At 49.7% G+C, this 72,089-nt stretch overlaps 1 long non-coding RNA gene across 2 annotated transcripts; it reads left to right on the top strand.

Annotated features, from left to right (window-relative positions):
- The first annotated feature begins 45,606 nt into the window (after nucleotides 1-45,606).
- On the top strand, nucleotides 45,607-51,116 carry LOC123054808 (uncharacterized). Of its 2 annotated transcripts, XR_006426339.1 has the most exons (10): nucleotides 45,607-45,667; nucleotides 45,783-45,845; nucleotides 46,682-46,824; nucleotides 47,123-47,262; nucleotides 47,346-47,437; nucleotides 48,360-48,497; nucleotides 48,589-48,858; nucleotides 48,957-49,132; nucleotides 50,110-50,240; nucleotides 50,488-51,116. It is a non-coding gene; the product is annotated as an uncharacterized lncRNA (long non-coding RNA). The 2 variants fall into 2 exon arrangements; XR_006426338.1 differs by having other exon boundaries at nucleotides 45,614-45,845.
- The last annotated feature ends 20,973 nt before the right edge of the window (nucleotides 51,117-72,089 follow it).

Genomic DNA, 72,089 nt, shown 5'->3' on the forward strand with positions numbered 1-72,089 from the left:
CGTGAGCCGTGTGCAGGACCGAACGTGTGTGGGGTGCAATGCGACCGCGACAGGAGTGTTGTGAGTGTACCGCCTTTTTTCCTTTTAAACTAGGTGCTTCGCCCCCTCAAAAAAAAATTGTTGCTTCGCGCGATCCATCGATACTACTACTAGTAATCCGGTAATCCCGACTAAAACGGCGCGGCCGGGTCTTTTCCCGCGCGATATGCTGGGAGGTTGGCTTAGTTGGGTTTTTTAGGACGAGTAATGCTACACCTACGTAATCCCAGATACGTAATTAACGTAATGTGAAATGTGTGAGCTGTTGATTGTAGATTGGGGGAGGGAGGGGCCCACCACCATGAAAATCAGGGGAGGAGAGAGAGAGGCAATTTACGTTAACCCTTTCGTAGGTTCCCGTAGATGTAGAAAGATGTGAAATGCGTGAATGTGTAGTGGACGTACTATTGGAGTGCCTAAGATAATTTGTGTATGTATAGACCCTATGTGTTTATTTTACTTCGCATGTTAGATTTGTCTCGGTTCAATAAAAAGAAGAGTTGGTGATGATGGTGTGCCTGTCATCCTGCAGTATAGGCCGTCCGATCTATATCTAACGGATAGGAAGGAAACTACGACAATTTACCCGCACTCCTCTCCACATTTGCAGATAAGGCTTTCCCTCATTCATCCTTTTCTCCCACAAGATCTTGATCTTCCGTGCAACGCACGGGCATCTTGCTAGTACTCCTACAATATGTATATTATTGTGAAAGTTCATATACACCGGCCGAGATTAATGCAAACACGGCAGATTTTCATTACATTTTGAACTTTTATAGGACAGAAAAATAAAAGAAACCCGACCCTAAACCTATTCTACGACGGCGACCGACGTCCTCCATCTGCGATCTCTATGTATGGGGGCGGGGTTCAAGACCCGTGAAGTGAAGGTGCGGTCTCCGGCGAGGAAGAGTAGAACACGGGATACGGACCGGCCAGTTGGCACACCATGCCCTGCCGCCTCCCATGCCCTACTCATCCTCGGAGGAGTCCCCGACCTTGGCGGTGCCGGACGTTGGACTGCGGCAAGTAGGACGCGTGGCTGACGGTGCTCCCGTCGTCAGCCGCCAGCGTGGCCACCGCTTGTGCAGTCGCGTCCGTGTCCGGCTACGCCGCTATTGCGTTGCGAGAGGCGACTTGAGCGAGGGTGGCGACCTCGAGCTTCATCCCCGAAGACATGCTCTCCCACAGAGCATTCGCACTTGCGGTCATGGCGGATGTGGTGCCAGGTAGGAGGACGATGCGCTATGGTGTGGAGGTTAGCTGGGCGTTGCCTGTCGGGTGGTAGGTGCGACATATGCCAACGGGTGGCTTATCATTGTGGGAGCCAGTAAGACGTCGCCGGTGCCTGGAAACGGGATGAGGCGAAGACATGCTCGCCGGCGAATCTTACCCAGGTTCGGGGCTCTCCGTGGAGATAACACCCCTAGTCCTGCTCTGCGGGGTCTCCGCATGATCACTAGATCAGAAAGAGTAGCTACAAGTGCTCCTTGAGCTGTCGGGTTCAAGGGAGAAGAAGAGCAAGTCTAGCTCTCGCTTCCCTCTCTATATGATGTGTGTGTAACTCTAAGAAGCCAACCCTTTGCATGGGTGCCCCGGGGGGTTTATATAGGCCTATCCCCCGAGGGTACAATTGTAATCCGGCTGGGCGCGGGTCCCAGTCGTCAGCGTCTGCGCTCGCCGGCTTCTCCGCCGACCATTGGGGCCCGCCGACTGGTGGGTCCCGCCGGCTGCCGGCCTGTTGGTCAACAGGCCGGCCCCACCGCCTGGGGGTCTTGTCGGCGGCTGTTTACTGTAGCCTCGCCCCTGATGACGAGGGCTTTGTCGAGGTAAGCGTGGCTACAGTGTGCCGCCTCGAGGGCTCTCACTGTAGCCTTACCTCGTCTTGTCTCCTTAATGTGGCACATGTTTCGAGGGAGGGAGGTAGCCGGCTTCTGGGGGCCGGCTACGCCCCTGGCCGACTGGGGGAGGCCAGGCCGCCTTCGTGCCTCTCTCTGGCTAAAGGGGCCCGCCGCCCGCGGGCCTTACTGGCGTCTGTCGTGGATGACGTTGAGGCCAGCATGGCTACAGTGCCGAGCCGGACGGGAGATGGCTGACCCGTACGGCGTCCTGCGGCCATGCCTGCCTCGCGATTCGGGGGTAGTGGGCCGCACTGTAGCCACACCCCATCTTGGCACCGTTATGGGGGCGTAGTTTTGGTGGGTGCGGTCTTGCCCGGCTTCTTGGAGTCGGCGCTCTCCATGGCCGACTCTTGGGAGTCGGCGTTCTTCATGGCCGGCTTCCTGGAGTCGGCCATCTCGTAGTTATCTTGGGGAAGGTTTCTAAGATTGGGTCGCCTTCTGAGAGTCGGCTCTGGGGGTAGCCGGCCAGGGGAAGGCGGCCCAATGCCTTGAATGCTTGAAGGCTCGAATGGCCTGATAATTTTTTGAAGAGCCAGGGGTAGTCGGTTAGGCTACCCGTGGCCATTTACTCCGACAGTAGTCCCCGAAGCTGATTGAGCTTCGAGGTTGGGTGGGAGTCGAGAAGCTCGGTCAGCTTCATATCTTGACGAGCCGGCAGCTGGGAGCCGGCTTCGGTTGGGTGCGCCGTCTTGGCGAAATTTTTTGGAGTCGGAGGGCGGGAGCCTACCAGTGCGCGCACCGGGCCGCGGGCCGGCCACTTGCCGCCTGCGAACCACGTGACATCCCTTGGCTAAAAAAGCCTGCAGCCCACGCGCGCGACGGGACGTCGCCGTAGGTCGGGGGCCCGCCACGCCCACGCCCGGGCCCAGGCGCGGATTCTCTGTGGCCCGAAGCCGCCCGCACGTCTTCCTGCGGCGGTTTCGGCACGCCTTTAGGGCGTAATAATCGCGAGGCGTGGGGGAGTGGGTGCAGTTAATCCCACGTCTTACCCCATGCCCTGCCTCCCCGGCATCGCCGTGCGAAGCTATAAGTAGGGGGAGGGGGGAGAGCGGCAGGCGCTCGCACGCCCCTCCCCTCTCCGCCATCTTCTTCCTTCTGCTCTTTCTTGCGACAGCGCCTCGCCGCCGCACCGCGCCACCACTCGATCCGCCGCCGCGCTCATTCTCGCCAGCCCTACGCCACGATGCAGTTCCGCGGGGATTGGGACGGCTCCAACGTCCATGAGGATCATGTCGAGTTCCTCCGTAAGACGCGGCGGCTGCCCGACGCGGACAAGGTGGAGGTCCGTCTTGCGCCGGCGAAGGAGATTACGCCGGAGCCGGAGGAAGGCGAGCGGGTAGTCTTCCGCACGCATTTCTTGCGCGGCATCGGCTTGCCCGTGAGTGCCTTCTTCCGCTCCTTTCTCGAGTTCTACCAACTCCAGCCGCACCACCTCACCCCGAACACGGTGGTGCTGCTGTCCGCCTTCGTCACCCTGTGCGAAGGCTACCTCGGCGTTCTCCCCACCCTCGAACTCTGGGGGGAGTTCTTCCAGTCCAAGCTGGGCACGCGCATGCAGGGCGTGCCGGCTCAGACTGGCACCTTCGTCGCGATGCGGAGGGTGGCTGCCGACAACCCCTTCCCCGTCATCACGCTGATCCAGTCGGTGAAGCTATGGCAGAAGTCATATTTGTACGTGAGGAACGTCGCCCCGCAGGGCGACTACGTCAATCAGCCGGCTTACGTAGCCGGCCCACCGGTAGGCAGGCGGCCCCAGTGGTCCTATCGGGCCGTGACGCTGACGCCGGCTGGAACCGCAGCTGTCGCCCGAGTGCGGGCGATGATCCAGTCGTAGGGCTTGTCGGGGCCCGACCTGTTGGCCGCCTTCGTCACGCGCCGGGTGCTCCCGCTCCAGAGCCGCCCTCATCTGATCTGTCAGATGAGCGGCCAGCTCGATCCGAGCCGAATGTGCACCAAAGACATGCCGCACGACGAGGTGGCCTATATGGTGAACTACCTTGCGAACTGCAAGCTCTCTGCAGAGTGGCAGTTCGGCAAGGAGCCATATTGCCGAGCCCATCCTCCGCCCACGGTATGCTCTCTTTTTCTCTTTCTCTTCTCTCAGTTTTGTCGCCGAGTTCCTTTTGGCCGACTCTGACTAGTCGGCTTGTCTTGATAGAGCCCTCTTCTTCGGCCTACAGGCGGGTCGGACGCGGAGCGCCGATTCGTCCCCGATCAGACGGAGCATGATCTGGAGGACCCCGACTTGGGGGCAGCCGCTATGGACGACAACACTGAGGCGAGCGGTGGCCAAGCCGGCGGCGTAGCAGGTGGCTCCGGGCTTGGAGTCAGCTTCGACGACTGGCCGGACGATGACGAGGCTGAAGTCATCCCACGCCGCCAGCCGGCGCCCGGCCACGGCGCGGGTTCCTCCGCTGCGCCGCCTGCTCGAGGTGGCGGGCAAAAGCGTCGTGCCGCGCCGGGCTTGTTCGGCAGTCGGCCGAAGAAGCCCAGAGGCGGGGCAGCGGCGACCAGGCGGGAGGAGGCGGCCGCGAAGGCGGCCCGCTTCCGCAAGGCGGTGAAGCAGCCGCAGACGGTGTCGGCGTAAGTATACACTCCTTCGTGCATTCTGTTTTCCTTTCTCTGGTAGCTCCTGAATCCCTGTCTTTTCTCCAAAAAACTAGGGCTCCATTGTCGCTCGAGCGGGCTGCTGCCGGCTCCGTCGTTGGGTCGCCGGGAGGATCTGGGAGCACTACTCGCCGCGTGGACCCCCGTGCCGATCTTCAGGCGGCGACGGAGCGGAACGCGCGGGAAGCGCGGGAGGAGCGGGAGGCGCGGGAGGCGGAGGCATTGAGGGCGGCCGCCGCCAAGGCGGCGCAGGAGGAGGAGGCGGCGAAGGCGCGTGCTAACGCCGCAGCCAAGGCCCAGGCGGAGGCTGCGGCTGCGGCGATGGTGGAGGGGGCCTTGCTGGTCACCCCACTGCGCGTCGCGGCTCCTGGGGCCCCGGAGCCCCCTCCAGAAGAAGCCGGCGGTGACCAGCCGGGGCTGGAGAGGGAAGACGACATCGTCATGTTGGAGAGGGTGGCGGCACCGGCCCCGCCGACTGGGGCGGCTCAAGGCAGCCGGCCTGATCTGCCGCTTGCGCAGTCGGCCGGGGGCGAGCTGGCCGCGAGGACTGATCTGGCGGTCTGGACGCCGCCGTGCCAGCGTGCGGGGAAGGCCGCATCAGAGCCGCAGCCGGCCGCGGGCTCCAGCTCGTCGGCCCAGGATATGGAGGCGGCCAGCGCCACCTCAGGGTGGACGCCGGGCGGAGGGACGGCCGTGATGAATGTGGCCGCGCAGGACGTCCGGACCCGGCTCCAAGCCCAGGCTGCGGCGCTGAGGAAATACAACGACGAGTTTCTTGCGACGCGGGCGGCCATCCGGGTTAGTCTTCTTATCTTGCTTTTTTGATCTTGGTTTCTTCCATGGGGGCCCGTCAGCGCACCCACTGGGTGTAGTCCCCGAGTTCTGAGTCGGCTGCTGAGCAGGCGGCTTGGAACTTCTTAGCGGATCTAGTTTTGCTATTCTTGCTCTTACTTCGCTCCTCCGCCTGTCTTGTAGGACTACCACAATCTTCGCGCGGCTGCCTTCAACTCCCAGGCTCGGGAGCTGACCCAGAAGACCGCCGACCTAACTGAGAGCCGGGGTAAGTGCTTCGTCCTTTATCTCACGTGGGGGCGCGTCAGCGCACCCACTGGGTGTAGTCCCCGAGATTCGGGCCGATTGCCGAGCAGTCGGGTCGGATCTTCCTTGTCGACTTCTTCTTATTGCTTCTTCTTTCTCTGTCGTCCCTGCAGCGGCCAACGCCAGTCTAAGGGCGCAGCTGGGAGGGTCTCAGGCCGCCCTTCGAGCCAAGGAGGCTGAGTTTGCCGCCTTGGTGCAGGAACGTGACCGCCTGGCCAAGAGGTTGGCCGACCAGGACGAGAGCCACAAGGCGGCTCTGAAGGTGGTGCAGGACAGCGAAGCCGCCCTCCAGGCCGAGTATGAGACAGAGACGGCTGGCTGGGCCAAAGCAAGGCAGACGCTGATCAACGGCTATGGCCAGATCGAAGATTTGGTTGACGGTAAGCCGCCTTCTTCTTCATCCTTTGTTGCCGCCTGCCGCTTTTGGCTCGTTTTCTGACTTGGTGTTTTCTCTTCTTTCTCTTTCTTTCTTGCGCAGAGTACTTCCCTGGCTACTCCACCGCCGCCAACCAGATCATCGAGGCCCGCCGCGAGGCGCGGAGGCAGGCTGGCGCCGAGATTGCACCGAACGCTAGTCGGTCGCTGGAGGAGCAGCTCTTGGCGATCCAGGCCCGCCTCCAGCCGGCTCATCGACTGCTCCGCCGGCTTCAATGTACCGGGGCGTAGATGTTGGCCGCCCTCTGGCCTGGCGAAGTGGTTCCCCGCACCCCCAGTCGGACTGCTGACTGGCTGGAGGTGGCAGTCGGCCGTTTCGAAGCCTGGAAGGCTTCGGTGGCTCGGTCCGGCGCCAGGCGGGCGCTGGAGTTCGTCAAGGCCTGGTATCCCGGCCTGAGTCTGGACCAGCTGGCTACCTGGCGGCGGCAGGCCGACACGGAGCTGGAGCCGGCGTGGCCGGCTATCATCCGGCGGGCTTCGGCGATCGCCGACTACACCGACACCAGCGCCTTCGCCCCTGAGGTAGATGACAAAGGTGTTGCCCAGCCAGAGGAATGGTTCGGGCTGAACCCGGCAGACGGCAAAGGCTCGGCGGAGGAGATTGACTCCAGCGATGAGGGCGAAGAAGAGGAGGAGGAGGGTGAAGACGCCGGGCCGGATGGTGGGGCGGCCGGCCAGCCTCAGCTTGACCATGCCTCCAGCAACACGTCACGCGCGGGTGCATCGCCTGCCACCGGCGGTGATCAAGCCGAGACCCGCCAGCCGGCCACTCCTTCAGCCGGCGACGCCGTCTCCACCGACCAACCCGGCTCCCACATCGCACCTTTAGTCTAGTCTGCTATCTTTTATTTTCCTGTCTTATCACTTTTGGAACAATGTTCTGTTAAGTTTACACAATTCCACCCACTGGGGGTGTATTCGAACTATGTCGATTGCCGGCCTGTTCGGGGCTTTATATGTATATATGACTAATGCAAGTGTTTGGCTTTTCCTTGTTCTTTGCTTTTCATCCTTCTGTTGTTTCCTTTGCCGCCCTCCCTTGGTTGCTGCCTCCCCAGTCAAGCAGTTGCTCTGCAATCTGTGGCTGGAGAAGTGCTTGGCCAATTGGGAGGGCAAGTACTCTAGCTTTGTTGGATTATAGCGAAGTGTTTGGGAAGCCGGCCAGCCGGCTGTTCTGACAGCCGGCAAGCGTGGTTGGAGGCCGTCCTTTCGCTATACAAGTTCATTGGTCCTTAGCCATTTTTCGTGTGGGCATCCTTTCTGCCTTGGCTCTTGCTAGTCGGACAGTCGGTTCCTCGAGCTGCGACTTTCAGCAAGAGAGGACTCGGGAGTCGGCACACTACTTGTCTGACTTCAGGTAGAACTTTAATATAGCTTAAGGCGGCCAGTCCCCGGGCCGACTAGTCGAACCCGGTGCCAGACAGGAAATCAAATGTAATAATACATTCATGGATATGACACTCGTCACTCATAGATAAAAGAAGGCAGTCCCCGAGTGCTCCTCGGGGGGCCTGTTGTTTCGTACTTAATACAAAAGGGTAGCATGATACATACTGCTTTCAACTGTAAAATCTTCTCAGGAGGTTCGCGTTCCATGGTCGCTCTGACTCCTTGCCGGAGTCGTCCCTCTTGCGTGCTCTTGGTTTTTGCGCGTCGGTCAAGTAGTAGGAGTCGTTGCCTAGTGCCTTTCTGATGACGAAAGGGCCTTCCCAGGGGGACGAGAGCTTGTGCTGGCCGGCTGTTCGCTGGATCAGCCGAAGCACAAGGTCGCCCTCCTGGAAAGATCTTGGCTTGACCTTGCGCTTGTGGTAACGGCGCAACCCCTGCTGGTAGATGGCGGACCGGCTGAGTGCCAACAGCTGGCCTTCTTCCAGTAGGTCGACACCGTCTTCTCTTGCTTCCTTGGCCTCCGCCTCCGTGTACATGGTGATCCGAGGCGAGTCGAACTCGATGTCGGTTGGGATGACGGCCTCGGCACCATATACAAGGAAGAATGGAGTGAAGCCGGTTGACTTGTTGGGGGTGGTATGCAGACTCCAGAGGACAGCCGGCAGCTCATCGAGCCAGCAGCCGGCCGATCGCTCCAGTGGTACAACCAGTCGGGGCTTGATGCCGGAGAGGATGAGTCCATTTGCTCGCTCGACCTGGCCGTTTGACTGCGGGTGGGCAACGGACGCTAAGTCTAGTCGGATACCCTGCATCGCGCAGAAACGTGCCAGTGCTCCTTTGGCAAAGTTTGTGCCGTTGTCGGTGATGATGTTGTGCGGTACGCCGTACCGAGTAGTGATGTCGGTGATGAACATCACGGCAGTCGGCCCGTTCAGCTTCTTGATCGGCTTCGCTTCGATCCACTTGGTGAACTTGTCCACGGCGACAAGCAGATGTGTCAAGCCGCCGCGGGCTCTCTTGAAAGGGCCCACCATGTCCAGTCCCCGGACGGCAAAGGGCCAGGTGAGGGGAATGGTCTTGAGTGCGGATGCCGGCAGGTGTTGCTTGGAACTAAAAACTTGGCATCCTCTGCAGCTCTTGACTATCTCTTTGGCATCTTCCAAAGCAGTCGGCTAAAAGAAGCCGTGGCGGAAAGCTTTGGCCACAAGTGATCTTGAGGCTGCGTGGTGGCCGCATTCGTCTTGATGGATATCCTTGAGGATTGCCACTCCTTTTTCTGGCTCGACACAGCGCTGGAAGACTCCAGTGACGCTACGCTTGACTAGCTCTCTGTTGATTATTTGCATATGCTCCGGCTCGTCGTTGCACTAGTCTTGCTGAGATCTCATCAGCCGGCAGCTCTCTGTTGACTAGGAATTTGAGGATGGGCTGGGCCCATGATGGAGCTGTGACTTCTTCTTCTGTTAGTACTGCCACCATGATTCGGTTGGGTGGGTCGGGTGGCGTGGAATTGGAGTCGGCCACCGCTTCTTGTGTTGCTGCAGTCCCCGGGCCGACTGCTGCAGTCCCCGGGCCGGGTTCTGAAGTCCCCAGGCCGGGTGCGACTACGGCAGTCCCCGGGCCAGTTGTCGAAGTCCCCGTGCCGCCTGCGGGGTTCCTCCAGTCGGATTCGGCTGCATCTGGCACAGGCAGTACGAAGATAGAGTCCGACTCTGGAGACGGCTTGATGGACGGCTTGAGGAGGCGCTGGAGGGAGACGCCGGTCGGTATAGCCTGTTGAGTGGATCCGATCCGTGCCAGGGCATCTGCTTGGTCGTTGTCGGCCCTTGGCACGTGAAGGAACTCGCACCCTTCGAAGTACCCGCTAATCTGCTGGACGAGGAATCGCTAGCTCGCCATGTTTGCATCCTTGGCTTCCCAGTCGCCAGACGACTGCTGGACCACCAAGTCTGAGTCGCCATAACACAGGATCCGGCGTATGCCGAGTTCTTTGGGTAGCCGGAGCCCATGTATGAGCGCCTCGTACTCGGCCATGTTGTTGGAGGCGGCGAAGTGGATTTGCAGCGTGTATCTGAGCTTGTCGCCTTTGGGAGAGGTGAGGACGATGCCGGCTCCCAAGCCGGTGCGCATCTTGGACCCGTCGAAGTGCATCCGCCAATGGGTAGAGTCGGGAGCCGGCGGTAGGTACTGGGTCTCGGCCCAGTCGATGAGGAAGTCGGCCAATGCTTGGGACTTGATGGCGGTGCGGGGTTGGTAGAAGATTGTGTATGGTGCTAATGCAATGGCCCACTTAGCCACCCGGCCAGATGCATCCCGGCTGCCTATGATCTCGGCAAGCGGGGCGGTGCACACGACCGTGATGGGATGCTCTTGGAAGTAGGGCTTCAGCTTCTTGGCGGCGAAGTACACCCCATATCACATCTTCTGGTAGTGCGGGTAGTTTTGCTTTGAGCTGGATAGCACTTCGCTTAGATAATACACCGGCCTTTAAACTAGCTGGGCTCGGCCTTCTTCCGGGCGCTGGACCACGACAACTGTACTGACCACTCGGCTAGTCGCGGCAATGTAGAGGAGCATGGGCTCCTTCTCAGTCGGTGCCTCCAGGACAGGTGGAGTGGTCAGCATCTTCTTCAGCTCATGGAAGGCTTGGTTGGCTTGGTCATTCCACTCGAAGTGACTAGACTTCTTCATGAGTCGGTACAGGGGGAGAGCCTTCTCTCCTAGCCGGCTGATAAAGCGGTTTAGGGAGGCCAAGCACCCGGTGAACTTCTGCACATCTCGCAATTTGGTGGGAATCTCCATCCTCTCGATGGCCTTGATCTTCACAGGGTTGCACTCGATGCCGCGTTCGGAGACCAGAAAGCCTAACAGCTGGCCAGCTGGCACTCCGAACACGCATTTCTCGGGGTTGAACTTGATTTGGAATCGGCGCAAGTTGGCGAATGTTTCTTTGAGGTCCTCCAGCAGGGTGCCGCGCTTCTCTGTCTTCACCACAATGTCGTCTACGTAGACATGGGCATTTCTGCCGAGTTCCTTGAGGAGGCATTTCTGCATGCAACGCTGAAAAGTGGCACAGGCATTCCTGAGGCCGAATGTCATAGTCAGGTAACAGAAAGCTCCGAATAGTGTGATGAAGGCAGTCTTCAGTCGGTCTGCTGGGTCCAACTTGATTTGATGGTACCCTGAGTAGGCATCCAAAAAACTCAACAGCTCGCATCCGGCTATGGAGTCTATCACTTGGTCAATCCGTGGCAAAGCGAACGGATCCTTGGGGCAGGCCTTGTTGAGGCTGGTGTAGTCTATACACATACGCCACTTGTTATTCTTTTTCAAAACCAAGACTGGGTTGGCAAGCCACTCTGGAAAAAATACTTCCATAATAAAGCCAGCGGCGAGGAGCCTGGCTATCTCTTCTCCTACGATTCTTCGCTTCTCTTCTGACAGTCGGCGGAGGGGCTGCTTGACCGGCTTCGCGTCGGCTTGGATGTGCAATTTGTGCTCGGCGAAATCCTTCGGGACACCCGGCATGTCCTTCGGGGACCATGCGAAGATGTCTCGATTCTCACAGAGGAAGTCGACGAGCTCGCCTTCCTATTTACTGTCCAGGTTTGCCCCAATGTCAGCAAACCTTTCCGGATTCTCCGGGTCCAGGGGTATCTTCTTCGTCTCTTTGGCTGGCTGGAAGGAGCCCTGCGCATCACAATCTTTGGGGCTGGGGGACAAAGCCGGCTGCTTGCCGGCCATGGCCACAACCCGTTCCAACATCTTCTTCTCTTCTGCCACTACGAGGGACTCGGCCAGCCGACTGCTGGCCATGGCGCACTCGATGGACTTCTTGTAGTCGCCGGCTACGGTGATGATCCCCTTTGAGCTCGGCATCTGCATCTTTAGGTAGGCATAGTGGGGCACAACCATGAACTTGGCCAGAGCAGGTCGGCCAAGCAAAGCATGGTAGGGGCTCTCCAGATCCACTACCTCAAACCAGATCGCTTCTCGGCGAAAATGATCCTTGTCTCCGAAGAGAACATCCATCTTGATCTTGCCGATCGGGGAACAAGACAAGCCGGGCACGATTACATGGAACACGGTCCGGCTTGGCATGAGCTGCTTCGCCTTGATATTCAGCTTCTCCATGGTATCGCGGTACAGTATATTGATACTGCTTCCTCCATCAATCAGGACGCGGGAGAATCGGGCAGCTCGCCTCTCCGTCGCGAGGGTGACATCCAAGACTAGTGCATAGGAGCCAGGGGATGGCATCACCTCTGGGTGGTCGGCCTGGCTCCAGTTGATGGGCTTCTCGGACCAGTGCATGAACTCGGGAGTGCTAGAGGCGACTGCGTTGACCTCTTGATGCTGACGGCGCCGACTACGCTTGTCTTCAACTTGGCTTGTGAAGACGACGTAGGCGGCGTGCTCTTCAGGGAACTCATCTTGAATGGCTCCGACTGCTGGCCGAGCCGCCGGCTGCTGGGGGGCTGGAGGCGGCGGGCCGGGAGGCAGAGGCGGCACCAGCCCCTCGCCCTTGGAGATTCGCGTGAGCCAGTGGCACTTTCGGGTCGTGTGGTTGGACGGCTTCGCGCCTCTATGGAACTTGCAGGGGGCGTCGAGAGTCTGCTCGTAGGAGAAAGCCGGCTGCCAAGCCGGCCTGCCACCCTTCTTCTTGGGAGCGGGCCGTTCTTCAGGTTGCTCATCTTCAACGGTGGCCACCTGCCGACTAGTGGAAGGCGGCATAGGGGCCTTGCGCTTGTGGTCGTTCTGGTAGGGGCGCCGATTGGACTCGCTAGCCGGCGTCTTAGGAGCCGGAGCAAGCACCTTCCCAGAGGCGTCCACTCGGAGCTCGGTCTTCACCGAGGAGTCGGCCGTGGCGTACTTATCCGCGATGATCAGCAGTTCGTCGAGGGTAGCCGGCTCGTCGCAGAGGAGCCGGTGCTTGAGGAGGGTGCCCTCTCGGCACCCGGCGGTGAAGTACTCGATGGCCTGAACCTCGTGCACCCCCTCGCAGGAGTTGCGGAGCTCGGCCCACCACGTGAGGTAGTCGCGGGTCGACTCGTTGGGCCCTTGGACGCATAGGGAGAGCTGGCGAGGCTTGGGAGGCCGCTTGTACGTGCTGGTGAAGTTGCGGACGAAGACTTCCGTGAAGTCCAGCCAGCTGTTGACGCTGTAGGGCTTGAGGCTGTTGAGCCAGGTGCGCGCCGTGCCTTGCAGCATGAGGGGGACGTATTTCACAGCGACGCGTCTGTTGACGTTGGCTATGCTGACTGCAGTAGAATAGTCGATGAGCCAATCTTCCGGCTTCACAGAGCCGTTGTACTTGGGCGTGTCTCTGGGGAGCGAGAACCCTTTGGGGAAGGGCTCGTCGCGGATGCGGGGGCCAAAGCACGGCGGGCCGACATCGTCTTCTTCTTCTAGTGCCAGGGATCGAGCTAGGCGGTCGATCCGGTGGCGGGCGTCGTTCTCGCCGACTCCTTCGCGGCGGCCTAGTCGGTCACCAAGAGTCGGATGCGTGACAGGCGGCGGGGTGGGACGTCTCTCCCTTCGAGGCGGGGGAGGAGGCGGATTTCCTTGGCGCTCCACCGCTCGAGGGCGGCCTTCCGCGTCGCGCTCGATGGTGATACGAGTCCGGCTGCGGCTAGCAGCCGGCTCCTTGTCTTTCCTCCCGCGGGCGCCGCTCGCAGTCGGCGATCGGGACGTCGCGGCGTGCTCCCGGCGCGGGGGATGACTGTCAGCGTGGGCGCCGGCTTTGTGCCGTTCTGCGGCCGCGTCGAGCAGCTGCTGGATCCGCCTTGTCATGTAGGGGAGCTCATCGGCTCCCAGCCCATTCAGCTCTTCAGCGGCCGCCTGAGCGACTCATAGATTCTCGAGCGGGGTGGCGTAGACGGGGCAATCTGCCCCCAGCATGCTGGCGATAGCCGCGCCACGCTTCTGGACGAAGCCGGCTCGGCTCGGCACGCTACGCGGCGGCGTCCCGAAGGCGGCGCGGTCGACTTCGCGCTGGTGAGCCTCGGTGAGGCGTCTCATGGAGGCTATCTTCTGGCCTTCCGCGATGAGGGCGAGGCGGCGTGCCTCCAAGGTCTCGGCGTCGGCTGGGATGGGGACGGATAAGTCGTGCATCGCCGCTTGCAGGGCGTCGTGGGCGTTCTCGTCCGAGTTGGCGACGTGGCTGATGACCAACACTTCGGTGACAGCGCTGCTACCGCTGTCAGCTCGAGGGAGAGGGTCGTCGAAGACCACCACGTCGGAGGGGTAGGCGTCGAGCGATGCCGTGTTGGAATCGACAAGCATCGGGTCGGTGGAGCCGACCGACTCCAAGTCTGCAGCAGGCTCGCTGGAGACGTGAAGTTGGTCGAGGAGGCTGACGAGGCGGCTCTCGGGGTAGTCCGTGCCCGCGTCGGACGCGAGCTCGTCGGAGATGCGAGCCTCGCCGAGCATATCGGCGAGGCGGCTCGTCGCGCAGGCGTCGTCGACGCCTTGCAGCGCGTCGGGGCAAACGCCATCGGGCACAGTAGGCTGGCTGCGCTCGCGGGGGAGGAAAAGGGTTCCCGTCCAGAACAGGTCTCCGGACGACGGTGCACCTGGCCCCATGGTGGGCGCCAAATGTCGGGTGGTAGGTGCGACATATGCCAACGGGTGGCTTATCATTGTGGGAGCCAGTAAGACGTCGCCGGTGCCTGGAAACGGGATGAGGCGAAGACATGCTCGCCGGCGAATCTTACCCAGGTTCGGGGCTCTCCGTGGAGATAACACCCCTAGTCCTGCTCTGCGGGGTGTCCGCATGATCACTAGATCAGAAAGAGTAGCTACAAGTGCTCCTTGAGCTGTCGGGTTCAAGGGAGAAGAAGAGCAAGTCTAGCTCTCGCTTCCCTCTCTATATGATGTGTGTGTAACTCTAAGAAGCCAACCCTTTGCATGGGTGCCCCGGGGGGTTTATATAGGCCTACCCCCGGGGGTACAATTGTAATCCTGCTGGGCGCGGGTCCCAGTCGTCAGCGTCTGCGCTCGCCGGCTTCTCCGCCGACCATTGGGGCCCGCCGACTGGTGGGTCCCGCCGGCTGCCGGCCTGTTGGTCGACAGGCCGGCCCCACCGCCTGGGGGTCTTGTCGGCGGCTGTTTACTGTAGCCTCGCCCCTGATGACGAGGGCTTTGTCGAGGTAAGCGTGGCTACAGTGTGCCGCCTCGAGGGCTCTCACTGTAGCCTTACCTCGTCTTGTCTCCTTAATGTGGCACATGTTTCGAGGGAGGGACGTAGCCGGCTTCTGGGGGCCGGCTACGCCCCTGGCCGACTGGGGGAGGCCGGGCCGCCTTCGTGCCTCTCTCTGGCTAAAGGGGCCCGCCGCCCGCGGGCCTTACTGGCGTCTGTCGTGGATGACGTTGAGGCCAGCATGGCTACAGTGCCGAGCCGGACGGGAGATGGCTGACCCGTACGGCGTCCTGCGGCCATGCCTGCCTCGGGATTCAGGGGTAGTGGGCCGCACTGTAGCCACACCCCATCTTGTCACTGTTATGGGGGCGTAGTTTTGGTGGGTGCGGTCTTGGCCGGCTTCTTGGAGTCGGCGCTCTCCATGGCCGACTCTTGGGAGTCAGCGTTCTTCATGGCCGGCTTCCTGGAGTCGGCCATCTCGTAGTTATCTTGGGGAAGGTTTCTAAGACTGGGTCGCCTTCTGAGAGTCGGCTCCGGGGGTAGCCGGCCGGGGGAAGGCGGCCCAATGCCTTGAATGCTTGAAGGCTCGAATGGCCTGATAATTTTTTGAAGAGCCAGGGGTAGTCGGTTAGGCTACCCGTGGCCATTTACTCCGACATTGCCGCTTTAAGTAGCTCATTCCGGTGAGGCCAAGCGTCCGGGTGCGTCATTAATTCGCCGGAGTTGGTTCCTCGGGCACTGAGCCTCTTAACGACGTCATACGAACGGACGGCATGAATGCGGGCAGCTGGCGCCGGCTGGGAACTCACCACACGACGGCGCGAGGGACGAGGGTTTTGGTGTGCCAGGGTAGTCAGCTGCGGTCGTGGCAACGTTGGAGATGCCCTTTGCTCACATGCGATCCCCGCATGTCATTGAAAAAGCAAGAGGACCCGGCATGGTCTCAGGTCCAGAGGATGCAGTTGGCCGCGCTCCACCACTCCGCGGACGTGTCGCGGCGCCCCGTGCATCCTCGACGAGCCGGGTGTTGGGGTGTGTTTGGATTGTGGCCAAAGTGCACCTTACCAAAATTATGGTCATGACCCAAAGATTGGTCTTTGTTTGGATGGTTGCCATTTTTTTGGCATGCCAATGAACTCTAGCCAATTCTAGTTCATTTTTCTTGCCAATGTCGGCCAAATCATGGGCAACCAATACCTCAACCAAAATTTTGGTCATGACCCAAAGATTGGTGTTTGTTTGGATGGTTGCCATTTGTTTGGCATGCCAATGAACTCTAGCCAACTCTAGTTCATTTTTCTTGCCAATGTCGGCCAAATCATGGGCAACCAATACCTCAACCAAAATTTTGGCTACCCAATGCTTTGATGGGGCAACCTTGGGCACAAACCAAACATACCGTTGGTCGTGCCACATCACTAACGCCACCCTCGGCAGACTGAAACCGACCGTGTCTAGCGACGATATGAGCGTGTCGCTCACCGCGGTCGCCGTGTCCAGAGGCGGTGCTGGAGCCGCGCCCCGTTGTTGGCCCCAACGACCCACATGAACGGTTGTCGGTGGCGAGGAGGTCGTGGGCCAGCTCCTCCATTGGACAAGTCTGCGCTACGTCGTCCCGACGAGTGTGCCCCACATGTCGGTTTCCCTGTTTTCCCGGCCATATTCGAGCGTCAGTGCTCCGCGTTGCGCATTAGGACTTTCACTATGTAGGCCAAGCGAGACAACTTATTGTTTATTTGATCCGTTCAAGTATAATCATGTGGCGTTTGCTTATTTCTCATTCCTCTCCAACCCTCTTCTCCATCGATCATGTCGCCCTCCAGTCGAGTCCATCCTCCCGCATGCCTCATTTGAACATTCCGCCGAGTATCATTCGCATGTACCCACCCTAGTCCTCTTTCAATAGATCTCCGGACCCCGAGATGAAATCAAGAGGGAACGAGTGGGGGCACGTGATACCTAAGGCGGATTCAAAATTTTGAACCGGTGATCATAGCATCCGCAAATCATATATAAAGGGTATTCAATGTTCGTTTCGTTTTTGAACGTACAATATACTCCCCCTATCCTTTCTAGTTTACATATAAGTTTTATGTGTAGTCAAAGTATCTCTACTTTGATAAAAAAGGTATCAACATTCAACAACGCCCAATCAATATTGTTAGATTCGTACGTACTCCTAGATTTGTACTCGAGATGGTTTCCAATTTGACTATTGACAAGATTAATAGTACATGAGATGTATAATGTGAAAATTATATCATAGGAAACTCCTTTCACATACGAATTTGACCGTATGCTTTGTGTAAGTTGCATGTCATATATTATTACTCTAACATTTGGTCAAAGTTAGCCTCGAAAAACGCATTAGACCCTGTATGCTTTGTGTAAGTTGCATGTCATATATTATTACTCTAACATTTGTGTAAGTTGCATCTCATATATTATTACTCTAACATTTGGTCAAAGTAGTATAGTGGAAGTGGATCCTCTGACGTAGGTATCCCTGCCTTACCCTCCCTTTCGGTCACTTACTGGCGGACCCCATGCTTGCTAGGCCCCGCATGTCAGTTACTCAATGGGTTCGGCCATGTCAGGGGATCCTCATCCGGAGTATACTCCCTCTGTTTTTATTTACTCCGCATAAAACGGAGGGAGTGGTGGTATAATAAATGACGCGTGCGGGGGAGGGGGAGGGACGTCGGTTTGCTCTCAACTGCGGTCCCACAAGCGAGCGAAAATGCAAGATGAAGCGCGTTCCATTCGGTGAGCGACGTGGAGGTTCCAGCGTGCCGGGCTGCAACGCGAACATGACAAGAGCGATGTACAGTCAAAACCGATTGACCGGTCATCACCAGAACCACTATTCACACCAGAACCTTCGCTGCTCAGCCTACGCCAGTCACTGCCCTAAAGCCACACCAAATCTCCAGCCCATTCCCCCACCTTTCGATCCCCTAGCCCGCATCAAGCGTCCCCTAGTTCGCCGGAAAGCCATGGTGCTCCGCAAGATCACTTACTACAAGATGCTGACGCCGGAGCACCGCGCAGAAATCGCGGCGGCGGTCGGCGCCACAGACATCCGTTCCCAAGCTCGCTTTGCGGCGGGCCAATCCCCGGGTTCTCTGGAGCCAAGCTACGAGGAGGAGGAAGCCGATCCAATGTTCATGGCGGAGGTCGCGGCGCAGAAGGCCCCCGATGGGTATGAGACGATGGACGTCGACTTCGTGCCGGCGTTCGAGTCCCCCATGGTGCAGGCGGACCAGCAGTTCAACATGGCGATACTAAAGGAGGACCGGGAGGCAGAGGCTCAACTCGACGCGGAGCGCGCGCATGCCGTTGCCATCGAGGCTCTCCTGCAGGCGGAACCGGATGTCGTGGATGTGAACCGAGCGGCGGAGGCTCAACTTGAGGCGGAGCGCGCGGATGCCGCTGCCATCGAGGCCCTCCTGTACGCGGAACCGGACGTCCTGGACTTGAACCGGGCGGCAGAGGCTCGACTCGACACAGAGCGCGCGGATGTTGCTCTCATCGACGCCCTCCTGCAGGCGGAACTGGACGTCCTGGACTTGAACCGGGCGGCGGAGGCTCGACTCGACGCGGAGCGCGCGGATGCCGCTGCCATTGAGGCCCTCCTGCAGGCGGAACCGGACGTCCTTGACTTGAACCGGGTTGTGCTCTCGTCCGTGCAGAGCGCCCGCACGCTCCGCTTGAACGAGTAGCTGGAGGCCGAGGACAAGCACGGTGCGGAGACACACGTCGGCAGCGACGGCTGGTTCGCGCTCTCTTTTCTTTATGTTGTTGTTTTTATGGATCTTTTGCTGTGTAAAAACATATATTTGTTATGCAAGTCGCCTGACTTGGGTCAGTCTACCATTTCAGGCGGTTGGATGAATATCCTACGTCTCCTAACCCTTCTTTCCTTCTTCCTCACCTCTTCTTCTTCCCCAACAGACCACCGCACGGGCCGTACGGATACTCCCCAACATGCGGTTGGATAAACATACTCTATCAACGAAAATTATGTGTCAGCGATAGGATGGCTGAGTTTGGTTTGTTCACATGCGACATCACGTGTCAGTGAGGGTGCGTTCCCTTGGTTGGGTTTGTGGCGTGCAGGAGCGACTGTGTGAGGGTGCGATGCGACCGCGGCATGCAGGAGCGACCGTGTGAGGGTGCGGTGCGATCGCAACAGCCGTGCGCAAGTGTACCTCCTTCTCATTTTGAAAACTTTAGGCAAGCTTGGCAAAAATGTGTGGCGAAGTTTGGCAATGCAAGGCCTAGACCCAAACAGGATAAGTACGTACGTACTAGGGGTACTAGTGTTAAAAAAGAAAGGCGGGGTTTTCCTTCGCGGGATTTAATCGATACAAATCCTCGTTTCACGTGTCAATTAATGCGTATTTTTTTCTCCAAAGACCAAAGAGCTAACCATCTCACTCCTCATCGCTTGATTAATGCAGCGCCATGCAAACCAACCTTCTCACTTCCGCATGCATGCAGGGGATATTAATGTCCTTGGTTGCTAACCCCATCAATTTTGCCTCGATTAGTGTTAGTGGCCCTTTGCAAATTGTAATTTTGATATACTGGCCTTGTGTACAAAAAAAAATGGTGGTAGTAACTATATTTGACTTCCTTCCCCATTGCGGTGACGTTGACGATATCTTTTTTTTGGTGGTTTGGCGAAGTGCGTTCGACAGAGAACACCATTGAGGGAGACCACAGTAAGTCGTTCGCAAGTGCCGCCTGCAAGCCGAGACAACCGCCTTATTTGCATCCAGGAAGTCCTTTACTAGTACTACTAGGAGTACTAGTGCGGTGAGATGGTTTCTCGAAGAAGACGATGGAGAAGCGGAGTCAGCGAAGAGTGAAATGATGGTTGCTTCGTCCGTGCTTTTGTGATTTGACGCCTCACTGCTTTGTGATTTGTGATAGAAGGGACAGGGGAGTAGACTCTATGCTCTATACTGTACTACATGCGTCCAAGCATGGGAGAAAGAGGAGAGACGTTGCATTTTTCTATTCCTTCAATCAATCAATCAGGGATCTTCGGTTCCATCTTTTTGGCTTTGGCAACACCGTCCACAATGGTTCCCACGATGCCAAAAGCTATTTTCACATTTGGCTACACATTGTGGATGCCCTTAACCGTACCACTTGGTTTTGCTCCTATATGCTATCTATAAAAATCTCAATTATATTGATCTAAAAAATTATAGAATCAAGATCAGTAAAAAGGAGGTGATTTTGCCGTGCGGATGGCGGGGGAGGTTTCTTATTTGAGCAATGCTACATCCACGTAATGGTTTACGTAAAGTTACGAACTGATGTGATGTGGGACTATTTGATTGGATTAAAGGAGAGGATTAGGCCCACCCCACCAGAAAATCAGGGGGGCATATATAGATTAGATGGAAAGTATACGTAGCAGCTACGTAGCCCTTTGTAAGTCTAGGATTAGGCTTCTTATTTTCGGAGGACGTTGTCCTGGCGGTTTGCTAACATGCGGTCCCACGTGTCAGTGCTTTACCAAGCCGATCTGCGTCCCACATGAGGCAGAACAACGGCAGAAGCAACACGTGGTTAAGTTGAAGAAGATGAGGGAGAAGCGGATTCAGCAACGAGTGAAATGATGGTTGCTTCGTCCCTCCAACTTAACTGCGGGAAAGGTGCAGCTTGTGATTTGACGCCTCATTGCTCATTACTACGCCGGCGCCATGACTGGGGTGCTTCACCCCGGCTGCTCTGCATTGTATTCCGGTATGGCACGTGGACCCGGTAGCTTGATGTCCCACATGTCGGCGAAACGGACTAGAAGATTTATGAAAGCGAGCGCTCCACTCTTACGACGGAGGAGTAGACGACACGACGGCCTAGTGAACTATCACTTGTAGTACTGTATAGTACTATAGTTTTGCTGTTTCGCACGATCCATCGATACAAACCCGATTAAACAGGAAAGGGCGGGATTTTTCCCGCGAGGTAGATGATACTGGCCATACATTTCAAAGGCAATTTTAATGTATGCAAACTGAATAATTATAAGTAACAATATGATATCTAGTAAAACTAAAAACACATATGATTTATTGTGTTAGAGTGTAGTAGTAGTGCTGTATTGCATAGTTGTTAGATGTAACATGCGAGAACGTGTAGAGATGTAGTTTTGGAGGGCCTACAGAGAGAAAGGCGTAATACGGTCACCGAACTTCAGAATAAGCTGATTACGGTCACTATATACGTTTTGCGGTGATTATACGGTCACTTGCTCACAGTTCAGCATCGGATTGCACTCTGTTGACCGGCCAAATAGTCTCCGTGGCGCCATGTTGACTAGTTAAATTGACCACGTTCCTTGTGGGTCCCACCTGTCAGTTCGCATAGGCAAAAGGTCAGATAAACACAAATTTACACAGGCGCGACAAGGCTCCAACCCGTGCGCGGGAATCACCTAGTTGTGTATGTGTCTGTCAGGGCCTGATGTCTGCGCATGCACGTATAGGTTGAGCACTTGAGCGTGAGAGTGTGTGTTGGTCGTGTGGTGTACTGGTGTGTGCATGCATGCGTGCGTGTGAGTGTTGTGTGCGTGCGTGTGAGTGTTGCGTGTGTGCGTGGCTGCGTGTGTACGTGTGAGTGTTGTGTGCGTGCGTGGGTGCATGTGTTTGTGTGAGTGTTGCGTGGATGCAGTTCGTGTGCATGCGTGCGTGTGTGTATAATCACCACACCAGCTCCTCTGTGTTAAAACAGACGGCTCAACATACCAATACAAGGCCACCTTGTCCGCTGTGCCCGCGGTCATGACTTCGAACCACCGTCCAAATATTTTTTGTCGTTTGTTTTCATTCTTACTAGCAAGATGCCCGTGCGTTGCACGTAACATCAAGATGCATTTGTATGACTTGTTTATCTTGTGAGAGAAAAGGATGAACGAGGGAATGCCTTATTTGCAAATGTGGAGAGGTGTGTGGTTACCTTTTTGCAAAATTGACATAGTTTCTTTCCTATCCGTCAGATATAAATCGGACGGCCTATATTGCAGTATGGCAGGCACACCATCATCACCAACTCTGGTTTTTATAAGAGTGTATTTTATGTATTTTATAAGAGTGTAGATGTAGAGTAGATACAAGTCGACAGGTGGGCACGATGGTAGTGAGATAATGTGATGCAACACTAGAGGTGCCACGTGGAGCGTTTAACTGGTCAACTAGTCATGTCATGAGCAAATACAGAGTTGTACGGTGAGCCCGTGACTGTATAATAACCACTAACCAGTGGATTCTGAAGTCCAATGTATGTATCGTGCTTTCGCTTCAAATACAATGATCGTCATTGCATATATCGCGAGAGAAAGATGAAACATGCGTGAATTTTCTGGGGGCTTACTTTTAGAGGACCTGGAGATAGTTTTGTGTGCATACGTGAAAGGGGCGTACAGGGGGGTATGCGATGGAGAGAGAGATGCTCTTCGTTTCTCTTTATTATGACTAACTTTGTATATAGTATAAAAATATACAAATTCACAGTGCGGAATAAATATCATTGTGGGCACCATGCAATGCAAATTAGCGTTCGTACTCCTCCATATAACTTTGTAATGTTGTATATATGTAGCAACTCTAAAATAATTTTTTGGCCACACTTTATTCAAAAGGAATGTTGTATGCAAAATAAACATGAAGAGAGGGCTTTTTAGATCAATGGGGTACGTGATGCAACATGTGTGAACGTGTAGTTGATGCATTTGGCGGGGCCTAGAGAGGTATGTGTGTGTATTACGTATTCGAGAGAGGCATGGATAGAGGGGCCGACGGGGGGGCGTGGGAGAGATAGCACGAGAAATGAGAGTGGTCTAGAGAGAGAGACGAATATGACGTCACGACAAGGGATTCCATTCCCTTGAGTGTGTATATGCAAGGGGGGAGGGAATAGAGGCACCAGGAGAAATTTTCTGTGTGTGTGGTGTTTGTGTTGGTATGTGTGGTGTGAGAAGATAATGAGACGTGGGGGCAGAGGGTGTGTCACCGCGTGAGGTCCGGTGGGTCGAGGTGAGGCCCTTCGTTCGGTTCTGACCTGCGCCACATTGGTCGGCCCGTGACGCATTTAGGAAGACCCATGGATGACTAGTCGTACAAGACAAAGATAGCAGAATTGTGAAGGACTCTATGTCCACTGACAAAGCCGGCTAGGATTTGTAACCCTAGGTTCTCGGACTAAGGTAACCCCTTTATCTCTGATATTACTATTCATCCAACCTAACTTTAAGGGGCATCCTACAGAATGCTCTTCTAGAATCATACTCGTCGATTAGGAAGAGAGGCGTGAGACAATGCGTGAGAGACAGGCGTAAAGATAATGTGCGTACATGAGACACGTAGGCAGGTCCATGTATATAGAAAGGGTCGATGAGGATTGTGCGTGTGTATGTTTGCGAGAGGAAGAGTGCTTGTGATAAAGGTTAGTGAAAACAGTTGTAATTGGTTACGAGAGGGAGGGAGGGTTATATCTAGAGCATGTGTGCGAGAAAGACACCTCGGGAGAGAGTGTGTGAGCATGTGTGAGAGACCACTGATGGGAGAGTGAAACTACACGTAAAAGACTGCTCTACACATTGATTAAAAATATAAATTGTATCCAAATTTAGGATGGGATCATGATATTTGCAATTCGCGTAAGGAGCAGTCATGGATCCATCAGACATCTAGATTCTATTGAATTTGAGCATGTCTATGTTATTATTCGACACAATTGATCCACATAGTTAGTATTTTGAACTCCAGACAATGCATCGCTTTAGCAATCGAATATAAACGTGAGTATAGTTCATGTTGTGTGTGTAAAGCACATTATACATACGAAAGTTACACAATGGACATTATAAATAGCTACCTGTGAACTAGCATACATTTGAATTCAACTTAAGGTGGTTTAAAAAAATCGAATTCAACATGAAGTCCATTCAATTATTTGAAGTTGATATCATGGCATTTGTAAACCATACCTAAATTATGGGGGCACCAATCTTTGCTCTGATTTTGTACATAATAGCATATGTACTCGAGTACAAAATAGATTCAAATTTAGCTCCTCCATTCCAAAATAATCGTAGTTATAGGATTTTCAAGTGTCAAAATTTCAAAAAGAAGCGGATAATTTAATGAGGTTTTCAAACATACAAGGTCAAATATAACGTTGTCTATTTAGGTCAATCCTCATAGTTCAAGAGTACTCTAAACGTGAATGCTTGTGTTTCAAAATTTCGAACGAAGCGCCAAAAGAGCCTCTACTCGCTCGAAACCGCGTGAGACCAATGTTTGGTAGTACAAGGAAATTACTTTTCTAATAACTCCGACCCGTGAAACCTACCGGCCCGACGTCCAAAGGTCTAAACCGAGGTAGGTTTGTAGCTTCATCTAGACGCCACGCAACCGCATCCGAAAAACATTCATACACAATGGCCGCCTAAGCACACATGCGCGCGGCCGAAATCGCTCCTGCCCACTATTTGGGACACCTGGGATTACCATCCTACCCCCGACCCGCAGTAGGTCCGAAATTTAAGAGGGGGGCAAAGTTTGTACTTTCCCCAAATTTCAAACAAGCGCGTCCCATCTTCTGTTCAAAAAAGCCAAAAACAAGCGCGTCCCAGACCGAAACATGGTTCCCCCCACCCGTCCGATTCCCCATTCGTACTCCGTGGGCGCCAAAACTACCTCTCCACCAGCCGCGAAACCCCGGCGTCCTCCGTCCGCCACCCCATCCCACCCATCAACCGCCGCCCTCCTCCATCACGCCGGAGCCGATACCCCGACGTCGTCGTCCACCGCAACCTCAACCGCAACGCCCTCCACGGCTAGTAGTTGAAGCCGAGGCCGAGCCGTCCGTACCCGAGCCAGTTCAACCACGCCGTCCTGCGCCTCACCGCTGTCGCTCCAACTTCGCCACCCTCCACCGCACAGGAGCTATTCCTGCTATGCCGTCCTTTGCCGCCTCGGATCTGCTTCCCCTCCGCCGACATACGGCCACGGCAACACAGACAACAATTTGGCCATGGGTTCGTCCAAGCCTGCACCCTCCAGAACATCGGTTTCCCCGGTAAAAAGAAGATCGGCACGACATGTGGAGGTGACCACACCGGCAACCGAAAAAGGTACTCCTCTTCCCTTATTCGTGCAAATCTTACGTCTCTGCTTGCACGGTATTCATCCCACAGAAGACACTAGTTGACCGCTTCTTGATACTAGATGTTCCTAGTAACTCGTGATGCACAAGGTTTCTCCTCATATACTATTTCACCTTAGCTAGAGGTCCGTCGCCCCCCTGAATTTCAATTTCTGGCCAGTTGATTCCCAATTAACGGAAGCATTCCCCGGCGTAACAGGCGCTAGTACGCCTATTACGCCGGGGAAGCAGCGCCTTGGTGTTTATCTTAGGGGCGTGTGCGGCCTAGAGCTACTGGTGCCCGATCTGGAGGTCGGCCGGGATTAAAGGGATGGCCTGGGGGCGCTGCCAAGCACGGCGGTGGTGTGAGGTCGATGGGAGGGCAGGGCGGCGGAGGCAGGGGTCTGGGCCGGTGGTCGCTGGCGGTTCGAGAAAGATCGTCAACAGTGACTGGCGGGAGGTAGACGAAGGCCATCTGCCCGTTCCTTATAGATCGGACGGTTCATTAAAAAAATCGACTGACCTATTTATTTTCAGTCGACTGTTATCTTAGATATGACCACATGTGGTGGTGTGCTGGAGGAGTACCTGCATTTCCTGTGCTCATATATTACAAAATCATACGGAGTAGAATCTAATTTTGTTTGCCATGCAATGTTGTAGAGCTATCATATGTCTCCTGTCATTTATTTTTCAGCCACCTGCTATCTGCTACTTTTACAGTGCACTAGTTCTGCACACACTTCACCCTTACTCTCACTACTGTGTTTTTATGCAAGGGTATTTCAGACTCTGCTGCCATGAGAGAAGCCAAAAAGAAAAGAGAGAAGTCGCTCGAGCTTCGTGTGCGGGTAGGCAAGACACGTTACAGCGCTATAAAGGGTGCAGTGTCAGCAGATGGAGACGGTAAACGTAGCTCTGGAGTTCATGACCTCGCTCGCAATGAACCACCATCCCAGGTGCTTGCTTTAACTTCGCGGTGTCATATGTGGTTGCATGTTCCATATGGTGTCTAGCTTGTATTTGAAAGGCCGAAGTCGATAAGATAAGGAAAGATATCTTTTTTACATGAACCACCATCCCGTGAGCACCAGAAAACAAATAGCTAGTCAGGGCACTGGCCGAGCCAGTGACAAGCCCAGCAAAGATAGGCATCACCTGGAAGCCAACTAAAAAGCTGCGATGGTGGCGAAGTAGCCCGCCTCCCACCAGGCTCTCAGGTCCTAGATGATCATGCTCACCACTCCAACTGGATGTCTAGCTTGTATTGCTTCCAATTTGGTTAAATTGCATCTGCTTAGCTTACACATTATACCTTTGAATATGACATGCCTTTCTGTTTTTGGTACATACTAGTACATCTGTGTATTAACCATGTTCTTACATCAAACTAATGTTCTTGTGTATCCCTCATCAATCACTTATGACGAAGCAGGCAGGCAAGGGGACTACTCCTCATTTAAAGAATGCAGCGTCAGCCTCCCAACATGATTCTCAAGAAACAGAAATGCTAGATGAAGATAGTGAACGTAGCTCTGTAGTTGATTACAGCATTTCCCCTACACTAGCATCGCAGGTGCTTGCTCTAACTTGGCAGCGTGATATGTGGTTGCATGTTGCATATGGTGTCTAGATTGTAATTCTTCCAATCTGGTTAAACTGCATGTGCTAGTCTGCTTAGCTTATACATTATACCTGTTAATGTCACATGCCTTCCTGTATTTAGTACATAGTACATCTGTCTATTAAGCATGTCCTTACATAAAACTATTGTTTTTTTTTGTATCCCGCATCAATCAACATGACGAGACACCTTTAGTATATGCAGTGCGATATTAGTTGCATCTTTCATATGATTTATAGCATGCGCTGCTTCTAATTTGTTGAAATTCCATTTATGATGGGACGCTTTTAACTTGGCAGAGTCATATTGGTTGCATCTTTCATGTGGTGTCTAGCTTGCATTGCTTCTTATTTGCTGGAATGGTTTCTGCTTAGTTTACACAAACAGTTGTGAACATGCCATGCCGTCCTGTTTTTCGTACATATTCCTGTTGGGAATCGTAGCATAATTTAAAATTTTCCTACGCTCACCAAGATGCATCTATGGAGTATACTAGCAACGAGGGGAAGGGAGTGCATCTACATACCCTTGTAGATCGCGAGCGGAAGCGTTCCAATGAACGTGGATGACGGAGTCGTACTCGCCGTGATCCAAATCACCGATGACCGAGTGCCGAACGGACGGCACCTCCGCGTTCAACACACGTACGGTGCAGTGACGTCTCCTCCTTCTTGATCCAGCAAGGGGGAAGGAGAGGTTGATGGAGATCCAGCAGCACGACGGTGTGGTGGTGGATGTAGCGGGTCTCCGGCAGGGCTTCGCCGAGCTTCTGCGAGAGAGAGAGAGGTGTTGCAGGGGAGGAGGGGGGCACCCAAGGCTGTAGGTTGCTGCCCTCCCTCCCCCCCTTTATATAGGCCCCTGGGGGGGCGCCGGCCCAGGGAGATGGGATCTCCAAGGGGAGGGCGGCGGCCAAAGGGGGGGAAGGGGTGCCTTGCCCCACAAGGCAAGGGGGAAGCTCCCCCCCCTTAGGGTTCCCAACCCTAGGCGCATGGGGGGAGGCCCAAGGGGGGGCGCCCCAGCCCACTAAGGGCTGGTTCCCTTCCACTTTCAGCCCACGGGGCCCTCCGGGATAGGTGGCCCCACCCGGTGGACCCCCGGGACCCTTCCGGTGGTCCCTGTACAATACCGGTAACCCCCGAAACTTTCCCGATGGCCGAAACTTGACTTCCTATATATAATTCTTCACCTCCGGACCATTCCGGAACCTCTCGTGACGTCCGGGATCTCATCCGGGACTCCGAACAACTTTCGGGTTTCCGCATACATATATCTCTACAACCCTAGCGTCACCGAACCTTAAGTGTGTAGACCCTACGAGTTCGGGAGACATGCAGACATGACCGAGACGCCTCTCCGGTCAATAACCAACAGCGGGATCTGGATACCCATGTTGGCTCCCACATGTTCCACGATGATCTCATCGGATGAACCACGGTGTCGAGGATTCAATCAATCCCGCATACAATTCCCTTTGTCAAACGGTATGTTACTTGCCCGAGATTCGATCGTCGGTATCCCAATACCTTGTTCAATCTCGTTACCGGCAAGTCTCTTTACTCGTACCACAATGCATGATCCCGTGACTAACGCCTTAGTCACATTGAGCTCATTATGATGATGCATTACCGAGTGGGCCCAGAGATACCTCTCCGTCACACGGAGTGACAAATCCCAGTCTCGATCCGTGCCAACCCAACAGACACTTTCGGAGATACCCGTAGTGCACCTTTATAGTCACCCAGTTACGTTGTGACGTTTGGCACACCCAAAGCACACACCTACGGTATCCGGGAGTTGCACGATCTCATGGTCTAAGGAAAAGATACTTGACATTGGAAAAGCTCTAGCAAACGAAACTACACGATCTTTTATGCTATGCTTAGGATTGGGTCCTGTCCATCACATCATTCTCCTAATGATGTGATCCCGTTAGCAATGACATCCAATGTCCATAGTCAGGAAACCATGACTATCTGTTGATCAACGAGCTAGTCAACTAGAGGCTTACTAGGGACACGTTGTGGTCTATGTATTCACACATGTATTACGATTTCCGGACAATACAATTATAGCATGAATAATAGACAATTACCATGAACAAAGAAATATAATAATAACCATTTATTATTGCCTCTAGGGCATATTTCCAACAATTCCATCCTGGTATCATGTGTTTGCCTTACATCAAAGTAGTGATTGTCAGTATCATGCATGAATAAGTTCAGAAGAGAGAATTTTATTGCTTTTTCTTGTCGGTTTTACTTGACAATTCAAAATCAATAAAGCGGAAGGAAGTTAGCAAGGCAGCGGATAAAGGTGCTCCTTCCGAACGAAGGGCCTCTACAGTTTCTACTCCTCCACACCCCCAAGATGATTTCCAAGACAACACATGCATAGACACTCAACAAAGCTGTGTTTATGATGAGCACGTCCCCCCTAGTGCAGCATCACCGGTGCTCCCTCTAACTTGGCACTGTTATGTGTGATGTCTAGCTTGTATTGCTTCTAATTTTGTTGAATTCCATCTGCTTACTTTACACATTATACTTGAATAAGACACATGTTCCTGTTTCTAGAACATACAATATCTGTCTATCACACCATGTTCTTACATCAAATTACTACTGTTGTGTAACCTGCAACAATCACTTATCATAAGACACGTTTGACTTCGGAGTGTGATATAGGTTACATCTCACATTCTTTTCTAGCTTGTACTACTAATTTGTTGAAATGGCACTTATGACGAGACAGTTTTAACTTGGTAGAGTGATATTCGTTGCATCTTTCATATGGTGTCTAGCTTTCATTGCTTCTAATTTGTTGAAATGCCTTCTCCTTAGTTTACACATCATAAGCTGTGAATATGCAATGCTCTGAATATGCAATGGCACTAATGACGAGAGACCTCTATGAAGGAAATATGCCCTAGAGGCAATAATAAAGTTATTATTTATTTCCTTATATCATGATAAATGTTTATTATTCATGCTAGAATTGTATTAACCGAAAACATAATACATGTGTGAATACATAGACAAACAGAGTGTCACTAGTATGCCTCTACTTGACTAGCTCATTGATCAAATATGGTTAAGTTTCCTAGCCATTGACATGGGTTGTCATTTTATTAACGAGATCACATCATTAGAAGAATGATGTGATTGACTTGACCCATTCCGTTAGCTTAGCACTCGATCGTTTAGTATGTTGCTATTGCTTTCTTCATGACTTATACATGTTCCTATGACTATGAGATTATGCAACTCCCGTTTACCGGAGGAACACTTTGTGTGCTACCAAACGTCACAATGTAACTGGGTGATTATAAAGGTGCTCTACAGGTGCTTCCAAAGGTACTTGTTGGGTTGGCGTATTTCGAGATTAGGATTTGTCACTCCGATTGTCGGAGAGGTATCTCTGGGCCCACTCAGTAATGCACATCACTATAAGCCTTGCAAGCATTGTAACTAATGAATTAGTTGCAGGATGATGTATTACGGAACGAGTAAAGAGACTTGCCGGTAACGAGATTGACTAGGTATTGAGATACCGATGATCGAATCTCGGGCAAGTAACATATCGATGACAAAGGGAACAACGTATGTTGTTATGCGGTTTGACCGATAAAGATCTTCGTAGAATATGTGGGAGCCAATATGAGCATCCAGGTTCCGCTATTGGTTATTGACCGGAGAGGTGTCTCGGTCATGTCTACATAGTTCTCGAACCCGTAGGGTCCGCACGCTTAACGTTACGATGACAGTTATATTATGAGTTTATATGTTTTGATGTACCAAAGGAGTTCGGAGTCCCGGATGAGATCAGGGACTTGACGAGGAGTCTCGAAATGGTCGAGACGTAAAGATCGATATATTGGACGACTATATTCGGACATCGGAAAGGTTCCGAGTGATTCGGGTATTTTTCGGAGTACCGGAGAGTTACGGGAATTCGTATTGGGCCTTAATGGGCCATACGGGAAAGGAGAGAAAGGCCCCAAAGGGTGGCCGCACCCCTCCCCATGGACTAGTCCGAATTGGACTAGGGAGGGGGGCGCCCCCTTCCTTCTTTCTCCTTCTCCCTTCCCTTTTCCTACTCCAACAAGGAAAGGAGGAGTCCTACTCCCGGTGGGAGTAGGACTCCCCCCTTGGCGCACCCTCCTTCTAGGCCGGCCGCCTTCCCCCTTGCTCCTTTATATACGGGGGCAGGGGGGCACCCCATAGACACAAAAATTTATCTATTGATCTCTTAGCCGTGTGCGGTGCCCCCCTCCACCATATTACACCTCGATAATATCGTAGCGGTGCTTAGGCGAAGCCCTGCTTCGGTAGAACATCATCATCGTCACCACGCCATCGTGCTTACGAAACTCTCCCTCAACACTCGGCTGGATCGGAGTTCGAGGGACGTCATCAAGCTGAACGTGTGCTGAACTCGGAGGTGCCGTGCGCTCGGTACTTGATCGGTCGGATCGTGAAGACGTACGACTACATCAACCGCGTTGTGTTAACGCTTCCGCTTTCGGTCTACGAGGGTACGTGGACAACACTCTCCCCTCTCGTTGCTATGCATCACCATGATCTTGCGTGTGCGTAGGAATTTTTTGAAATTACTACGTTCCCCAACACTCTAACATGGTAGTGTGATGTTGTTTGCATCTTGCATATGATTTATTTCTTGTACTGCTTCACATTTGTTTAAACGCCATTTATGATGAGACACTGTTAACTTGGCAGAGCGATATTTGTAGCATCTTTTATATGGTGTCTACCTTCCATTGTGTTGCTTCTAATTTGGTGAAATGTCTTCTTAGTTTACACATCATAGTTCTGGTTATCTCTTTCGTCCTGTTTTTCAGACATATTACATCCTCCTATCATGTGGTTGTCTAACATCAAAGTTCAGTTCGTCTGCATCACGCATCAATTTGTTCTGAAGAACTAAATTGTTATTCGTTTTTCTTGTCGACTTGACTTAACATGGCACAGAGAAAGAGGAAGAAACACAGAATGGCAGGGAATGAGAAGCAGATGAATCCTGCAGATTCTGCTGGTACTGATGGTGCAATAGAAGGTGAAAGTCCAGCAGAAATTCTACAAACACGGCATCCCATGCTACACGAGTTGCAAAAAAAGCCAAACAGAAACAAATAGCTGCCACCAAACAAGCAGAGACAGCCCTAGTTCTTGCAACACCTACCACAGTACTACCAGCTGCACGACTTACTCGTGCGTCAACTGAGCTAGCAGCACGTTCCCAAGCTCCCTTGCCACCTGACACTAATTCCCAAGCACTCTTGACACAAGACGAGTTGGCAATATCAGATGAACCTTGTGAGCTTCAACAGCAAGAAGGTAGTTGCTGGAGTCAAGTTACAGTTGCATGCTTCTTTATATGTAGTCTCACAGTTTGATGTACACTAACACTTCCTATGTTCGTTGTTGGACTAGCACCTAGGCGCAAGAGGAAACAAACATCAGGGATAATGCTCGATAGGTTAACTAAATCTGGAGGAGGAAGAATGGAGATCCGTTTTGAGGCAGGTTTAAAAAGGCCACGTGATGCTACAGAGTCAGCCAAGTTAGTATCAGAGGCAGCAGTTGCCGTTAGGTGTCATGTACTTATCCTCCCAACATGGATTCGGTATAGGAATGACAAAGACGAAACCCAGTTCAACACCTTCCTCGACCATTTATCTGTAAGTATGGTTATGTATGGAAACTAGTAATATCGTCTTGCTCTGTCCCATACTTTCTAGGTTGCTGATAATGAGACTCCCATAATTTTCAACGGATGAGGTTCAAGTTGGATAGCCAAGATGATGCAACCAGACAAGCTTGCACCCATGTTTTCAAGTCTGCTCTGCGACAGTATCGGTATAACTTGAGGAAAACTCACTTTGAAGGCAAGGCTAACAGTGAACTTTCCCAAACATCTCCAGTGGAAAATATATCGGATGAAGACTGGAGGGGCCTTGTTAAACACTGGTCTGATCCGAATATCAGGTACATTATATATATGTGATCAGATCACATGTTGAAGTCCTATTTACGCATGTGCCACACAAATCTATCTTCTTGTAGGTGAACTGTTCAAAGAACAAGGCCAACCGTACGAAAGTGAAATTCCAACAGACGACAAGATCTCGTAGCTATATTGCACACTGCGAGGCTCTTGTAATTAGCTGCCGTTTCACTCTTTTCGCTATACCATATTATCAGATCTATATTGACTTGTTCGAAATGCAGAGGAAAGCCCACAAGGACCAAAAAGTACCTGAACCAAATGTTGTGGAAATCTTCAAGGACTGTCACACCAGCAAGAAGAAGGGCATGACTACACCAGTCAAAGCCGCTGTTGTAAGTCCTTAATCCTCATGCCTTTTAACTACTACTTACTCTGACTTGTGCCTTGAACTGCATGGTTTGTAGCCAATGTCTATTACTCTTTTCAATTTTATACAAAATTGTCTTAGCGTATCATTGCACCTTACAAGGTTTAAAAGAGAGGAGTGATGTTCCTTTGATCTTGACCCGTAATCTAGTTCCCTGCTGGACTTGCCCACACAATGTTACAATTGCATGTTTGTCCGTTCTCAGTTGTTTTGTGATATGAATGATGTCATACTATGCTTACCATATTATAAACTTCGTCTCTTTATCCTTAGCCCTCAATACAATGTGAAGAAATAGACAATACATTAGCGATGGTACATAGTCATATGTTTGGAACCTGGTTTTATTATGTACTTTGCAATAAAATACAACTAATATTTTACATGGGTTCACCAGAATAAGTTCTGTATATAGACCAAAGCTATTTTGTTTGGTTTTGCTGCCTCCTTAATATCTTCTGTTCTGGTACTACTAATGTAAAACCTCAACTTTTCAGCAAGCTATGGAAAAAATGGTGGAACCGCCACCTTCTGAAGGTGGCGAGGCAACTATAACCGCAATGTCAGCTCTTGCTGCAGTGGGTCAGTACCTGTCCACTAACAGTGCCAAAAGCACGTTCCTGCGTAATACTGGGTTGGTTGTTAAGGCAATATCGTGCAAACTGCCTCATGATCAAGATATGCAAGCTCAAAGCAATGTTGTATCTGCGCTCCAGACACAAGTCCATTCCCTAACAGAGACCCTTTGTGAAACAAGGAGAAACATTGCTCAATGTCGTCAAGATATGCATGGTTTTGAAACCAGACTATCAGACATTTGCTATGTTGTTCATGAGCCTAGGGGAAATGAAGGCGAGGGTTATGGTGCTCCATCGGACAATACAGCATGAAAACGTAACAGTCAGGTCAAATGAACTGAGCTTCTGAACTTCTGGTGGTGCATTTATCTGCTAGACTGTTAAGTTTTATGCCAACCTTCCTTTTGTTATATAGTTGTAATTTGTTTTGGTGCGATACAAAATTTATTCTTAACGTGCAGCCACCGGCTGAAGAAAACAGCAAGCCATTTTTGTATAGTGTAGGGTGTTCCCTATATTTGCACTGGTGGCGATCTTTGATGCCGAGTGGATGTAATCTGTGCAATCGCCTTAATAGCCTAGCGTTAGTTTCGGCCTTATTTATTTCCTAGTCTTCTTTTTCCCTGGTTTGCTAGTGGCCGCAACTACCATGGGCCATATACGGGCCGTAGGATCCATGGGTCTCCTACGGGCCGTCGATAAATGGGCCTGTAATCGGTGGGCCTCGGGCCGTCAGATAAATGGGTCTACATGGGCCGTAATCGGGCGTAATTGGTATCGGCCCAACACGGTAACAGGCCGTTAACAGGCCGTAGGACAGCAAAGGCTTAATTCTGTCACAGGCATAACGGGTCGTTAATGGGCCAGAATATAGGACGGGCTCGAAACGGCGCAACGGGTTAACAGGCCAGAAACGGGCCGACTCTTGCCATGGGCCGGATTTGGCCCATTAGGGTAACAGGCCCGTAACGGGCTGACTCTTGCCATGGGCCGAATTTGGCCCATTAGGGGAACATGCCAGTAACGGGCCGACTCTTGCCATGGGCCGAATTTGGCCAATTAGGGGAACAGGCCAGTAACGGGCCGGAAGTAATCGAGGGCCGAAAAGGAGCCCAAGAACGTATGGGCCGTCAATAGGCTGAAAGCTAACACGGGCTGGAAACGGCCCATGTAAATCACGGGCCGTTAACGGGTATAAAGAAAATTACTGTTCATTATGGGCTAGAGTCATCGTGGGCCTGTAAAGGGCCGAAAGATACGAAGGCCTCATATGGGCCGAAAGACGTCGTGGGCCATACATGGGCCGAAAGTGAATTGGGCTGGTGTTATATTCGACGGCCCACATGACGTTGTTGGGCCGATTTCCTTTAGGGCCTAACGGGCCGTGAGTTAACGGGTTGTAGAATGGGCTATTTGCGAAGAGACCGTTAACAGGCTTTTCATGGGCCAGCCCGTTAACTTTTGACCAAGTCAAACGGGCCGGCTTTGTAAGCTAAATGGGCCAGTGGTGGGCCATGGCACGTGTCGACATATCATAGGCGCCTATCTGACCCACTGATGAGCTGACACGTGTTTCGTCCGGCCAATAAGAATTTTACACATGGAAATTTCCCATTGGTCGGGGCTGTTAACGGGTTATTGGATCCAAAACCCGACCCGATAGCTTAACGGCGTTCCGTTACGGTGGATGCCACGTGTCGGTCACCCTTGAAGAAAGCACTTCTGTGACGCGCGATTTATCATCATGGAAGTGGACACTTCCGTGATGATAATTTTGGTAATGTCATGGAACACTTCTACGACAGCACAGGTATGACTATCTTGATTTTGTCATAAAATAGTCATGGATGTACATGCATGACAAAAAACGCGACCTACTGTGACAAACACGTATCATCACGGAAGTGTATTTTTTTTGTAGTGACATCATGGCATACTTTATAGAACCTATGACTGAGGCATAGGGAATGACTTTCATTCTCTTTTTATTTTCTGCCGTGGTCGGGTTTTGAGTCTTACGCAACTTCACACCTTGCAACACAGACAGAACTTATTTCTTTGACTGTTCCATTTTGAACTACTTCAAAAATCTTGTCAAGGTATGTACTCATTGAAAAAACTTATCAAGCGTCTTGATCTATCTCTATAGATCTTGATGCTCAATATGCAAGCAGCTTCACTGAGGTCTTTCTTTGAAAAACTCCTTTCAAACACTCCTTTATGCTTTCCAGAAAATTCTACATCATTTCCGATCAACAATATGTCATTCACATATACTTATCAGAAAGGCTGTAGTGCTCCCACTCACTTTCTTGTAAATACAGGCTTCACCACAAGTCTGTATAAAACCATATGCTTTGATCACACTAACAAAGCATATATTCCAACTCCGAGAGGCTTGCACCAGTCCATAAATGGATCGCTGGAGCTTGCACACTTTGCTAGCACCTTTAGGATCGACAAAACCTTCTGGTTGCATCATATACAACTCTTCTTTGAGATATCCATTAAGGAATGCAGTTTTGACATCCATTTGCCAAATTTCATAAAATGCGGCAATTGCTAACATGATTCAGACAGACTCTAAGCATCGATACGAGTGAGAAAATCTCATCGTAGTTAACACCTTGAACTTGTCAAAAACCTTTTGTCACAATTCGAGCTTTGTAGATAGTAACACTACTATCAGTGTCCATCTTCCTCTTGAAGATCCATTTATTCTTAATGGCTCACCGATCATCGGGCAAGTCAATCAAAGTCCATACTTTGTTCTCATACATGGATCCCATCTCAGATTTCATGGCCTCAAACCATTTCGCGGAATCTGGGCTCATCATCGCCTCCTCATAGTTCGTAGGTTCGTCATGGTCTAGTAACATGACTCCCAGAATAGGATTACCATACCACTCTGGTGCGGAACATATTCTGTTTGACGTACGAGGTTCAGTAGTAACTTGATCTGAAGTTTCATGATCATCAGCATTAACTTCCTTACTAATTGGTGTAGGCATCACTAGAACTGATTTCTGTGATGAACTACTTTCCAATTTGGGAGAAGGTACAATTACCTCATCAAGTTCTACTTTCCTCCCAGTCACTTCTTTCGAGAGAAACTTCTTCTCTAGAACGGATCCATTCTTAGCAATGAATATCTTGCCTTCGGATCTGTGATAGAAGGTGTACTCAACAGTTTCCTTTGGGTATCCTATGAAGACGCATTTCTCCGATTTGGGTTCGAGCTTATCAGGTTGAAACGTTTTCACATAAGCATCACAACCCCAAACTTTAAGAAACGACAACTTAGGTTTCTTGCTAAACCACAGTTCATATGGTGTCGTCTCAACGGATTTAGATGGTGCCCTATTTAACGTGAATGCAACTATCTCTAATGCATAACCCCAAAATGATAGTGGTAAATCGGTAAGAGACATCATAAATCGCACCATATCTAATAAAGTATGGTTATGACATTCGGACACACCATTATGCTACGGTGTTCCAGGTGGCGTGAGTTGTGAAACTATTCCACAGTTTTAAATGAAGGCCAAACTCGTAACTCAAATATTTGCCTCCGCGATCAGATCATAGAAACTTTATTTTCTTGTTACGATGATTTTCCACTTTTCTCTGATATTCTTTGAACTTTTCAAATGTTTCAGACTTGTGTTTCATCAAGTAGATATACCCATATCTGCTCAAATCATCTGTGAAGGTCAAAAAATAATGATACCCGCCGCGAGCCTCAACACTCATCGGACCGCATACATCGGTATGTATTATTTCCAATAAGTCAGTGGCTCGCCCCATTGTTCTTGAGAATGGAGTCTTAGTCATCTTGCCCATGAGGCATGGTTCGCAAGCATCAAATGATTCATAATCAAGTGATTCCAAAAGTCCATCCGCATGGAGTTTCTTCATGCGCTTTACACCAATATGACCTAAACGGCAGTGCCACAAATAAGTTGCACTATCATTATTAAACTTATATCTTTTGGCATCAATATTATGTGTATCACTGTGATCGAGATTCAGTAAACCATTTACATTGGATGTAAGACCATAGAAGGTTTTATTCATGTAAACAGAACAACAATTATTCTCTGACTTAAATGAATAACCGTATCGCTATAAACATGATCCAATCATATTTATGCTCAACGCAAACACCAAATAACATTTATTTAGTTCTAATACTAATCCCGAAGGAAAAAGGGAGTGTTCGATGGTGATCTTATCAACCTTGAAATCATTTCCAACACACATCGTCACCTTGCCCTCAACTAGTCTCTGTTCATTTTGTAACTCCTGTTTCAAAGTTACTAATCATAGCAACTGAACCAGTATCAAATACCCAGGGGCTACTGTCGGGGGTTTGGTGCGACATATGCCAAAGGATGGCTTATCATGATGGGGGCTAGTAAGACGTCGTCGGTGCCAGGAAGCGGGATGAGACGAAGACATGCACGCTGACGAATCTTACCCAGGTTCAGGGCTCTCCGTGGAGATAACACCCCTAGTCCTGCTCTGTGGGGTCTCCGCATGATTACTCAAGCAACAATGGTGGCTACAAGCTTGCTCCTTGAGCTGTTTCTCTAGAGGGGGAAGGAGAGCAAGTCTAGCCCCAGCTTCCTCTCTCTATATGGGTATGTGGGTGAACAAGGGGCTGAACCCTTTGCATGGGTGCCCTGGGGGGTTTATATAGGCCTACCCCCCAGGGGTACAATGGTAATCCGGCCGGGTGTAGGCCCGAACCGTCAGTGTCTCTGGTCGCCGGCTTCTCCGCTAGCCGGTGGGGCCCGCCGCCTGGTGGGTCCCGCCGTCTGTCCGGTACTTGGCCAACAGGCCGTACCCACCGTCTGCGGGTCCTGCCGGCTGCCTGATACTATAGTGATGCGGCTAATGATGCGTGCTTTGTCGGAGGAGGCGTGGCTACAGTGCCGCCGCCTGGCGGGCGTTCACTATAGCCATTCCCCGTATTGTCTGGTTAATGGTGCATGGGTCCCCAGTAGGGGAAGGGCCGCCTGGTCATCTGCCGGCTTCTACAGAGCCGACTGGTCAGGGACGGCCGCCTTCTGGTCTTCTCGTTGTCAAGTGGGGCCCGCCGTCTGCGGGCCGTACCGACAACCCGTCGTGGGGGTGCACCCCCCTCTGACAGGGGTGACATCAGGGTAGGCGTGGCAACAGTGCCACGCCGAACGGAAGAGCCCCGCTTGGTATGGCGTACTGTGGCCTTGCCATTCCCTAGGCTAGGGGCGGCGAGGCATGCTGTAGCCACGCCCCGTCTCGTCGTATTGATGAGGGTACAGACTCCGAGAGCGCTTGGGGCCGCCTGCTGGGAGCCGGCCTCTCCAGAGGACGCCCCCCAGGAGTCGGCCCATCTTGAGGCCGCCTTCTGGGCCATGCCGCCTTCTAGCAGCCGGCCGCCTGGACCAGCCGGCAGCGAGAAGGCGGCGCTTTGGTTTTGGATCCTTGAGGGGCGCAGTCGGCCCCGATGTCTTGAAACGCCATGAGCTGATGAGGCTACCCGTGGCTAATTACTCCGACAGTAGTCCTCGAAGCTGGTGGGGTGCCGTGGCTGAAAGTGACGTGGGGCCGCAGCAGCTTCCTACTATGAGTATTCTATTGATCTTGCTTCATCCGACTTCCAGAGCGCCGATTGTCAGGAGTCGGACACGACCAGGCGGCTGCCTGGTGATTTTCGAATCGTCAAGGCGGGAGCCAAGCGGTGCGCTATCCTATCCCTAGGCCAGCCGCCAGCTATTCGCGCGCCACGTGGCACCAGCAGGCTAGGGGTCCAGCCAGCCCACGCGCGCGATGGGACGTGGCCGCAGGCCAGGGCCCGCCACTACCGGGCCTCGGCCCGCGTGCAGATCCGCTGCGGCCGAGGCAGACGGTTGGGTTTCTAGAGCGCATTTACTCCATGCTTTTTACTGCGCGGTTACTGCGGGGACATGGGGTGGTGGGCGCAGTTAATCCCATGAACCCCACACCCCGCCCCCTCGGCTTCATAGCCCGGGGCTACAAATAGGGGGAGGAGGGGGCGGCACTAGCACGCGCGCCCACCTCCTCCTTTTCCTTGCTCTTCTTCTTCTTTCTCTCCGCCGCCACCGCACCCCCGCAGTCTCGCCGGAGCGCCGTCGCGGCTTCTCGTGGCCAAGTCTCCCCCACGGCGCTGTTGTTCCGCCGTGGATCCGCACCTCCTCCACTGTGTCGCGCTTCCATCGAGCCTTCGACATTCATGGCGCGCGACAAGGTGAACTCCGGCGCCTGGGACGGCTCCAACGTCCAGCAGGACCACCTCGACTTCTTGCGCGACACAAGGCGGCTGCCCGGCGTGGGCTATGTTGAGGCGCGCGTCCCACCGGCGAAGGAGATCATGCCGGCGCCGAGGGACGGCGAGCGCATCGTGTTCCAGACGCATTTCCTCCGCGGCTTCGGCTTGCCGGTCAGCGGTTTTCTTGGCTCCTTCCTCGAGTTCTACAACCTCCAGCCGCACCACCTCATGCCCAACTCGGTGGTGCTACTGTCGTCCTTCGTCACGATGTGCGAAGGCTACCTCTGCATTCTCCCCACACTCGAGCTGTGGGGGGAGTGTTTCTACACCAAGCTCGGCGTCGCCGCCAAGGACGAGCCGGCCGAGTGCGGCGCCTTCGTTGCCGTGCGGCACCCAGGAGTCGGCAATCGCTTTCCCCCCATCACTCTGATCCAGTCTGTCAAGCTCTGGCAGAAATCGTACTTCCACGTGAAGAACATCGACCCGGCGGTGGACTTCCTCAACTTGCCGCCCTACGAAGCCGTCCCGTCGGCTAAACACCGTGCCGGCTGGACGTACAAGCCGAAGCACCTGTCGGCCGCCGGAGCTACCACTGTCGCCAGGCTCGACGAGATGACGGACCTGGAAGGCCTCCAAGCGGCCGACCTGCTGACGGCTTTTGTGACGCGCCGGGTTCTCCCCCTCCAGGGCCGGCCTCACATGATTTGTCAGATGAGTGGCCACCGGGACACATGCCGGCTGTCCACCCGTGAGATGCCGGTCGCGGAGGTGGCCCACATGGTGAACTAGATCGCGAACCTCAAGCTCGCGGTGGACTGGCGGTTCGGCAAGCCGCCATACTCCCGCGCCAACCCGCCTCCTGCCGTAAGTTCCCGATTCTTCTCTCTTTTTTGGTCCTTATTTCTTCTGCCGAGTTCTGGCTTGCCGACTGATCAGTCGGACGTGTCACAGCTCCTCACGATCCAGCCGGCAGCCGATGCCTTGGCGCAAGACCAGGAGTACCTGCCGGACCGAGCGGTGAGCGACGCGGATGACCCTGACTTGGGGGCGGCCGCCTTGGAAGACGACGCCATGGGTGGTGGCGACGGGGCAGGTGGTTCCGGTGGAGGAGGCGGCATCAAGGCGTGGTCAGACGACGACGTAGAGGAGGCCGGGCGGCGCCGCCAGCCGGCCGGCAACAGGGCAAGGGTGAGCTCCTCGGCGGCACCATTCGCACCAGGCGGCGCACCGAAGCGTCGAGCCGGCACACAGCTGCATGGCGCTCAGCCGAAGAAGCCCAAGGGCTCGGCTGCGGTGACCAGACGAGAGGAGGCCGCCGTGAAGGCCGTCCGGTTCCAGAGGACCACGAAGCAGCCGGCGACGGTGCATGCGTTAGTGCTCACTCCTCTTCATGCTTTCTCTTGTTTCTTGTAAACTTCTACTGAATTTTCTTCAACTCGCATGAATCAGGGCACCGCTCTCTCTTGAGCGATCGACCTCCGCCTCCATCGTCGGAGGGCCGGAGGGCTCTACCAACACCCGCCGCGTGGACCCAGGCGGCAACGGAGCGGAACGCGCGGGAGGCGCGCGAGGAGCAGGAGAGGGCGAATCAGGCGAAGGCGGACGCCGCCAGGGCAGTGCAGGAGGAGGCGGACGCGGTGGCCAGGGCCCTGGCCAATGCCTCAACAAAGGCCCAGGTGGAGAAGGCGGCGAGGACCCAGGCGGATGCGGCCGTCGGGGCGCAAGTGGGGGCGGCCACAGATGGCCAGGCCCCACTGATGATCATTCTGCTGCGCTCCATGCCGCCAGCGATGGAGGTCCTGGCACCGACTGGAGGGGCCGGCATCGACCAGCCGGCCATGGAGAGGGAGGGGGAGCCGCCATCGTCCCAGGGCCGCAGGCGCCCCAGCAGACGCCGGCTGCCGAGGCCCAAGACGGTCGGCCCAACGCGCCGCCGGTGTCTCAAGGCGGTGGCGAGCTGGTGGTAGGGGCGACTTCCGCCGTTGGGACCCCGACACGCCGGCGCGCGGCAAAGGCGGCCTCGGCTCCATGGCTCCAAGAGATTGGAGCCTCGAGCTCGTCGGTGCCTGACGCCGAAGCCACCAGCTCTGCGCCGACGGAGTGGTTGCGTGGGGGCGGGACAAGCACCCTGATCAAGGCGGCACAGGACGTCCAGGCCGACTTCAGGGCCAAAGCCACTGCCCTCCAGCAATGCATGAAAGCGTTCATGAAGACGCGGGCCACCGTTCGGGTATGTAACTTGCTTCTTGTTTTTGATTCTTGGAGTCTTTGGCGGGGGCGCGCCAGCGCACCTGCTGGGTGTAGCCCCCGAATTCCGGTCCGACTGCTGAGTAGTCGAGCGGGAACTTCTCAGTGGGCTCTGAGCTCTGACTCCCCTTTCTTTCTGTTGCTTCGTTGTAGGATTACCACAACGTCCGTGTAGCCACCTTCAACGCCCAGATCAAGGAGCTGGACAAGCGGACCTGGTTGAGAGCTGGAGTAAGCACTCCATCCCTTTGATTCTCGCGGGGGCGCGGCAGCGCACCCGCTGGGTGTAGTCCCTGAGATTCGGGCCGACTGCTGAGCAGTCGGGCCGGATCTTCCGGCAACCACCTCTTCTTGCTTCTTTGTTGAGTTGTTCAATCTGTCACGGGGGCGCGTCAGTGCACCCACGGGGTGTAGTCCCCGAGATTCGGGTCGACTGCTGAGCAGTCGGGCCGGATCTTTCCGGCGTTTGCTTTGTCTTTGTTGATCATTGATTGTTTTTTCTTCTTTGCCTTCGTAGGCACCAATGCCGCCTTGCAGCAGCAACTCGGCGAGGCTCAAACCGCGCTACGTGCCAAGGAGGAGGCGTGCCTCCAGGCGGAGCAGGAGCGTGACCGCCTGGCCAAGTAGCTCGCTGACCAGGCGGACACCCATAAGGCGGAGCTGCATGATACGTCTCCAACGTATCTATAATTTTTGATTGCTCCATGCTATATTATCTTCTGTTTTGGACATTATTAGGCTTTATTATTCACTTTTATATTATTTTTGGGACTAACCTATTAACCGGAGGCCCAGCCTAGAATTGCTGTTTTTTTGCCTATTTCAGAGTTTCGCAGAAAAAGACTATCAAACGGAGTCCAAACGGAATGAAACCTTCGGGAATGTGATTTTTGGAACGAACATGATCCAGGAGACTTGGACCCTACGTCAAGCAACCAACAGGGAAGCCACGAGATAGGGGGCGCGCCTACTCCCCCAGGGCGCGCCCTCCACCCTCGTGGGCTGCCTGTTGCTCCACCGACGTACTTCTTCCTCCTATATATACCTACGTACCCCCAAGCGATCAGATACGGAGCCAAAAACCTAATTCCACCGCCGCAACCTTCTGTACCCACGAGATCCCATCTTGGGGCCTGTTCCGGAGCTCCGCCGGAGGGGGCATCGATCACGGAGGGCTTCTACATCAACACCATAGCCCCTCCGATGAAGTGTGAGTAGTTTACCTCAGACCTTCGGGTCCATAGTTATTAGCTAGATGGCTTCTTCTCTCTTTTTGGATCTCAATACAATGTTCTCCCCCTCTCTCGTGGAGATCTATTCGATGTAATCTTCTTTTGCGGTGTGTTTGTTGAGACCGATGAATTGTGGGTTTATGATCAAGTTTATCTATGAACAATATTTGAATCTTCTGAATTCTTTTATGTATGATTGGTTATCTTTGCAAGTCTCTTCGAATTATCAGTTTGGTTTGGCCTACTAGATTGATCTTTCTTGCAATGGGAGAAGTGCTTAGCTTTGGGTTCAATCTTGCGTGTCCTTTCCCAGTGACAGTAGGGGCATCAAGGCACGTATTGTATTGTTGCCATCGAGGATAACAAGATGGGTTTTTTTTATCATATTGCATGAATTTATCCCTCTACATCATGTCATCTTGCTTAAGGCGTTACTCTGTTCTTATGAACTTAATACTCTAGATGCATGCTGGATAGCGGTCGATGTGTGGAGTAATAGTAGTAGATGCAGGCAGGAGTCGGTCTACTTGTTGCGGACGTGATGCCTATATACATGATCATACCTAGATATTCTCATAACTATACTCAATTCTGTCAATTGCTCAATAGTAATTTGTTCACCCACCGTAAAATACCTATGCTCTTGAGAGAAGCCACTAGTGAAACCTATGGTTCCCGGGTCTATCTTCATCATATTAATCTTCCAACACTTAGTTATTTCCGTTGCTTTTTTATTTTGCTTTTATTTTACTTTGCATCTTTATCATAAAAATACCAAAAATAGTATCTTATCATATCTATCAGATCTCACTCTCGTAAGTGACCGTGTAGGGATTGACAACCCCTTATCGCGTTGGTTGCGAGGATTTATTTGTTTTGTGTAGGTGCGAGGGACTCGCGCGTAGCCTCCTACTGGATTGATACCTTGGTTCTCAAAAACTGAGGGAAATACTTACGCTACTTTGCTGCATCACCCTTTCCTCTTCAAGGGAAAACCAACGCAGTGCTCAAGAGGTAGCAAGAAGGATTTCTGGCGCCGTTGCCGGGGAGGTCTACACAAAAGTTAACATACCAAGTACCCATCACAAACCCTTATCTCCCGCATTACATTATTTGCCATTTGCCTTTCGTTTTCCTCTCCCCCACTTCACCCTTGTCGTTTTATTCGCCCTCTCTTTTTTGTTCGCCTCTTTTTCGCTTGCTTTTTGTTTGCTCGTGTGTTGGATTGCTAGTTTGTCACGATGGCTCTACCTAGATTTGGTGACCTTCACCTTAAAAGGTTAGAAGAGATCGAAAGCAACGTCAGGAGTTTTACGGTTTTGCAATTTGAGCATAATAGTTTCTTTAGAAACGAGCTGAAGGAACAAAAAAGCTTTATGAGTTATATGAATAAAGAGCTCGATGATATGTCTAAAGAATTTGATGGTTTGAGATCCCAAATTGCTCGTCTTGAGAAGTTAATAACTGAAATATCGGATAAGCAGGCCACCTTAGTTAATATGATGGTCGCTAAGCCGGAGAACTTTGAAAATAAAGATGAAGATCTAAACGTTATTGATGTGTCCCCTATTAAATCTTTGTTTTGCAATATGAATCTCTACTCCTAATGTCTCAGTTGGTAGTCCGCGTTCCGGGTTTTATTTTCGTCCCACCTAATACGGTCTTTTTTGGTACTTCTTTGGTACTTGCTCCCACCTCCCGCTCAGCCGCAAAAAACCAATGAAAACCCCGCGATCGAGTCCCGCAGACGCCCAACCTCCACTGGTTTATTTTCGTCCTCCCTCGACCTGCGAAAAGAAACCAACGAAAAAAGATCGAGGCCCCCTCGCACGAACCGGGAGCGAGGCCTCCTCGCGAAAAAAAATATCTGACGATCCAGGCTGCCCTCGATCGTCTCGCTACGAGGACGAGAACCATGCCCCAGCCGCCATAGTGGAGCCCTACGCCGCTGCCGAGATCGGAGAGGAGCCGCCGCTGCCGAGGTTCGAGAGGAGCTGGCCACCACGACCTCCCTCCCCAGGCGGCCGCCACCACCCCCTCCCCAAGCAGCCATGTACAGCAGGGCGGCGCCCACGCGCTTGGCCTATGTAGGTCTCGGCCTCCCTCCTCCCTTCGTCCAAGGCCAGGAGCTCCCCCTCCCCGACCCGATCTGGTGGAGAGAGGGCCAGGCCTTGCCACTCCGGTGGTCGCTGTGGCCAGATCTGTCCGGGGTAGTCGCCGTAGAGCCTCTATGGCGGCGGAGTAGCAGCAGCCCGACAGAAGGTGGGTGCCAGATCGTCGTCCAGCAGCTCGCCGTCGGAGCTTCTCACTACAGGCGATGGAGGCCGGTGCTACTCGGTCTATCTATGATGTTTGTTTCCTGTGTTTACATGGCAGAGTGATTGCTGCACTGGCTTTTGGCTATGGATGCAAGTTGGGAACTCATTCAGTGATTTGAGGGTGCAGGTAGGGATGATGCTGCGGATGGGATGGGAAGATGTGTGTGTGTGTGTGTGCTAGCTGCTTCACATACGACTCAGAGAAAGAATTGCTTTGCAGGTACACACTTGCTGCAAACTGATGTATTGAACTTTCAGGGATTTTGATTGGTCGCCCAAATAACCCATTCTCCTTTTGTTGATATTTATGAAGGAGATCATTATTTCTCTTTTAGTTTCAGGTTGCCAACATCACGAATTTCATACTTATGGAGTGGAGCCACCAAACAATTTATGAGGTAAAATCACTATATACATATTGTTTTCCCACCGCTGCTTCAAGCGACACGCATTCGTTGCAAAGAAATCGGCATCACCTGCGTGCTTGCTTGTGTTTGTTTCTAGCCGGCAAGAATCCATCGAGTCTTCCTCTATGTGTGCAACCTTGCCAGTGTGTGAATCAATCAAGGCAAGGGCAAGCAACCAACATTAAGCATGTGCGAGTCTTGCCGGGATCTGATCTATCAACTCGTTCAGCCAGCTTTGCACCATGTGCACGTCGTCCATGCTAGAAAAGCACTTGGCAAGTGGACGGCTCCATTGGCCATGCGTCAACAATTCAAATCATTATCTATACTGGATAGACACATACTTTTTTATGCAATTCTGAATTTATGGAAGCAGAAGAACTGATTATGTGAATTAAATATCTAATCCCATGTGTAGGTGCTATCTAACTATTGTGATTATTTATGCGCATATAACTTGCAGGTAGATAACTCTATAGTATGAAGACTTAAAAATACGAGTGCATGTCATTGGTGTTTTGAATCCATCTTCCATCACTTCTAATACTTTTGTATTACATAATACTATTTTTTCAGCATTTGATTGACATATCGATGGTATTTGTAATAAATTTCTTTCTTTAAATTCTTTACCAGGAAATATGTTGAAGCACCGAATGTATTCCATTTGCAGTTAGTATTGTCCCCAGTTCTGCTTGATTTGATTTTTATTTCCCATCAGTTTTGTGTTTTGTCAGAGAATGGTTTCTCTTTACCTGTGGTAGTCCCTGTACTCAGGTAAATCCTTTTGCATCATTTCACTATTGGTTTTGTTGTAATTGTATTAGATTTCCGCCATGGACGCCGCCTCGCTCATGGGCTCCTCCTCCGCCGACGCGCGCACCGACGGGGACCACCGGATGGGCATCACCATCATGGGCGTCTGCTACGACGGCGGCGTCCTCGCCGCTGACACTCAGGACCAGCACCGGTACCCCCCCCCCCTCGCGGATCCAACAGCAGCGGCTAGGTCAGGGTCGGAGATGGCGCATCGGCCATCCGATTCCGCCGGTCGTAGATCAAACAGAGGGCGTGATAAAGTCCAGCAGAAGTGGTGGCCGGGACTTTTACTGTTAATTCGATCTGCAAAACAGTGATCAATATAGTATATGTGCAGTAAAATAGACATGTTGCTGATAGTGTTGTAGTAGTGTGTGATTTGGTTGCATAGTTTTCTAATGGAAACAAGTGAAAAACTCTTTGATTTTCTGATTTCTTTATGCTTGCAGAGAGGTTCCACGACTTCAGTTTGGCTATCATCAAAATTGGAGGAGAGCCCGATGCATTGGAGAGCATCATCCGCGAGTTCCACAGGATCGAATTGAGGAGGCATTATAACCTGGCATCATTTGGATGACTTTGTCAGTAGGTAGAAATTAGAATTTGAGCAATCTGAGACCCTGAGTTCTGCATAAAGAATTCCGAAAGTGAAACACCTTGTTTGTCCTGCAGGAAGAATGGCTAACATGCCTGTTAAAGCTAGATAAACGCGTATTGAAGGAACTGGGGTATGTCCGCCATGTTGAACACCCTCACAATGACGGGTAATTTCTTGTTACATTCACCATGGAATGGTTTTGTGATTCTGTTCCTTGTACATAATTCAGTTAAATTCTATCAAGTATCCAGTTACTTGCCATTCTTTGGTGAGATTTGTTGATGATTTTTCTGAAGTATTTTTGTGCTATTCTCATGTTTGTCAAACATCAATTTAGACATCTTGACAATACTTCCAACACTTTTTTAGCAATTGATACTGCCCACACTTTTCCTGGTCTTTTCGTCCCACAGTAGAATAATCCTATGTTGCCATGAAAAACAATTTCATGTGCTGAAGGCAGCGGATCAAATCAGCACTACTCCATACTGCATTGTTCTTGTCCCATTTCGAGTATCTTCGTTAAATCATTTTCATCGGTACTAAGTAGCACTGACCTTTATGTGTTAATTTTTTTTACCAACTTGCAAAGAATGCATTTTTTTCCTTTTCTTTATGTACACAAATGAGGCAATGCAGTTGGCATCGACATCTGCTACTCGCCGGCCTCTCTTGGAGCGCAGGTCGCCATCGCCGTCCGCCGCTTCGGCGCTCGGCTCCTGCCCCATGGACGCATTCGCCACACCACTACTAGGGAAAAGCCTAACAGTAACGCGGGTAATAGGGCTATCAGTACAGCTAACGTGTACCAGTAGCGTGTACCCACAAGCGCTACTGGCATACATACTTAGCAGTAGCGCTGGTTGGGGAAGGTGCTACTGGTGGGACTAATGGTATGGTGCTAGCTTTATGAAATAAACGCTCAGCGTTCGCAATTCTTCATACTTAACTTGTTCATTGCATTTCAAACTTCTAGATTAGATGCCTGATATTTTTTTCTTAAAGAATGTAAAATGGGAGTGCGTGTAAAAGGACTTCCCATTTTATTGCATTCAAGAAATGACCAAGTTACTGAATTTGATTTGTAGGTACCATACAATGTTAGCGAGGACAGTGATTGGGGGATTGATATTTTCGAAGTAAAGAGGTGCTTGGAGGAGGCACGCGTCGCAGGTTTGACTGTTTGGGCTATGGTGATCATAAACCCCGGATAACCGACGGAACAGGTATGCAAACAGATATTTGCAATAACATCAAAAAATCTAAAAGGTTCGCTAAAATTGTGTTGAAACTCAAAATCCGCAAGCTTTGCTGTAGGTACTTTCTGTGACCAACCAGGAGGAGATAGTAGAATTTTGTCGAAAAGAAGGTTTGGTTATGCTTGCCGATGAAGTTTGCACTTGGTGAACTGCGGTAGTTTTGTGACGCGGACGCGTGTGTAGACATCCTACATTTGTATAAATGCGTTTACAAGTATACCAAGACAAGCTCTATATGGAGGACATGAAGTTCAATTCTTTCAGGAAAGTTGCCAGATCACTTGGGTATGACGAGAATGGTATATCCATAGTGTCATTTCATTGGGGGGTAAATCTTTGTTCATTAGAAACACAGTTCATAGCCTCTGGAAAATAAGCCTTAGATTAGAGATCCATGGTAATTTTTTCATCATCTGAACTTGGCAGGGTACTCTGGAGTATGTGGCAGAAGGGGAAGCTACATGTTGATATGTAAAATTCCCTTCACGACTCGTTTAGGAATAACAGAGTTTTGGAGATGATGTGATGGGTGAGATTCGCAAGGTGGCTTCTATGACTCTTTGCCCCAACATAAATGGTGACTTGCGATGGATCCACCGAAGGTTCGTTCATCATGCCTTTCTTGTGTCTACTAATATAATTTATTGTAATTAGTACATATTATCCTGATAATCATTGTGCAAGAAAACTGAGAGCTCAGTTTACAACACTGATGGAGTCAGTCCATTGAATATTTGAGGATTCAAATTCAGAGAGAATATTCCATCGAATGTTCAAAGAATTCAGAAAGTAGAGTAAGCAGAGCTCAGATAGTAGTGATACAGATTAACTTATATCAACGGGTGCTTACACTAAATCTGGCCAAATACTGTAGTAAGTAGCCTCCTTGTGTTGTCGGTTATTACATGCTATAAAAGACTTCAGCTCCTGCACTGAACCAAATTAATGGGGTGATAATACAGATTAACACTACAAAAGCCTCCCCCCCCTCTCAGTCAGGCCTCTATACCCTACCACCTACTCATCTCCCTGAAACCTCTTGGGGTAGAGAGGCAAAAAAAGAAAAAACAAGAAAAGAAGACAATTAAACATTCCTGGATACAGGCAACACTGTATTCGCAAGCCCGTTGGCTACTTTCTGGGGTCGTGGAGGCTTCTTGTAATTTGCTATACTAAAATGGGGGCAAATATACTCCAACCCATGTGTATTCGCGTAATCCTGCAATGAAAAGACCGATCGGTAGATTTGTTATCATGGAGAGGGGGTTAGGGTCGTAGAATACAAGACTTTGGTGGTTACTGACAGTTCTAACATGAATTTGATTGACCTGGGAGTTGTGACATGCAAATGTTTTATGGTTGATGGTTCTGTACCATCAGTAATATTATATAAACATAGTCTCTGCTTTCATCTTCTTTGATGATATATTTTCTGGTCAAAATTTAAATGCATTATGCACCTGTTCTTTTTATTGTAGTTCCATTTTTTGTCAAATTTATAAATTCTCTATGAATAGGAATATAGAGGCATGTTCTTAATCTATTTTGGTTTTTTTGTTCACCCCGAAATGCAGTATAGATCTGCGATTGACATTTTTATTGGACCACTGGGTGAGCATTTGCAACAAAGAGCCAGGGAGTAAGCTGGGAGCGGACAAACATAATGCCCTGAACATGAGTTTGTCCTTGCATAATTATCCATGTCTGATGGTACTACACCGCTTTAGTTTGTCCTTGTATTATCTCTTATTGATAAAAAAATGTCCAGAACAAAGAAATGATGAATTGTAGTATAGCCATTTTTGTAGTTGAAAATTATGTCTAAAATTGATCATCACATAGTATGCTGGCAACTTGCAGGGTCGATGAGACATTGATTGCCATATTGCTTTTCCATCTTATTCACATCTTATGAATATATCTTTAATAATATAATTTAATATTTGTGTTTTCACAGGTAGGAAGAGACAGGATCAGATCGCTCACCAGTGATGAAGACGTGGTAGTACCGTAGTAGGGTGTGGTAGATGAACATGTCTTTATTTTCTGAATCGCTTAATATTATATGATATTGTACTGATAAGTAGGAGGTGATTGCTGATGGGTGATTCTAGATTCTTGAGTGAATACTAGCTACCATGTTATCCTAAGTGCTGTCAACTATTCAATTACAAATAAAAACTCAAGAACGTACTTAGTCTACCACAAATTGGGATTTTTTTTGCCTCAAATTTAGTCTGATACATTTTCCTTAACGTGACACTCTTTTTAGAGTTAACCCAACATTTTTCTGTTCCATCGTAATCAACTAACTTTGATATGCATGGGTTCAATGCTAAACAAAGGAGGCACACTTCTCTAGCCTCGAGGTGGTATCACTAATATGTGCCATGAACTATACGCAATTCAGGTTATGTGACCAGACACTATATTTTATCCCCATCATTATCAGTAAGCAATGCATAATTTTTCTTTGCTCATCGTCCTACTAACAATAACTTGTTCTGCCTAAGTGGTTATCCCTTATAGCATCACCTGCACCTACCAGCCTGAATGAACTTTGGCGACAATGCAAACATGCTGTTATTGCAGATGAAAAAATATTGTAATGTATGCAAATGCAAGTGTGATTTTTCCTTTTAGAAACCCTTTTTCTGTTTTCATTTTATTCCTGTCTGAAATATAATATATAAATAAAGAGGTTTATTATTCTTCCGTTATCTTCAGCTCATGTATATTTTATGTGTTTCTTACTTTCTTTTAACATTTCTCAATATAGTTCTTCTCAACAAATTTTCATATCGCAGAGCTTGGTCCAGCACTCGGACTCTCGGACTCACTGGATGCAAATGGAGTGGAGCCTCCTCTGCCATCTCAACATCAGCCGCAGGACGGCACTACAACCAACTAGCACCATGGATGGGTCAAGGTTGCTTGTGATGAGATCATCAATCTCGAAGGAGGACAGGTTGATGATATGGACCTCTTGGACGACTATGTCGTTGTTGTTGTAAAACATGGTGATGGTGTTTCAGTTGAAATAGGCAAGGGCAGTCAGCCCGAGGCGGCCCTTATTCAGGCTTCAAGATCGAGCTGCACCTTTATCGATGGAAGTCATATCCATTATTCCTCCTTATTCTATCTTATATATTTAACTGTATTGACATAAAAACAGTGTCAGGATTATAGACATGTATCGTTGTTATTACCAATCAGATCAGTGGTACAAGTCTTTTTTCCTTGATCTCTGAGTGTTTAGCCACAAGAGGCGTTAGAAGAGCCCGAACAGAACCTACCGAGCCTGGTCGTGGTTAATGAGGTTTTGCCGGATAAATAGCCTGTTCGTGGGAGGCGAAGGGGCACTTCTCGGTCAGATCTGCATACGCGGCTGGCTTTTGCGGAAGGGAGGTCATACCTACGGCGGATCTAACATGGAAGTCGCGTGCCCCTTTGCAGTGCAAATTCTTTACATGGCTGGCAATGAAGGAGCGATGCTGGACTTCGGATTGCCTTGCGCAAAGGGGTCTACCTCATCAGGATGCATGCCATTCTGTGATCAAGAGGACGAAACGATCAATCATATACTGCTATCGTGTGTCTTTGCTCGGACTGCTTGGGCGGCCATCTATGGCTTGCTGGATAAACCAGAATGGACCCCCTCCCCTCATGATGTGCTGGTCGAGTGGGCCATTGACAAGAAGGGAGTGAACAACTTGAGCATGAAGGATCTACGCACCATATTCGCGCTTGTTTGGTGAGAGTTGTGGAAGCCCAGGAATGCTATTGTATTTGATGGAGCACGGCCGTCTATAGATCAGCTGTTACAAAGAGTGAGAGATGAGGGTGTGGTCTGGTCCTCTGCGGGACTTCTAAAAAGGAATGTAACTTCCTTCTTTACTAGGGTAGAGAGGTGGGTGAGTGGTGAGGATTAGCATGTAATATAAACCCTGTAACCAATGGTGGAGGCACTCTTTGCCTTTCTTCTTTAATATATGATATGCACACTCGTGCATATTCGAGAAAAAAAAGAACCTACCGAGCCTTCTGTCTGTGTAGTCTGCGACTTGACAAGGTTAAACATGAGATTCTTTTTATACTGAATAATATCTATGCCAACATCTTACATTTAATCCAATTAGCCTTACCTTTTAATTTCCAATATTCTAGGGAAAGCAAACGGAAGCTCATGGAACTGACGCAACCATGATCACACGCTTCGACGGTACTGTTCCTTATAAGCATGCCTTTTGCTGATATGATAGTTTTGCGTTGACTTCGTAAACTTTTATTGTATGCCAGCAGTTCTCTGACTATGCTTTAAATGAGAGTAGTTTACATCGCTAGAATATGGGCATCAGAGATAAGAAGAAAATGGGCATGAAAGAATTTTTTATAGTTGGTTCATTTGTTATATACATCTTTCATGTTCACTCTGTAGAGCTCCCTTGGGTAGTTACTTCATTTGTGCTGCACAAAATACACGCTCTCCATCCGTCAAGGAAGCAGGTCGTAAATCAGCATGGTCAAGTTGTAGTGACATGATAAAGGCAATAAACTTTCACACATTTTCTGTTCCATTCACAATTATTTGAAGGGGCTGCTTATCAGTTTTTAATCTTGAAGCTTGCACAGTCACTAATATGACCATGCTATTTTAGAGTGATAACCTTGCTTCCGAAGAAACTTCAAGGTTGCAAGATAGTGAAAGCTTTTTTTTTGTGCAGTGGCAAGGTGAAATTTTATGGAAGAGACCAAGAGGAGTTGCTTCACGTGCTTAATCACCGATGTGTACAAATGCATAAACAGTGATGAATACTTTCTCATGAATTTTAATTTTCCCCTCCAGTCACAACATCATTGATTCCTTGTATTAATATACACCTAAACTGATGGTTTTATCTAATTCTAAGAAAGGTACATTGCAAGGTATATTTAGACATTAGAATATATATGTATGCCCTTGTTGCAATGCATGGACAATGTAATAATCTTTATTCCTTTGCATTGTTTGTCTGGTTTGTATTCGTGTTCCGATCACGATCCATTGATTACACGTTTTATGTTTTTATTTGTAGTATTGCCATAAGATAAACATAATGCTTTGCTAGATGTCTTATGCGGGCTAGAGAGATTCAATTAACACGGAGAAATTCAAAGTGTGGTTCGGGAGGGGATGGAATGAGATTGTGATCCAGATGCACCTGTGGTACATGTGGTGAGCTTCAATTTGTACTAGAGTTAGTTTCAAGTTTTATCCTTGTTGCAGTAAAAAATTAAGGCTGGATTAACCACCATGTACATCTTTAATTACTTTTAAATAAGAAATATAATCAAAATATTCTTTTGAATTGATAAAATTTATATAATTTATAGAAGTACATGAAGGTGGAACAGGAGGAAGGTGGGAGAAGATTAGATATCGTTTCATTTTCTTGCAAGGAGAGGATGGTTACGAAGAAATGACAAGAAATGGAGAGAGAATCAGTTTTATTACTGTATGGATGGAAACCACATGCCAGCTTGTCCAACATATTTCTACGTTGAGTCAATTATTCGATCGCTATGTTTTTTTATTCCATGGCAATGCATGGTCATTCAACTATTCAAATTTACAGGTTGTTCATCCACTTTTTTCAAGCTATTTACATATTTGTCACTTGTCAGCAAGTTTGCATATGATGCTAGGAAGTGAACATAAGGACACATAAACGTTGCATTTTGAATATGAAATAAACTCAACATCCAAATAACAAATTCGTTGCTGTGTCCATCAGTGAGCAGGAAATGTAAGCATCCTTCTAAATAAGATATTACCTATCTTGAAGCTGGAAATGCAAGAATTCTTCTAAATAAGATATTAGTTATCTTCATGATGGAAATGCAAGCATCCAAAATTTACAACAATATTTCTAAAAACTGGAAACAAGCTTGCAATCTTGATATAAGAATGAAACATAAGCAACATCACAGAGTTTGCTATTTCTTTTGAAACATAATTACCAACAAGTGATATACAGGTGAACTTACAGTTTATTCAAATTGGAATGCGGCTCACTCTACTAAAAAGGACGATGTCACTCACTCCGACTAAAAACGATCTTCTACTTGCATTTAGCATCTGGCCAATGAATATATATTGTATATGAGTTTTCTATTTTTTATTTTAATATTATTTATATGTCTACTTTTGTAGATCAAAGATCAAAACTGATGGCTTTTTATTGACAAAGCTTTATGGTGAACCAGACTGAAAAATCATCGGGTTTTAAACAATCAGAAGAGATGCATACAAATAATTGTTCTTTATATATTTGTTGTGCATGATAATACAAAAGGTATGTTTCTATACATATTTATTTTTACAGAGTATGAAAGAGATGGAGATGGATTATGTCAACGTTCAAAAAGAATCCATCGACAAGGGTGTTGAGGCGATGTCATTGGAAGGGCCCAAAAAATTCATTAAGATTTATACAACAAAAGGCCCGTGGCAACGCACGGGCATTGTACTAGTCTTGATAATGATGGGACTGAATATGATCCACCTTTACCTAGAAGGCGTTCCAAAAATTCGGAGTTTTTAGATCTTGATGCTAAAATTGATAAAAGTGGGATTGAAGAAATCAAAAGATTAGATGTTAATAAACCCACTATTTTGGATTTCAAGGAATTTAATTATGATAATTGCTCTTTGATAGATTGTATTTCCTTGTTGCAATCCGTGCTAAATTCTCCTCATGCTTATAGTCAAAATAAAGCTTTTACCAAACATATCGTTGATGCTTTGATGCAATCTTATGAAGGAAAGCTTGATTTGGAAGTTTCTATCCCTAGAAAACTTTGTGATGAGTGGGAACCTACTATTAAAATTAAGATTAAATATCATGAATGCTATGCTTTGTGTGATTTGGATGCTAGTGTTTCCACGATTCCAAAAACTTTGTGCGATTTGCTAGGTTTCCGTGATTTTGATGATTGCTCTTTAAACTTGCACCTTGCGGATTCCACTATTAAAAAACCTTTGGAAAGAATTAATGATGTTTTTATTGTTGCAAATAGCAACTATGTGCCCGTAGATTTTATCGTTCTTAACATAGATTGCAATCCTTCATGTCCTATTATTCTTGGTATACCTTTCCTTAGAACGATTGGTGCAATTATTGATATGAAAGAAAGGAATATTAGATTCCAATTTACATTAAAGAAAGGCATGGAACACTTCCCTAGGAAGAAAATAAAATTATCATATGAATCTATCATGAGAGCCACTTATGGATTGCCTACCAAAGATGGCAATACCTAGATCTATCCTTGCTTTTTATGCCTAGCTAGGGGTGTTAAACGATAGCGCTTGTTGGGAGGCAACCCAATTTTATTTTTTGTTTTTTGTTTTTTGCTTCTGTTTAGGAATAAATATTTGTTCTATCCTCTGGTTAGATGTGTTTTTATGTTTTAATTAGTGTTTTTGCCAAGTTAAACCTATAGGATCTTCTTGGACGATAGTTATTTGATCTTGCAGAAATTTCCAGAAACTTTGTGTTCACGAAAACAATTGTTAAAAATCACCAGAACGTGATAAAATATTGATTCCAATTGCTTCTGATCAATAAACAAATTTTCTAGGTCGTCCTATTTTGGCTGATGTTTTGGAGTTCCAGAAGTTTGCGTTAGTTACAGATTACTACAGACTGTTCTGTTTTTGCAGATTCTGTTTTTCGTGTGTTGTTTGCTTATTTTGATGAATCTATGGCTAGTAAAATAGTTTATAAACCATAGAGAAGTTGGAATACAGTAGGTTTAACACCGATATAAATAAAGAATGAGTTCATTACAGTACCTTAAAGTGGTCTTTTGTTTTCTTCCGCTAACGGAGCTCACGAGATTTTCTGCTGAGTTTTGTGTTGTGAAGTTTTCATGTTTTGGGTGAAAGACTTGATGGATTATGAAACAAGGAGTGGCAAGAGCCTAAGCTTGGGGATTCCCATGGCACCCCCCAAGATAATCTAAGGACACCAAAAAGCCAAAGCTTGGGGATGCCCCGGAAGGCATCCCCTCTTTCGTCTACTTCCATCAGTAACTTTACTTGGAGCTATATTTTTATTCACCACATGATATGTGTTTTGCTTGGAGCGTCTTGTATGATTTGAGTCTTTGCTTTTTAGTTTACCAAGATCATCCTTGCTGTACACACCTTTTGAGAGAGACACACACATGATTCGGAAATTATTAGAATACTCTATGTGCTTCACTTATATCTTTTGAGTTATATAATTTTTGCTCTAGTACTTCACTTATATCTTTTAGAGCACGGTGGTGGATTTATTTTATAGAAACTATTGATCTCTCATGCTTCACTTAGATTATTTTGAGAGTCTTAAATAGCATGGTAATTTTCTTAAATAATCCTAATATGCTAGGTATTCAAGAATAGTAAAAATTCTTATGAGTGTGTTGAATACTATGAGAAGTTCGATGCTTGATAATTGTTTTGAGATATGAAGACGGTGATATTAGAGTTATGCTAGTTGAGTAGTTGTGAATTTAAGAAATACTTGTGTTAAAGTTTGTGATTCCCGTAGCATGCACGTATTGTGAACCGTTATGTGATGAAGTCAGAGCATGATTTATTTATTGATTGTCTTCCTTATGAGTGGCGGTCGGGGACGAGCGATGGTCTTTTCCTACCAATCTATCCCCCTAGGAGCATGCGCGTAATACTTTGCTTTGATAACTTGTAGATTTTTGCAATAAGTATATGAGTTCTTTATGACTAATGTTGAGTCCATGGATTATACGCACTTTTCCTCCTTCCACCATTGCTAGCTGTAACACCCCGCATGTAACTTGCCATATTTGTAACTCCGACTCTTGCCATTTCCGGCTATGTGTAATGTTTTTCCCTCCGTTGTCGGGTGTTGTCTTTCGTTTTGTATTTTGTCATGTCATGCATTTTCATATCATGTCATCATGTGCATTGCATTCGCATACGTGTTCGTCTCATGCATCCGAGCATTTTCCCCGTTGTCCGTTTTCCAATCTGGCGCTCCTATCTCCTCCGGTGCACCCCTCTTGTTTTCTTTCGTGTGCGTGTGTCAAACTTTCTCGGAATGGACCGAGGCTTGTCAAGTGGTCTTAATATACCACCCGGAGACTACCGGTCAAGTTTCGTTCCATTCGGAGGTCGTTTGGTACTCCAACGGTTAACCGGGCATCCGCAAAGTCCATTTGAGTGTCCAGCAAAACCCCCCTCCAAAACCAGCCCAAAAACCCACCAAACTCTCTTCCATGCTCTAGGTCGTTCGATCACGATCGTGTGGGCGAAAACCGCACCTCATTTGGAGCCTCCTAGCTCCCTCTACCTATTTATATGTGGGCATCCCGAAAAACGAAACTGCAGACGAAACCCTAGAATTTTCCCTCCGCGCCGCCGGACGCGTCCGCCCGCGCCGGACAACGTCCGCCGCCGTGCCCCGGCGAATCCGCCGCCGCCACGTCAGCGTCGTCAGCCCCGCCGCCGCCAGGCCCGCGGGCCTGCGCGCCTCCGCGCCGCCGCGGTGCCCTCCGCCGCCGCCTCCGCGCCGGCCGGCCCCGCCGCGGTCCCCGCCGGCGCCGCCCTCCTCCGCCCGACGCCAGCGCCCGCACCTCCGGCCTCCCCTCCGGTCCCCGCCGCCGGCCTCCACTCCTACCTCGCCGCCGCCCTCCTTCCTCCCCGCCGGCGAGCAACCACCCGAGCCCGAGCACGAGCTCGCCGATCTGGATCCATTCTCGGTAGCCCAGTTGACTTCCCTCGCTTCCGTTATTTTTTCGAAGTCTTTGGATTTTCTCAGTATCTTGCTCTGTTCGTGATGCGATAACTTTGTGCATGTAGCTCCGATTCGCGCGTGTAATATGTCAAATTGTTCCTCTCGTGATGCTCTTCATTTTGTTCAATTGCACCATGTTCATTAGAGGTCATCTTGATGCCCAAATCTTCGTTGTAAGAGGGCTAGTTGCTGTTAATCTCTAGTTCTTATCAGAACTTGGAGATTTGTCATTTTTGTATCATTTAATCTGTGCATCTTTTGAGCATAAACTCTACATGTGTTTTGAAGTATGCCATGCCATCTTTCCAGTGGTATAGTTCATGTATTTTTGTGGTCTCTGTGGTGACTATCACAAGCATGCAAAGTAGGCCCTGTAATATTTCTGATTTCAGGGACTTGGTGATTTCTCCAAGTCCTTGTCTGCTGTAATTTTGTTGCCATGTAAACTTGATGCTACAGAGAGATCCATGCATATTTTGGAGATGCTCAGTAAGGATCTTTTGTAGCTATAGTTGTAATTGATCCATTTCGGTAATTGTTTGCAATTATGGAGTGCCATAGCATGACTCAATCTTGCTCTACTTTTGCTGTAAAATATTTCTGGCAGATTCTTAACATGATATGCAATTTTGCCAAGCTTATTGTAGTTGATCCATACATGCTATTAAATTGTTCTTGCCATGGTTAGCTTCATAAACATGCCATCTTGCTGTAGGTATGCTTGGTTTGTAATGCATTGCTCTGTAGTGAGTGCATCAAGCTCACAAAGGGGCCTACATATTAATATTTCTGCCATACTCTGTTTTCTGCCAAGTCTGAAACCTGATAACGAAACTTGCTATGTTTACATGCTTGCCATCATATCTTCTGTTCCTTTTTGGCTTATGGTCAGTAAGAGACTTTTGTCATGTGCATTTAGTAGAACACTGCCATGCCTTGTTTTACTATGTCAAGTTCCTGTAGCATGTTGATTTCGTGCTCTGAACATTGCTACCTGATACTGATTTCTGCCATGTCCAGTTTTTCACCAAGTCTGTGAACCTGTAATCTTTTGCACTTTTTCCATGCTTGTTTGAGCTTGATATGTTGTGAACTAGCCGTATCTCAGTGTTCATCTTTTCTCAAGCATCTCCTGTAGATTACTGCCATGTGCTTTGTTGCTATATTGGGGTGCTATAGCATTGTTGTTTGCTGCATTTTAAGTGCTATCTTGCTGTTTATCGCAGATTAGTGTCATTTTGTTTTGCTTGCCATTTGCAAACCGTGCATCCGATTCCGGTGATCTTTATATCGATTTCGACCGAAATCATCTCATCTTTCCAGTGGCATGCTTGGTTTGCCAAGTTACTGCCATGTTCATCATTTCCCCTCCGGAGCTCGCATATGCATCGCATATCATATCTTGCATATCATACATGTTTTGCATCATGTTGCTTGCGCATTTCTCGTTGTTGATTGTGGTTCCGTTTGTTTGTGTTCTTGTCTTGGGTAGAGCCGGGAGACGAGTTCGTGAACGAGGAACCTATCGAGTACGCTTACGAGGATCAAGCTTTCGACAACTCTGAGAACCTTGCAGGCAAGATGACCACCCCTCGAAATCACTTCTATCTTTGCTATGCTAGTAGTTCGCTCTATTGCCATGCTCCGCTACCTATCACTTGATATATCATGTCTCCCATTTTTAGCCATGTCAGCCCCTAACCATCCTTTCCTAGCAAACCATTGTTTGGCTATGTTACCGCTTTTGCTCAGCCCTCTTATAGCGTTGCTAGTTGCAGGTGAAGTTGAAGTTTGTTCCATGTCGGAACATGGATATGTTGGGATATCACAATATCTCTTATTTAATTAATGCATCTATATATATTTTGGTAAAGGGTGGAAGGCTCGGCCTTATGCCTGGTGTTTTGTTCCACTCTTGCCGCCCTAGTTACTGTTATACCGGGATTATGTTCCTTGAGTTTGCGTTCCTTACGCGGTCGGGTGATTTATGGGACCCCCTTGACAGTTCGCCTTGAATAAAACTCCTCCAGCAAGGCCCAACCTTGGTTTTACCATTTGCTACCTAAGCCTTTTCCCCCGGGTTTTCGCGAGCCCGAGGGTCATCTTATTTTAACCCCCCCCCCCCCGGCCAGTGCTCCTTCGAGTGTTGGTCCGAACCGAGCAGCCTGTGGGGCCACCTCGGGGAAACTCGAGGCCTGGTTTTACTCGTAGCTTGACTTATCCGGTGTGCCCTGAGAACGAGATATGTGCAGCTCCTATCGGGATTTGTCGGCACATTCGGGCGGCTTTGCCTTCGTTGACCGTGAGAGCTTATGATGGGCTAAGTTGGGACACCCCTGCAGGGTATTATCTTTCGAAAGCCGTGCCCGCGGTTATGAGGCAGATGGGAATTTGTTAATGTCCGGTTGTAGATAACTTGTCACTTGACCCAATTAAAATGCATCAATTGCGTGTGTAGCCGTGATGGTCTCTTCTCGGCGGAGTCCGGGAAGTGAACACGGTCTGTGTTATGTATGACGTAAGTAGGTGTTCAGGATCACTTCTTGGTCATTGCTAGATGACGACCGTTCCATTGCTTCTCTTCTCGCTCTCTTTGTGCAAGTTAGCCACCATATATGCTTTTGCCGCTGCAGCTCCACCTCATTACACCATCCTTTCCTATAAGCTTAAATAGTCTTGATCTCGCGGGTGTGAGATTGCTGAGTCCCCGTGACTCACAGATTCTACCAAAATAGTTGCAGGTGCCGACGATGCCAGTGCAGATGATGGCGTCGATCTCAAGTGGGAGTTCGACGAGGAACGTGGTCGTTACTATGTGTCTTTTCCTGATGATCAGTAGTGGAGCCCAGTTGGGACGATCAGGGATCTAGAATTTGGGGTTGTCTTATTTTCATCTGGATTTTGACCGTAGTCGGTCTATATGATTGTATTTTGGATGATGTATGGATAATATTTATGTATTGTGTGAAGTGGCGATTGTAAGCCAACTCTTTATCCCATTCTTGTTCATTACATGGGATTGTGTGAAGATGACCCTTCTTGCGACAAAACCACTATGCGGTTATGCCTCTAAGTCGTGCCTCGACACGTGGGAGATATAGCCGCATCGTGGGCGTTACAAGTTGGTAATCAGAGCCATCCCCGACTTAGGAGCCCCTGCTTGATCGAATCGCGGGCGTTGTTGAGTCTAGAATAAAAATGTTTTGAGTCTTAGGATTATATATATCGGAGAGTAGGATTCTTTTTACTCCTCAGTCCCTTCGTCGCTCTGGTGAGGTCTCCTGACGTAGAAGTTTTGACTATTCTCTCCTCAAATTTCGCTAAAAAAAAATTTAGGATCACGCGGGTATCTTGGAATCGTTCCGATGGATTTGTGACGAGAACATTGTTCTTGGTGCCTCCTGTCATTTAGGGGTTGTGGCAGTGTCCCGGGGAGTTGAGCTCCGAGGTGTTGTCGTCACAATCTTATCGTTGCAGTTCTGGAATACCTGAGTTTCGCCGACATCGAAATCTCTTTTATGCAGTTGTTGGTGAGATCACCTCGACGCCACCCAGTACTGGGGCGGGAGTTCGGGAGTATTGCCATAACTTGTATAACGGATGTTTTTCGAAGGTTGAGGTAAACGATTTTCGAAGATTTCTTGGTTATGTGTTGACGGATGGATACAGCTGGATCTAGGGATTGCTAGTTTGGGTGATATATTTTGTGTCCCCTGTATCCCCTACACCAGATTGCATAACCAGAAAGTTTCGGGAGTTTATAAGTGGGAATTCTAGTAGCCTTAGGATATCTTTCCGACAGACGCATGATATGAGATTGGGGTTCGACGTCTAGTGGTCCGCCTTTCCACGGTTGATTTTACAGTGGTCTCGTAGTGTCTTAAAGAGTCCATGGCTTTGCCGACTCGGGGACGCTTCGTATGTCATGTGCACAACCTTGTACATGATGGTGCTGTACGATTGAGCCCGTGTGGGCCCCACCACGAAAACTTCGGACGAAATATCTATCATATGTTTGTTCCGGCTTATTCTGCAAGCCAATACTTGTTTTATTTTGTATTGTGGTATTCGAGTTGCTTCGAATTCATACGTTCACTCCATATCTTTTTCAAGTGGCTTCTCAACTTATGGAAGTGTGATGTTTTACTACGGAATTCATTCGTTCATCTTCGTTCGAATGTTTATTGTGAAGACTATATGCTGCAATTTCTATCCGTTGATTCTACTTATCTATTTGTCTATCAAGATGCTAACGGATGTCACCCTCTTCAGGATGGCTCCGCCAACGCGTCAGAATCCGGATCGCAATGAAGGGAGTCAAGCAAACCCTCCGCCACCACCTCCACCTCCGGAGGCATGGCAAGCAATCATGGCAGCCACCAACGCCAATGCTCAGATGATTCTGCAACTCTTGCAAGAACGTACTCAAGGGCAAGGCAATCAAGGCAATCAAGGTCAAGGCAACAATCAGTTTCACTTTGCCACTCTCAACCAGTTTCTCGCAAATCAGCCCAAGTCTTTCAGCTACTGTGCCGAGGCCATGGATGCCGATGATTGGCTCGTGGACATCAACAAGCATTTTGAATGTAGCAATGACAGGCCTGAGGATTTTTTCAAGTTCGCTTCTTTCCAGCTCAAGGACCAAGCTGCTGATTGGTTTCAACAATACAAAGATTCCAGAGGAGGTCGTGTGATCACTTGGACTAACTTCTGTCGGGACTTCAAAGCGCACCACATTCCACAAAGTGTTGTTGAGAGCAAGCGTGAGGAGTTCCGCAATCTCAAGCAAGGCAACATGTCTGTGTATCAATACAACATTCAGTTTTAGAAACTTGCTCGCTTCGCTAAACAAGACGTTCCTGATGAGAAGAGCATGATCTATCACTTCAGAGGTGGCCTTAAAGAGGATCTGCAGTTAGCTCTTGTTCTTGTTGAGCCTACTCAGTTTGATCAATTCTACAATATGGCACTGAAGCAAGAGGCTGCTCAGCTCAAGTGTGAGGCTTCTAAGAAGAGAGTCAGAGATGCAGTTCAGTCTTCTTCTTCCTCAATTGTGACAGCTAAGCAACAGAAGTTCTGGTTGCCTCCTCCTCCTCCGTTTCGTCAGCCTTACCAGTAGAAGAACAAAGGTGGCCATGGTTCTTCAAACTCTTCCAACTCTGGCTATCAGAACAAGTCTCAGAATCAAGCTCCAAAGTCCAATGCGCCTTATCACCGTCCACTCTCAGAGGTGACTTGCAACAAATGTCAGCAGAAAGGTCACTATGCTAACAAGTGCTTCAACCAGAGGCGTCTTCCTCCTCCTCCTCCTGTCAGATCTTCCAGCAATGCAGTGGTCAAGCATAATCCAAAGTCTGCAAAGGTGAACATGATGAATGCAGCTCAAGCGGAGGAATCTACTGATGTGATAATGGGTAATCTTCCTGTTAATGATATTCCTGCAAAAGTTCTTTTTGATACTGGTGCATCACTTTGTTTCATGTCAAGACCGTTTTTTGCCAAGCATGAATTCACTTGTTCTCATCTGAGTAAACCCATGGATGTCGTTTCTCCGGGTAAACGTTTGAGTTCTAGTATGATGGTTCCGGATGTTTCCATCAAGATGGGCGACTATAAATTTCAGTCTTCTCCAATTGTTCTTGGTGACTCGGATATTGATCTAATTCTCGGGATGGACTGGCTTTCTAAGCACAAGGCTCAACTTGATTGTGCTGCCAGGGAAATTCAATTGACACACTCGTCTGAGGATGTGATTGTTTTTGCCGCTCGTGATGAAACCATTCGGTTTTTCTCTCTCAATGAGAAGGGCGAATTGAATGCCATCTCTCAAATTCCAGTCGTTTGCGAGTATCAAGATGTCTTTCCAGAAGAGCTTCCGGGTATGCCTCCTCACCGGCCAGTTGAGTTCGTTATCGAACTAGAGCCTGGTACTGAACCCGTTTGCAAGCGTCCATACAAGCTTGGACCCAACGAGCTGAAGGAATTGAAGAAACAGCTCGATGAACAAGAACGTCTGGGTTTGATCAGACCGAGTTCTTCTCCATGGGGTTGTGGTGTTCTTTTTGTCAAGAAGAAGGATGGCACGGACCGACTTTGTGTCGACTACCGTCCATTGAACAAGAAGACAATCAAGAACAAGTATCCACTTCCCAACATCAATGAGCTATTTGAGCAACTCAAAGGGGCTAAAGTATTCTCGAAGCTTGACCTTCGTATGGGTTATCATCAGATTCGCATTCGTGAAGAAGATATTCCCAAGACAGCATTCAGAACAAGCTTTGGTTCTTATGAATATACTGTCGTGTCTTTCGGCCTTGTCAATGCTCCTCCAGTGTTCTCTCGGATGATGAATTTCATCTTCAACCCCTATACCAATGAATTCGTTCTGGTGTATCTCGATGATATCTTGGTCTTCTCCAAGAATAAGCAGGATCATGCCAAACATTTGCGATTGGTGCTCGACAAGCTCAGAGAGTATCAATTCTATGCGAAGTTCTCTAAATGTGAGTTTTGGCTCGATGAAGTTCTTTTCCTTGGTCACATCATCTCTGCCAAGGGCATCGCTGTTAACCCCGAGAAGGTGTCCGCAGTTCTGGATTGGGAACCTCCTCAAAATGTCAAGCAGCTCCGCAGTTTTCTGGGTCTTGCAAGCTATTGTCGGAGATTCGTTGAGAATTTCTCCAAGATTGCAAGCCTCTTTCCAACCTCCTACAGAAGCATGTGAAGTATGTCTGGTCTCCTGAGTGTGACGTTGCTTTCAACACTCTCAAAGAGAAACTAGTCACAGCTCCTGTCTTGACTCCTCCTGATGAATCCAAGCCGTATGAAGTTTTCTGTGATGCTTCTCTCCAAGGTCTCGGTGCTGTGTTAATGCAAGAGAAGAAGGTTGTGGCCTATACCTCTCGGCAGTTGAAGCCCAACGAGAAGAACTACCCCACTCACGATCTTGAGTTGGCGGCAGTTGTCCATGCGTTGATTACGTGGAGACATCTCTTGTTGGGAAGACAAGTGGACATTTTCACTGATCACAAGAGTCTCAAGTATATCTTCACTCAGCCCAACCTCAACCTCAGGCAGACTTGATGGGTCGAAATGATTCAAGAGTACAATCCGAGTATCGAATATACTCCAGGCAAAGCAAATGTCATTGCAGATGCTTTAAGTAGGAAGGCTTATTGCAACAGCTTAATTCTCAAGCCTTTCCAACCGGATCTTTGTGAAGCTTTCCGTAAGCTGAATCTCCAAGTTGTTCCTCAAGGCTTTCTTGCCAACCTCATAGTATCTCCTACTTTGGAAGATCAAATTCGCGAGGCACAACTCCTTGATGCCATGGTGAAGAAGGTGAAACGTGGTATCGACAAGGGTCTTTCCAAATACAAGTGCTATCGCATTGATGACAGAGACACTTTGTTCTTCGAGGACCGGATTGTGGTTCCGAAAGGTGATCTAAGGAAAGTCATAATGAACGAGGCGCACAATTCTCTCCTTTCCATTCATCCTGGAAATACAAAGATGTATCATGACCTCAAGCAGTCGTATTGGTGGACTCGAATGAAGCGAGAAATTGCTCAATTCGTGAATGAATGTGATGTCTGCCGAAGAGTGAAAGCGGAACACCAACGACCAGCTGGTCTCCTCCAACCTCTTGCTATCCCAGAATGGAAGTTTGATCATATTGAAATGGACTTCGTGACTGGATTTCCAAAGGCCATAAAAAAGAGAGAAAATGCCCAAATAAAAAAATAAAAAAAAGAGAGAAGGGACAATGCTACTATCCTTTTACCACACTTGTGCTTCAAAGTAGCACCATGATCTTCATGATAGAGAGTCTCCTATGATATCACTTTCATATACTAGTGGGAATGTTTCATTATAGAACTTGGCTTGTATATTCCAATGATGGGCTTCCTCAAAATGCCCTAGGTCTTCGTGAGCAAGCGAGTTGGATGCACACCCACTTAGTTTCTTTTGTTGAGCTTTCATATACTTATAGCTCTAGTGCATCCGTTGCATGGCAATCCCTACTCACTCACATTGATATCTATTGATGGGCATCTCCATAGCCCGTTGATATGCCTAGTTGATGTGAGACTATCTTCTCCTTTTTGTCTTCTCCACAACGACCATTCTATTCCACATATAGTGCTATGTCCATGGCTCACGCTCATGTATTGCGTGAAGATTGAAAAAGTTTGAGAACGTCAAAAGTATGAAACAATTGCTTGGCTTGTCATCGGGGTTGTGCATGATTTAAATATTTTGTGTGGTGAAGGTAGAGCATAGCCAGACTATATGATTTTGTAGGGATAACTTTCTTTGGCCATGTTATTTTGAGAAGACATAATTTCTTAGTTAGTATGCTTGAAGTATTATTATTTTTATGTCAATATGAACTTTTGTCTTGAATCTTTCGGATCTGAATATTCATACCACAATTAAGAAGAATTACACTGAAATTATGCCAAGTAGCACTCCGAATCAAAAATTTTGTTTTTATCATTTACCTACTCGAGGACGAGCAGGAATTAAGCTTGGGGATGCTTGATACGTCTCCAACGTATCTATAATTTTTTATTGCTCCATGCTATATTATCTTCTGTTTTGGACATTATTAGGCTTTATTATTCACTTTTATATTATTTTTGGGACTAACCTATTAACCGGAGGCCCAGCCCAGAATTGCTGGGTTTTTTTTGCCTATTCCAGAGTTTCGCAGAAAAAGAATATCAAACGGAGTCCAAACGGAATGAAACCTTCGGGAACGTGATTTTCGGAACGAACATGATCCAGGAGACTTGGACCCTACGTGAAGTAACCAACAGGGAAACCACGAGGTAGGGGGCGCGCCCTCCACCCTTGTGGGCCCCCTGTTGCTCCACCGACGTACTTCTTCCTCCTATATATACCTACGTACCCCCAAACGATCAAATACGGAGCCAAAAACCTAATTCCACCGCCGCAACCTTCTGTACCCACGAGATCCCATCTTGGGGCCTGTTCCGGAGCTCCACCGGAGGGGGCATCGATCATGGAGGGCTTCTACATCAACACCATAGCCCCTCCGATGAAGTGTGAGTAGTTTACCTCAAACCTTCAGGTCCATAGTTATTAGCTAGATGGCTTCTTCTCTCTTTTTGGATCTCAATACAATGTTCTCCCCCTCTCTCGTGGAGATCTATTTGATGTAATCTTCTTTTGCGGTGTGTTTGTTGAGACCGATGAATTGTGGGTTTATGATCAAGTTTATCTATGAACAATATTTGAATCTTCTGAATTCTTTTATGTATGATTGGTTATCTTTGCAAGTCTCTTCGAATTATCAGTTTGGTTTGGCCTACTAGATTGATCTTTCTTGCAATGGGAGAAGTGCTTAGCTTTGGGTTCAATCTTGCGGTGTCATTTCCCAGTGACAGTAGGGGCAGCAAGGAACGTATTATGTTGTTGCCATCGAGGATAACAAGATGGGTTTTTTTTATCATATTGCATGAATTTATCCCTCTACATCATGTCATCTTGCTTAAGGCGTTACTCCGTTCTTATGAACTTAATACTCTAGATGCATGCTGGATAGCGGTCGATGTGTGGAGTAATAGTAGTAGATGCAGGCAGGAGTCGGTCTACTTGTCTCGGACGTGATGCCTATATACATGATCATACCTAGATATTCTCATAACTATACTCAATTCTGTCAATTGCTCAATAGTAATTTGTTCACCCACCGTAAAATACCTATGCTCTTGAGAGAAGCCACTAGTGAAACCTATGGTCCCCGGGTCTATCTTCATCATATTAATCTTCCAACACTTAGTTATTTCCGTTGCTTTTTTACTTTGCTTTTATTTTACTTTGCATCTTTATCATAAAAATACCAATAATATTATCTTATCATATCTATCAGATCTCACTCTCGTAAGTGACCGTGTAGGGATTGACAACCCCTTATCGCGCTGGTTGCGAGGATTTATTTGTTTTGTGTAGGTGCGAGGGACTCGCGCGTAGCCTCCTACTGGATTGATACCTTGGTTCTCAAAAACTAAGGAAAATACTTACGCTACTTTGCTGCATCACCCTTTCCTCTTCAAGGGAAAACCAACGCAGTGCTCAAGAGGTAGCACTGCCGAAGCTCAAGGACGGGGAGGAGGCACTCCAGGCCGAGTTCGAGAGTTAGCGCTCGAACTGGGTTGACACGCAGAAAGCCCTGGAGGCCGGCTACGTCAAGATCGAGGATCTGCTCGACGGTACGCTGCTCTTTCCTTGTTCTGCCTGCCGACTTGTCCTGCGTGCCTGCCTACGCCTTCTCATTTCTTTCTTCTTTTTCTGATCAGAGTACTTCCCCGGCTACTCTGTCGCCGCCAACCAGGCCGTCGAGGCCCTCCGTGATGAACGGAGGCAGGCTGGCATGACGGTTGCGCCTAATGCCCCTTGAACTCTTGCCGAGGAGATGGTCGCCATTGAGGCTCGTCTCCAGCCAGCGCATCGGGCTCTTCGCCGTCTTCAGCGTGCTGGAGCTCAAGTGATCTCCGCCCTTTGGCCGGGCACTCCTATTCTACACACCGCCAGCCGGACCTCCAACTGGTTGGAGGTGGCCATCGGCCGCATCGAGGCGTGGAAGGGCTCCTCCACTCGGGCGGGTGCGCGCCGAACTTTGGAGTCTGTCAAGGGGTGGTACCCTGGGCTGAATTTGGACCAGCTCGCCACCCTTCGCGCCGAAGCTGACGCGGAGCTAGAGGCGGTGGCGCCTCAACTTCGTCATCGTGCCACGGCGATCGCCGAGTATACGGACACCAGCGTCTTCCTCCCTGAGCTGGACGAAGCGGGCGCCGAAGTGCCGCCCAACTGGTTCGGGCTGAACCCAGAAGGCGGCGAAGACTCGGTTGAGGAGATCGCCTCTAGCGATGAAGGCGAAGAAGAGGAGGATGAGGACGAGGGCAGCGAAGGTGACGCAGCGGGTGGTGAAGATGATGGCCGGCCTCAGTCCGACCAGGTCTCGACCAACGGGCGAGATGTCGGCGAGCCGACTGCTGCCGGCGCTGACCAGACCGAGACCCACCAGGCGGCTGCTCCACCACCCGAAGCCTCTACCTCCGCCGGCGTCTCCGATCCAGCTGCTGCTCCTTTGGCCTAGGTGGCCAAGTTATCTTTCTTTTCCCTGTTTTGTAATTCTCAAACAAAATTTGTTAAGTTCACGCAATTCCACCCGCTGGGGGTGTATTCAAACTCCGTTGAATGCTGGCCAAGGGCCTTTTACTGTAAAAAGTAATCTTTTGTCGATTTCTGACTTGTCTTGCTCTTCTACTTCTTTAGCTTTTTTCCTTTGCCGTCTTCCCTTGTCTGCCGTCTTGCCAGTCGGATAGCCGCTCTGTGGTCTGTGACTGGATCAAGTACTTGGCCATCTTGGGAAGAACAAGTACTTCAGCCGTTCGGTAGAATGTAGCAATTTAAGTTAGAAATCGGCCGGCCGGCTGCTCAGCAGCCGGTCGGCTAGGGAGGAGCCGACTCGGCCTATGCAACATGTTTTAGTCCTTAGCCATTTTTCATGTGGGCACCGTTTCTTGCCTTCATCTCTTGCCGGCCGGACAGCCGCTCTGCGAGCTGCGGCTTGTGGCAAGAGAGGGCTTAGGCGCCGACACACTACTTGTCCGACTGTAGGTAACATTGGCATAGTACAAGGTGGCAAGTCCCCGGGCCGACTGATCGAACCCGATGCAAGGCAGACTAGTGAAATAACGCATCCATAGGCGTAAAACTTGTCATATAGATAAAGGAGGTAGCCCTTGAGTGCTCCTCAAGGGCCCCGATGTCTTAGTGCTTTAGTACAAAAGGTAGTGTGATACATACTGAATCAACTGTAAAATCTTCGGAGGAGGTTTGCATTCCACGGGCGCTCCGATTCCTTGCCCGAGTCATCTCTCTTGTGTGCTCTGGGCTTCTGTGTGTCGATGAGGTAGTAGGAGTCGTTCCCCAACGCTTTGCTGATGATAAAGGGGCCTTCCCAAGGGGCCGAGAGCTTGTGCTGGCCGGCTGTTCGCTGGATCAGTCGGAGCACAAGGTCTCCCTCCTGGAAGGATCTTGGCTTGACCTTCCGATTGTGGTAGCAGCGTAGACTCTGTTGGTAGATGGTGGACCGGCTGAGTGCTAGCAGCCGGCCCTCCTCCAGCAGATCGACGTTGTCTTCTCGCGCTTCCTTCGCTTCCGCCTCAGTGTACATGGTGACGCGAGGTGAGTCAAACTCAATGTCAGTTGGGATGACGGCCTCGGCACCGTACACGAGGAAGAATGGGGTGAAGCCGGTTGACTTGTTCGGAGTGGTGCAGAGGCTCCAAAGGACGGCCGGCAGCTCATCGATCCAGCAGCCGGCCGACCGCTCCAAAGGCTCGACCAGTCGGGGCTTGATGCCGGAAAGGATGAGGCCGTTTGCTCGCTCAACTTGGCCGTTTGACTGCGGATGGGCAACGGACGCTAGGTCCAGTCGGATGCCCTGCGTTGCGCAGAAACGGGCCAAGACTCCTTTGGCAAAATTTGTGCCATTATCAATAATGATGCTGTGTGGTACTCCGTACCGAGTGGTGATGTCTACAATGAAAGTCACAGCAGTCGGCCCATTCAACTTCTTGATTGGTTTTGCTTCAATCCACTTGGTGAACTTGTCCACGGCGACAAGCAGATGGGTCATGCCGCCGCGTGCTGTCTTGAATGGTCCCACCATATCCACGCCCCAGACGGCAAAGGGCCATGCTAGGGGGATGGTCTTGAGTGCAGAAGCCGGTAGATGTTGCTGCGAGCTGAACTTCTGACACCCTTTGCAATGCTTAACTAGATCCTTGGCATCCTCCAAAGCAGTCGGCCAGAAGAAACCGTGGCGGAAAGCTTTGGCCACGAGTGATCTGGAAGCCGCGTGGTGGCCGCACTCGCCTTGGTGGATATCTTTGAGGATTGCTTGGCCCTTCTCTACTTCTACGCAGCGCTGGAAAACTCCAGTCACGCTGCGTCTGACGAGCTCTCTGTTCACTATCGTGTAGGCTCCTGCTCGGCGCTGTACTTGCCGGGTCGAGATCTCATCAGCCGGCAGTTCTCTATTCACCAGAAACTTGAGGATGAGCTCTGCCCATGATGGTGCTTGAATCTCTTCTACTGCCACTACAGCCACTTGTACGAGGGCGGTTGGGCCGGGAGGCGGCGGGTCGGTGTTGATTCCTGCTTGCTGCGTGGCTAAAGTCCCCGGCCTGACTGCCGCAGTCCCCGGGCCGGGTGCGACTGCTGCAGTCCCTGAACCGCTTGGTGAAGTCCCCGAGCCGCTTGGTGAAGTCCCCGGGCCGACTGTTGCAGTCCCCGAGCTGGGTTGTGAAGTCCCCAGGCCGGGTGCGACTGCCACAGTCCCCGCGCCGCGTGCTGAGGTCCGCGAGCCGGCTGTTGCAGCCCTTAAGTCGGATCCGACTGCTTCAGGAGGAGCCGGCACAAAGATGGACTCAGATTCTGGGGAAGGCTTGATTGACGGCTTGAGGAGGCGCTGAAGGGAGACACCGGCTGGTATTGATTGCCGGGTGGAGCCGATTCGTGCCAAGGCATCTGCTTGCTCATTGTCGGCTCTTGGCACGTGAAGGAACTCGCACCCCTCGAAGTATCCACTGATTTGCTGGACAAGGAAACGGTAGCTTGCCATATTTTCATCCTTGGCGTCCCAGTCACCAGAAGACTGTTGGACCACCAAGTCGGAGTCGCCGTAGCATAGGATCCGGCGGATGCCGATCTCTTTGGC

The sequence above is a fragment of the Triticum aestivum genome, chromosome 2D, assembly GCF_018294505.1.
Source record: "Triticum aestivum cultivar Chinese Spring chromosome 2D, IWGSC CS RefSeq v2.1, whole genome shotgun sequence".
Taxonomy (NCBI): Eukaryota; Viridiplantae; Streptophyta; class Magnoliopsida; order Poales; family Poaceae; genus Triticum; species Triticum aestivum.